The sequence below is a fragment of the Schistocerca serialis genome, chromosome 6 (assembly GCF_023864345.2).
Source record: "Schistocerca serialis cubense isolate TAMUIC-IGC-003099 chromosome 6, iqSchSeri2.2, whole genome shotgun sequence".
Classification (NCBI taxonomy): Eukaryota; Metazoa; Arthropoda; class Insecta; order Orthoptera; family Acrididae; genus Schistocerca; species Schistocerca serialis.
Genome location: NC_064643.1, coordinates 263526974 through 263599062, shown reverse-complemented (window position 1 = coordinate 263599062; position 72089 = coordinate 263526974).

The window sequence follows — 72089 nt, the reverse complement described above, 5'->3', positions numbered from 1 at the left end:
TTCTGCTCACGCCCCAACATCGTGCAGCCCGCCTCCAGTGGTGTCGCGACAGGCGTGAATGGAGGGACGAATGGAGACGTGTCGTCTTCAGCGATGAGAGTCGCTTCTGCCTTGGTGCCAATGATGGTCGTATGCGTGTTTGGCGCCGTGCAGGTGAGCGCCACAATCAGGACTGCATACGACCGAGGCACACAGGGCCAACACCCGGCATCATGGTGTGGGGAGCGATCTCCTACACTGGCCGTACACCACTGGTGATCGTCGAGGGGACACTGAATAGTGCACAGTACATCCAAACCGTCATCGAACCCATCGTTCTACCATTCCTAGACCGGCAAGGGAACTTGCTGTTCCAACAGGACAACGCACGTCCGCATGTATCCCGTGCCACCCAACGTGCTCTAGAAGGTGTAAGTCAACTACCCTGGCCAGCAAGATCTCCGGATCTGTCCCCCATTGAGCATGTTTGGGACTGGATGAAGCGTCGTCTCACGCGGTCTGCACGTCCAGCACGAACGCTGGTACAACTGAGGCGCCAGGTGGAAGTGGCATGGCAAGCCGTTCCACAGGACTACATCCAGCATCTCCACGATCGACTCCATGGGAGAATAGCAGCCTGCATTGCTGCGAAAGGTGGATATACACTGTACTAGTGCCGACATTGTGCATGCTCTGTTGCCTGTGTCTATGTGCCTGTGGTTCTGTCAGTGTGATCATGTGATGTATCTGACCCCAGGAATGTGTCAATAAAGTTTCCCCTTCCTGGGACAATGAATTCACGGTGTTCTTATTTCAATTTCCAGGAGTGTAAATGCAAGCTTCTTCCAATTGAAGAAAGAGCCATGGTTCTAGATAATCAGGATAAGAAACATCTTCACTGATGAAGAAAGGCCCATAATCTTTCCAGCAGGCTATGGCACAAAAAAAATTTCAATTTAGGGGAATCTCGTTGCAACTTTAACATCTAATAGGAATTCGCTGTCTCCCAGATCCACACTTTATGTGTGTTCTCAGTTCCACTTAGCTGAAATGTCGATTCGTCACTGAAGAAGCACGATCCAGAAAAATCTGCATCGTCAGGCAGCAGCGTTTCTTTCGCAAATTTGGCACATGAACTGTACTTTGTAAGCTTTAGAGCTTGTAACATCTACAAACGATAAGAGTGTTGCTGTAAGCATCTCCTTAAAAGTCTCCACACAGCCAAGCATAGTGAGCATTTAGTGAGTGATCAGGATGTGAGCGCTGTTGCATGTGGACATTGATGTGTGCACAACAGATGATTAATCAATATCTTTTACAATTGTAAAATATGTTGTACACTCCCCACCATATTTCTTTCTGACCGAAATTTTGCCCAAATTCACCTCCCACTCTACAAAAATCTGCGAATTACCAAAACTTTGTGCCCACAAACTGTTATCCGACTTAAGCTCATATGCTAACCTTTGACTAAACATAACAAAATTCGAACTGAACTGTAACTGATGTAAATGCAACTTTTCTGTGTATTAAATGGGCAGCGGAACTCTAGCAATTATCAGGCCCTAATCAAAATTTCCTCTTACCACGCGTGTGACCAACATTGTTCCGGATTCCTCGGCAGCACAACAGCAAACAGCAAGCAGTCAGTGGCTAATTACATCTGTATTTCTAAATGAAATTTCCAGCTATTGTATGCCACATCTGGTAATGAGTAGTGATAAGCAGTGAAGTGGGGAGAGTGCCTATTGCTATGAAATGATATTCCAAGACAATGATTTTAGAATGAAGTATATATTCAAAAAGACAGAATGAAGCTTTACGTGATCTTCACACATAATATAAGTCTGAACAATATACAATTATTTATAAAGGGTATAAAAGATGAAAGAGCTTAATCCGTTAATATGTTAATCGACGACTCAGGTATTTGGGGTGGTCCTCCTCTCAGCTCTGAGTAAGTGAACCACGTTAACTAACTCCCAATAATCATTTCTACAAAGTAGGCACGCAGTAAGAAAAATTCGGAGTAGGCATTAAAATCCATGGAGAAGACATAAAAACTTTGAGGTTCGCCGATGACATTGCGATTCTGTCAAAGACAGCAAAGGACTTGGAAGAGCAGTCGAATTAAGTTGGGTGATGCTGAGGGAATAAGATTAGGAAATGAGACACTTAAAGTAGTAAAGGGGTTTTCTATTTGGGGAGCAAAATAGCTGATTATGGTCGAAGTAGAGAGGATATAAAATGTAGACTGGCAATGGGAAGGAAAGCGTTTCTGAAGAAGACAAATTTGCTAGCATCGAGTATAGATTTAAGTGTCAAGAAGTCGTTTCTGAAAGTATTTGTATGGAGTGTAGCCATGTATGGAAGTGAAACATGGACGATAAATAGTTTGGACAAGAAGAGAATAGAAGCTTTCGAAATGTGGTGCTACAGAAGAATGCTGAAGATTGGATGGGTAGATCACATAACTAATGAGGAGGTATTGAATAGAATTGGAGAGAAGAGAAATTTGTGGCACAACTTGACTAGAAGAAGGGGTCGGTTGGTAGGGCATATTCTGAGGCATCAAGGGATCACCAATTTAGTACTCGAGGGCAGAGTAGAGCGTAAAAATCGTAGAGGGAAACCAAGAGATGAGTACACTAAGCAGATTCAGTAGGATGTAAGCTGCAGTAGGTACTGGGAGATGAAGAAGCTTGCACAGGATAGAGTAGCATGGAGAGCTGCAGCAAACCAATCTCAGGACTGAAGACCACAACAACAACAACAGGCACGCGGTACTGAAGTCTTAACTCAAATTTCTTCTCTTCAAAAAATAATAACATTATTCAAAATGTATAGTCTCTTCGCTTTCTAACATATACACCTTATTCATCCTTGCTGCCCTTTACAATCAATGCTTCTTCGTCTAACAGGTACAATCAGAAGTCAACACAGCACTACTAAATATGTCCATCAGTTACCACATTTCAAAGAAGAATGTATCAGACTGCCAGACGCAAAGACTGTGTTAAACAAGATGTAGGGAAGCAGCCTACTCCCGCCGTAATAAATTCACATCAGTCTTTCCATTGTGTGCCAGCCGGGTCCGCTGTAACTATATCTGACGTCATAAATGTTGCACAATACTTTAAAAATCAAGTAAATGTTTCTAGCACGTCAGGAGTAATACTAAATTTATATGTGTTGAATGTCAGTTCGATAACTTTAACTATTTTCAAAATTTGGACGTTTTTCTGTAAAAATCATTGGCGCAACAGAAAAGAGCTAGGGACTTAAAAATTTATATTTAGATTCCTTTTTTATAATAATTTAATAGAAACAGTACTTTGGATCTCACAAATTAAGATTTTAGTTGAAATTCAATAATTTCTGGTTTTTGTCTTAAAAATTAAGGAAGCAAAATAGATTAAGTAGGCTAATAAATAAGGCTAGGATGTTTATATTTAAGTAGAATGGAGATCCGCTATAATCATAAAGATGTGAGAAGTTTCAATTGAATAACTATATAACTATAGCGATAGCGTATCTCCAAAGGGCAAGTTCAGAGCTCGTCTACTGCGTGTAATGTAATTAAATTAATTCTCTCGCCCAAAATATTTTACTTAGCCACGTCAGGCTTTTATTATGATTACTTACCTGTGTGCTGAATGCACATTTAAATTGAGAGCTTCATCGGCCATCAGCAAAAGAAGCTATGATTTATTCAGTGACTTGAAGTGGTGCATTACTAGCCCAGCCGCTAGTTGGGATAGCCGATTTGATCAGGCGTTCCCTTAGCCGTCCGCACCGCGGCTTTATATATAAGAACACTGCGCAAGGAAGAAAGGCCCCAGTTCTCTCTAGACGCAGATTAGCACACCATCTGTGCCGGGAGTCGCGTCACGTCGGTATCATTGCTATAAACAGCCTCGGATGCCATATTAAGTTACTTGGGATACACGTAACCATGAAATCGTTTTTGAGTGAAGTGTTAATTCGGAGATGACTTTAATGATCTGTTTTCAGTTTGCGTATGTCGTATTTTCACGTGCCGTCGCGGGACAGACATTCTACCATTATTTAGCGTGGTGTTTGATGAGCATATTCATCAAATTATGGCGAGCATTCATTTAAACCTTTAATTTTGAAAGTTATAGTTGCATCAGCGCATTAGACTCTGAACTGCTCTGTTAGTCAGATTGTGTGGATTCTTTTTTTTATCTGTGACTTTCAGAATATAACGAAGTTTTTTTTTCACGATCGTTTTTGATTATGAATCCCAGACAATCTCCTAATTCCTCAGATCTATAAGCTGTAGCCATAAGTACATTTCTCAGATGAAGTGGGCACTAGGAATTCTAATTACAGGCTTCACATTTTGCTAATCACTTTCTGGTTGCCAATATTGTAGTTAGAGAGCCAGTGTTGAGAGCAGGAAAAGACAGCATAAACAACAGGAACATTTATATATCAATTAATTCCACCTGCCGCCCCACATTTGGTTAAACGGCAGGGAAATGCATTCTTTTATGCATTTATTCTACGTTATAAACCAGACAATGCCACCCGCCGCCCCACATATGGTGCATCACTACATTACAATTCTACATTTACATTTTAAAACAAAATAGTTCCTCCCGCCGCCCCACATATGGTGCATCGGCCGGGAAAGAAACTGAGTAAAAGTTAAAGTAATTTTTAAATATTCGGATTCGCAAGTGAAATGCGACACGCAACTGAGTGACAGAACAGTGATAGTGTTACGTGTGCATGTGGACGATGCAATTGGATTTAAAACGCATCTGGATTGGCGAAGCTGGCACTGAGTCTAGCAGTGCTGCCGGTATCGAGAGAAGCCAGTTTCGCCCCACCGCAGTCGTCCGCCGGAGCAACCGGAGTCGCGCCTGCCGTTGCGGGCCACACAGCAGCCGTCGGAGTGCCGTCTGCAGTTCAACACGCCGCGTCGCATCAGTATCCTGGTACGCCGTGCCGGCAACGCCATACGTCGTGCAGAAGGAACTAAGTTAAGTGAAAAGCTGTTAAAAATTTTACTAACTTGCACTAAAAGACTGTCGGAAATGGAACCGCCAGAAGAAACTGAGATTAAACTTAAATCAGAACCTATGTCTGTTGAGAGAACTGTAAATCCAGACAACAATTCAGGTGTAAATATGTATGAAAATAGTAATGTTAAAGTGAAATATGAAGTATTGTCTCCTGACAGTAGTGTGAAAAGGAGTAATGATTCAATAATAGAGACCCCTGTAGTAAAGCAGAAATCAGAAATTGTTGTGTATTGGATGATAGTTTATCTGATGAATTAAAAACGAAACAGTCATCAGAGGTGGTAGAGTTTAAACAGGAGAAGTTAGATATGACTGATCAATCAGAAGTTTCATTTAGTTTTGATGATTCTGGTGTTGGAGCTAGTTTTTCGTCACCTGAGTGATAAGAAATCAGCTAGTGAGCAACCCAAAGATATTGGGGCTATTGATTTAAATGTTATATCACAAGCAATAGCTGCCAGTAATGCTAGCTAGAATGACAGCTGAGTTAAAATCTGATATAATTGAGGTAAATAACAGAATTGTGGCCAGCCCAACCAATTTTAATAAACGGTTTGAGGCAATGGACAATAAATTAGAATCCAATAAAGCTGAATTAGAAACGTGTTTCATGGCTAGTTGCAATAAGTTGAAAGAGGATCTGGACAGTTTGAATTATAAAATTGATTACAACAATGAGGATACTAAGAAAAAGGTTGCTCAACAATTTTCTGAAATGTATAAAACAGTAAAATCCGAAGTTGCTGAGGTTCGCAAAGACTTCCAAATGGAAGATGCGAAGCTGGAGCACAAGTTAACAGAAAAGATTGAGGCAGAATCTGAGCTGTGCTCAGATAGGTTCAAAGATGTTAATATAAAAGTAAACATATGTCAAGCAGAAGTAAATGCAATCAAAACTGATACTACCCATATTGTGCAAAGAGTAGATAATATTGAAATGAGAGTAGAAAATATTAGTACTAACATTGCTAACATTGAGAGTAAAGTAGCTTCAGTAACTTCTGGTAATGGTAGTATACAACAATTTGTAGCTGCAAACGCCGCTTTTATCGGGTGTCGGCAGTTCTTGCCGTTCGATCCAGATAAAAATATCCACCCGCTAGATTTCTGGAACGATTTTGAAGATGTGATTCCACCAACTTGGTCTGAACGGGAGAAAATCTCATTTATTAGAAGCCATTTAGCAGGTGACGCCATGCGTTGGTCAGCTGATGTTATGTTGAAGTGTAAAACATTAGCGGAATTTAAAACAGCTTTCATTAATGAGTATTGGTCTAGTAATAAGCAAAATGAAGTGTTGAGAGAATTTTGGAGTGGAAAACGCTTCAATGCAGGCAAGGAATCTATTAAAGAGTTTGCCAGGTCATGGATCTCACGTTTGTCTCATTTGGCCGAAAAGCTAAAACCTGAAATGACAATAATAGGTCTTGAAGCCAAACTGCCATGGTATTGGCAAACTAGAATTATATCTGCCCCTAGAGACAATCTGGATCGTTTCATCGAGTACTTGGAACGTGTAGAACGTGTTGCTGCCAATGAGGAGCAAGCACGTAATAACAGAAATGCTAATAACACTAGTAGTAATTTTAAGAACGAGCAGAATGGCAATGTAAACATCAGAACAGTAGGTGTTCGCCATCCTAAGAGAGGTAGGAATTGGAGAAATAATTATCAGAACCAACAATGGCGTCCAAATGATAGTAATTTTGTTCCAAACAAAATTATGCAGGTAAACAACAGTACAGAAAGCAATGCTGTACCAGTTAACTATAATGGAAATAAAGGAAACAGTAGTAGGCTGAGGCAAGAAAACTAGTTCCCGTCTATGAGGACACTGGCGCTCACCAGGCGGTTACTTTTCCTAAGCCAGTAGTTACGGTAATTGGTAAGACAGATCAGAATACTCAGACTGAACATGTGGATGAAGGGTCGGTAGCATCTAAGGATACAGCAGAAGTATTAGATCACTCACAGTATTTGATAGATACCATGTTAGAGACGCTTTCTAAGTGGGAAGAGATAGAGAAGGCGCAGCAGTGTAATGATAGAGAAGAGCTACAAAATACTGAATTGTCAGGTGAAGAAGCAGAAGAAATTCATGCTTATATTTACGATGAGGATGATGTGCTCTTATCTAAAGTGCCTGTGCAGGATGTTGATACTGTACTAATAGATTTAGGACAGGAGGTAAGTGAGAATGTAGAGGGTAGCCTGTTGGGGGTCGATGAACCCAGTAGCTGTGACCAGTTGTCACTTGAGAAGGAACCCGACAATAATGGTGAAAGTGGTTTAGCTGTAACTAGTATCATGCCCGGTCGGGAGGCGCAGAATCGGTCAGACTACAGTAATTTGGGTCATGTTCAGCAAACTAAATGTAATGAAGCCGTGCGGTGTTTCGATTTGAAATTAATAGACCGACTGGAAAAGGCAGCTGTAAATGTAATTCAGGAAACCCCTACACACTTTGACCTAAATGTAATGAAGACAGACGTCGATCACTTTAGTTGGAGACAAATCCAAAAGGAACTATTGGATGAATTTGAGGAACCACCTGTACAAACTAGAATAAGCCACCCTATAATAATAATGAATATGTTGGGTATCAATGTACGTTGTCTCTTAGACAGTGGAAGTGAGGTGAGTGTGATATCCCAGTCCTTCTTTAATGCATTACCTGGTGAAGACAAGCTTACAGTAATGAGGGTATCAGGACTGAGAATAATTGGTGCTACTGGCAAGGTGTCAAAAACGGTAAAGCAAGAAGCTTTGCTGCCCTTTAACATTAATGGTACTTTAATTGATCATCCATGCTTAATTGTAAATAATCTCAGTATTGAGGTGTTAATTAGCATAGATTTCTTGTCAAAATATCAGAGTGTTGTTGACTTTGAAAGAAGCCAGTTAAAAATGGTCTTGCCGATAACCGGAGTAATTACAGTGCCTTTTAGTGATATACATGTAGTAATTAATGATGAAACTTGGGAACTGCCTATACGAGTTCTGAAAAATAGGAGATATTGGGACGAAGGTGTTAATTTTAGTAAAAGTAAGCTAAACACAGAAGAAGAAGAAGAAGCAGCAATTATTTTGGACAAGATAGAAGCTAAATTGCAGGAAATCGATAAAATTTCAGCTAATCAGAAGGAAGAACTGAGACAGGTTGTAAAAAGGCATCATAAGGTATTTTCGACTCGACCTGGCGTGGTCAAAGGTTATGAATGAATACTGTAGGGAAGAGGTTGTTCTGTAACCTCTACACAGTGTGGCAGCTGTGCAGTCCCAACTGTGTGAGATCTTCTTTCCATTTCAGGTCTCACTCATTCTTCATCTTTTCTATCCACCTTAAATTTCGACTTCTTCTTTCCAAATACGAAAATTTTCTGAAACTAATGAATTCTGTAGGGAGGAGGTTGTTCTGTAACCTCTACAGAGTGTGGCAGCTGTGCAGTCACAGCTGTGTGAGATCTTCTTTCCTTTTCAGGTCTCACTCATTCTTCATCTTTCCTATCTACAAAAATTTCGACCTCTTCTTTCCAACATATTAAATCTTCCGGTATGACTATCAAACCAATAATAAACTAATGATTGCTGTAGGGAAGAGGTTGTTCTGCAACCTCTACACACTGTGGCAGCTGTTTAGTCCCAGCTGTGTGAGATCTTCTTTCCATTTCAGGTCTCACTCATTCTTCATCTTTCCTATCTACAAAAGTTTCGACCTCTTCTTTCCAACATATTAAATCTTCTGGTATGACTATCAAACCAATAATAAACTAATGAATGCTGTAGGGAAGAGGTTGTTCTGTAACCTCCAAACAGTGTGGCAGCTGTGCAGTCCCAGCTGTGTGAGATCTTCTTTCCTTTTCAGGTCTCACTCATTCTTCATCTTTCCTATCTACAAAAATTTCGACCCCTTCTTTCCAATACGAAAATTTTCTGAAACCAATGAATTCTGTGGGGAGGAGGTTGTTCTGTAACCTCTACACAGTGTGGCAGCTGTGCAGTCCCAGCTGTGTGAGATCTTCTTTCCTTTTCAGGTCTCACTCATTCTTCATCTTTTCTATCCACCTAAAATTTCGACCTCTTCTTTCCAACACACGAAAATCTTCCGGTATGACTATCAAGCCAGCATTAAGCCAGTGAGTGCTGTAGGGAGGAGGTTGTTCTGTAACCTCTACACAGTGTGGCAGCTATACAGTCCCAGCTGTGTGAGATCTTCTTTCCCATTTTAGATCTCACTCACTCTTCATCTTTCCTATCTACAAAATATTCGACCCCTTCTTTCCAACACGAAAATTTTCTGAAACCAATGAATTCTGTAGGGAGGAGGTTGTTCTGTAACCTCTACACAGTGTGGCAGCTGTGCAGTCCCAGCTGTGTGAGATCTTCTTTCCCATTTCAAGTCTCACTCATTCTTCATCTTTCCTATCCAAAAAGAAATATTTCGAACCCTTCTTTCCAATACGAAAAATTTCTGAAGCTAATGAATTCTGTAGGGAGGAGGTTGTTTTGTAACCTCTACACAGTGTGCAGCTGTACAGTCCCAGCTGTGTGAGATCTTCTTTCCTTTTCAGGTCTCACTCATTCTTCATCTTTCCTATCCAACAAAATTTCGGCTCTTACTCTCAAATACTAAATTTTCCGTTATGGTTATCAATCCAATAATAAACTAATGAATGCTGTAGGGAGGAGGTTGTTCTGTAACCTCTACACAGTGTGTCAGCTGTGCGGTCCCAGCTATGTGAGATCTTCTTTCCTTTTCAGGTGTCACTCACTCTTCATCTTTCCTATCCACCCAAAATTTCGGCTCTTACTCTCATATACAAAAAATTTTCCGTCATGACTATCAAGCCATGAGTTCTGAAACCATTCTATCCACCGATTAGTGAAGAAGATACCTAATGTGACAAACCTAACAGTGACATAAACAATAGAGAAGTATGACGTAATTAAGATACAAATGTATTTGAGTAACAAGTATGTATAGAACCCTGGTAATATTGTAAGTACAAAGTGTTGTTTTTATTGGAAATGGTCCACCAACAGTAATTTAAAAAGATATACAAGTTCGTTTATAAGCAGCATCTGAAGTGGCAATGTGAAACCTAGTGTATGCTGTAGAGCTAACTAATTAATAGTAAAAGAGATTACTTAGTGTTACGAAAAATATGCAGACGAGTTGTGAGAATAAACTCACCTTGTGTAGCAAGGAATGGCAGTGTAATAGAATTGGGTAGTGTTTTTGGTTGAGACGTGAAGAACACGTCCCTAAAATATTTATAAGGTTGGAGCTGGCCGTTATTTGGTGCAGTGTATGACAGGACACACCTACATGTATTGAGGTTATGAGTTGGAGGCGTGAATGCGACCATAGGTACCCTTATGTAATATGAGACAGAGCAGCTCATGGTGTCCTATAGGTTTAAGGAATTTAGCATTACGCTCGTCCATAATTACTTAATGCACTTTAATGGTAGGTCGAGAGAGACTACCTGTGGTTTCAGCGTCCGATCGAGTGGAAATGGATTGCAACGTGAGCAAACTGATCAGCTGCAATACACTATAGATATGAAATAAATGTGCTATCCTATGCTTTAAATTTTAATGGAGTGAGTATTACTTAAGTTCATACACTAGTAAAGTAAGTAAGTACATAATAGCAGATGTGAAACATTAAATATAGCTCAGAATAAATACACTTCGATGAAGTAAGTACATAATTGCAGATGTGGAACTGAAACAGCAGCAATAAATGGATTTAGTAGTCAACTAAACGTAGTGTGTTTTGAACACTCAGAACTGTACTATTACCACAAGTTACTCACATGTACAAAGAAGCTGAGAAGACCATTACTAATCAAATATACTCATACTATCTCTAAGAATAAGGCAATCGAAGATGAGTCAGTTAAGTAAATAAAATACAGATTTGTCAGGAATGTACCAAGCATTGGTTCAGTGTTCCGGCCCAAAAATAATAAATTGAAATTAAATGGGATTCATGATTGTATGCCTTGAGCATAAATTTTCTCTAGTATGCGACTAACGGCGTTTTGAGCCATTTGTTTACCGATTTTATGACAGTTAAGTAACTGCGAGAGTAAAATTGAAAAAGTTCTGTTAACTTTGTTCCAGTAACATATTGAAGGATAAAATGTATATATCCCCATTTTCATTGTGACCCACTCTTAGATATTAAGTTAACAGAGTCTGAGGCACTCTTTTTGTTTGTTCTTCAGGACAAACCAGATAATGGCAGCCTGGTAGCTGCATGAAAGTGTGGAGTGACTTGGACACAACTCACAGTGACCCCTCCCCTTTCCCCATGTAATTTAGAGTGAACGTGAAGGACGCACACCATAGCAACTTCCCCTCCTCTACCCTTGTGAATGAAAGTGTAGAACGCAAGCCAAAGCGGCTGCAACCACGTGTGTAAAAATGATTTGTGAAATTTTCTTTCAGGTTTAGAAAAGACTGCTAAGATATAATCATCTGTTTATGTATCATGAATAACTGTGTTATTTTCTTTGAATTTGTGTATATAAAAATGTATTTAATGGATTTAAGATTTTCATAATTTTACATAATTTTGTGTTTGTTTGTCTAAGGCAAATGTGTATGCCACAGTGTTTCATTGATTTTGCTTAAATTTTGAGAGATAATATTGCTTAAGAGGCAGTGAACATGCCAGTAATTTAAATAATTAAAGTAGGTAATCAGTTTTCCTTTTAATATTTCTACATGTTTACATTTCAATTTTCATAGTGAGTTAAGCTGTACTCTTGCTTCCCTTTTTGTAATTAATTTTTTTTTCATTCATTAACATTCAAAAACAAAAAACTTGAGTAGGGGGTGATGTAGGGAAGCAGCCTACTCACGCCGTAATAAATTCACATCAGTCTTTCCATCGTGTGCCAGCCGAGTCTGCTGTAACTATCTCTGACGTCATAAATGTTGCGCAATACTTTAAAATTCAAGTAAATAACCTGAAATGATTCTAGCATGTCAGGAGTAATACTAAATTAATATGTGTTGAATGTAAGTTCGATAACTTTAACTATTTTCAAAATTTGGACATTTTTCTGTAAAAATCTTTGGCGCAACAGAAAAGAGCTAGGGACTTAAAAATTTATATTTAGATTCCTTTTTTATAATAATTTAATAGAAACAGTACTTTGGATCTCACAAATTAAGATTTTAGTTGAAATTCAATAATTTCTGGTTTTTGTCTTAAAAATTAAGGAAGCAAGATAGATTAAGTAGGCTAATAAATAAGGCTAGGATGTTTATATTTAAGTAGAATGGAGATCCGCTATAATCATAAAGATGTGAGAAGTTTCAATTGAATAACTATATAACTATAGCGATAGCGTATCTCCAACGGGCAAGTTAAGAGCTCGTCTACTGCGTGTAGTGTAATTAAATTAATTCTCTCGCCCAAAATATTTTACTTAGCCACGTCAGACTTTTATTATGATTACTTACCTGTGTGCTGAATGCACATTTAAATTGAGAGCTTCATCGGCCATCAGCAAAAGAAGCTATGATTTATTCAACGACTTGAAGTGGTGCATTACTAGCCCAGCGGCTAGTTGGGAGAGCCGATTTGATCAGGCGTTCCCTTAGCCGTCCGCACCGCGGCTTTATATATAAGAACGCTGCGCGAGGAAGAAAGGCCCTAGTTCTCTCCAGATGCAGATTAGCACACCATCTGTACCAGGAGTCGCGTCACGTCAGTATCATTGCTATAAACAGCCTCGGATGCCATATTAAGTTACTTGGGATACACGTAACCATGAAATCGTTTTTGAGTGAAGTGTTAATTCGGAGATGACTTTAATGATCTGTCTTCAGTTTGCGTATGTCGTATTTTCACGTGCCGTCGCGGGACAGACATTCTACCATTATTTAGCGTGGCGTTTGATGAGCATATTCATCAAATTATGGCGAGCATTCATTTAAACCTTTAATTTTGACAGTTATAGTTGCATCAGCGCATTAGACTCTGAACTGCTCTGTTAGTCAGATTGTGTGGATTCTTTTTTTTTTTTATCTGTGACTTTCAGAATATAACGAAGTTTTTTTTCACGATCGTTTTTGATTATGAATCCCAGACAATCTCCTAATTCCTCAGAGCTATAAGCTGTAGCTATAAGTATATTTCTCAGATGAAGTGGGCACTAGGAATTCTAATTACAGGCTTCACATTTTGCTAATCACTTTCTGGTTGCCAATATTGTAGTTAGAGAGCCAGTGTTGAGAACAGCAAAAGACAGCATAAATAATAGGAACATTTATATAACAATTAATTCCACCTGCCGCCCCACATGTGGTTAAATGGCAGGGAAATGCATTCTTTTATGCATTTATCCTACATTATAAACCAAACAATGCCACCCGCCGCCCCACAAAGACCAAAGATTCTGCTCATCGATAACATACAAAAATCAAAATGACATGACCACCTTACAGTGTGTTGTAAGTTGTAAACAGAGAATGTACGCAAAATGATGTAAATACGGGAAGCTGTGAGCAGAGAATGTAATCTGTCTGTTGTCAAATGTATTATAAAATGCGATTGTAATCAGTGTGTTGTAAATATATACCGAAATTGTAATCTATTGTGAATGTAGAAAAACATGTAGACTGACCCACTGTGTGACAGCATAAGATGAGACACGTGTGCTGCAATAGTAATATAACTGTTGTTTATTTTATGAAATAGTATTTTTGTAATAAATTTTATATCTCTAGTATTTTTGTTTAGTGGAGTTAACATGAGTCATATGTCTCTTAGTGGGTAGGCTGGGCTATGTGTTGTTAGACACCAGACACATGAGGATATATCTCCATCTCCCACACTGGCCTCTCTCTCTCTCTCTCTCTCTCTCTCTATATATATATATATATATATATATATATATATATATATATATATATATATAAGTGTGTGTGTGTGTGCACATGTATGTAACAAGCAATGAAACTCACGTAGTTATAGTCTTTATGAACGTGATGCAAAAGTGGGGACTTATCAGGTCAATAGTTGTTCTCACAGTGCAATAGATGTCAGTTACTGGGGGAGGTGTCAGTTACTGAAAAGAAAATTCTATTCCTTTCGCTCCCTTTATAATAACTATATTTTAAAGTTGTCACATCATTAAAACAACCATTAAAGAGAGATAATAAGTATTTTGTGCATATATGTCAGATGAAATTTAATGACGAGATTGCACAGTATTTACAGAAGAGCTTTCTCTGCAGTTTCTGGATTATTTGCGTTGTCTCCCTATAAACTGACCACCAGTGTCCGCTAGCAGGGGATGAATGTGGTCATATTGGGGTAATCGTGGTCACCTAGACATGGATGGTGGTCACCTAGACATGGGTGGTGGTCACCCTCTAAAATGATCGTCATTGCTCCACAGGGGAATATTGGTCACACTGATGGGAATGGTGTCATCCTGTAACATGAGCATCATTATTCAAAGAGAAACGATGGTCACCTAGGAGGAATGGTGATCACCCTGTAAATAGAATAATCCTCATTGCCCTCAACGGGAATGAGGGGTATGGTCACACAAATGGTAATGGAAGTCACTTGGGGGGGGGGGGTTATAATAAATGGTGTGGGAATGGTGGCCCCTCAAAATACAGAAGTAGTGGTGTGTGTGTGTGTGTGTGTGTGTGTGTGTGTGTGTGTGTGTGTGTGGTGGGTGGGTGGGTGGGTGGGTGGGTGCGTGGGTGGGTGTGTCTGAGAGAGAGAGAGAGAGAGAGACAGCAATTTAGAGGCAAATTGAAAATGACTTTGAATAAGAGATGCTTACTTATATTTCTATGTTTCTTAAATACTGCATACCTTCGAACACGTTGGCAGTTGAGATGAAACTTAGAGTAATTTCACAGTTAACATTCTGACTGGTTGCCTCATTTTAATACTACGCCTAGGTTGGCTGGAGATAGGGGGGGTGTTTGGGCGAGGGGGGGGGAGGAGGGTAGAGGGGGCTAGGACGACCGGGAAAGGGGGATGGGAGGGGCATCGCTCGTCACTTAGTGATGAAGTCATGAAGTCAAATTCATCATTGATAACATCATTGCCCCTGACTTGAAGACAACAGAAAAGTAGAATTTGTCCCAGAATCGTCATATCATTCATACCGTCTTTCGTTTCCTTAATATGAACTAAATGTCCTGAATTTGTCTTGTAAATAAGTTTTAGTAACTCTAGATCATTTCTGTTTAACAGGAATACTATCCTAAATTTCTTGACGGCCTTTCCATCTTTGGAAACTATCTTTCTTGTAATAGTATCAGACTGGCTGAATCCTCCGTAATTGACAAAACTCTCGAAAAGATCGGATCTGTTGGAACCTGGATCTCTAAAATATTTCCTTATTGTGTTGGCTGTAGAACTAGTCACTTTAGACAGTTTTTATTCATTACTACTCCGCAAGACTTACACCCATGGCGTACTGTTAGCTTCTCGAACAAATACCTGGGTGATTAAAGTCACCATTTCTAAACGCGTATGGTAGTAGTATCTCACTCGTTATACGCAAGAAAAATAAATAAATCATGCTGTACAGACATTTTCGTCATGGATATACATTCCTTTATTCTTTTCCCTCTCTTTTTTATTTATTTTTCTTTCTACAGTACTGTGGTTTTTCGTTACGTTTATAAGGCGAGCTCCCAACATAAGGCAAGTTAATGAACCTTAGTGATTGATTATCGCTATGGGTGAGACAGGTGCTGGGAACCGGATCTGTGGCTTTCGCATGCAGCCTCCTTTTTTGCCAACAGTGAATTCTACCAGGCTCTGTACGTTTGGCGTAATGAGTATTCTGCAGCAGCCAGCACCAAATATTACTTGCACCACACGAGAAGACGCACGTTGTGCAATAGGTGGCATTAGCTACATTTTCGTTCTAGATAGTAATTAGTTCACAGCAGAGCTGATTGTGATTGTATGTGTACAAAGTTTCATGTTCCTGTCCTGAACAAACAACTATTGTTCAACCCTCTTGAATATAAGACCGACGGCTAATGTCTCCACAACTGTTTCCATAACCTGATTTCGTATCTGTTGATTTAAACGCTGGTTAAATGATTTTATTAGCTGATTCTGGGTTTAAAGTTACTCTAAAAGTAGACTCTTCCCAATCTGCCTCAAAAATAAACATAGGAATCAAGATTATTGTGTAAAAATTGCACATCCACTACCCGGCCGCCGCTGTAGCTCAGATTCATTTAACAACAACTGGTGACGTCACATGCATAGTGCACCGTCTCTGCTTGAACGTCAAATTCTCTGAAAATAAATCTCTACCACTTCGTTGTAGAAGGCCTTGAGACACTGTCATGCTCTTGTGTTCATTAGGGTGATAGCGCTTAAGAACAGGTTGGTGAAAAAAAGTCTTAATCGAAATGTGATGTAAGTCGGTGGATGATCGATAGGTTATGTGCTACTGCCTCGGGGTAAAATCGATATCTTCCCACAGCGTTTGGCAAGGAGGTTAAGCGAAACAGGAAACAAGGAAGGACGGAAGGAATAGAACAGTTGATGATTGACACCTGCTACGTTACAGAACTAACCATCTCAACTGATGCAAGATAAGGAGGAGGAGGAGATTAGTGTTTAACGTCCCGTCGACAGCGAGGTCATTAGAGACGGAGCGCAAGCTCGGGTGGGGGAAGGATGGGGAAGGAATTCGGCCGTGCCCTTTGAAAGGAACCATCCCGGCATTTACCTGAAGCGATTTAGGGAAATCACGGAAAACCTAAATCAGGATGGCCGGAGACGGGATTGAACCATCGTCCTCCCGAATGCGAGTCCAGTGTGCTAACCAGCAAGATAAGGGGTTGGGTTGTTTGGGGGAGGAGACCAAACAGCGAAGTCATCGGTCTCATCGGGTTAGGGGAGGACGGGGAAGGAATTCGGCCGTGCCCTTTGAAAGGAACCATCCCGGCATTTGCCTGGAGCGATTTAGGAAAATCACGGAAAACCTAAATCAGGATGGCCGGACGTGGGATTGAAGGGTCGTCCTCCCGAATGGCAAGTTAAGGCGAAGAAATCGGCCGTGGTTAGTTTCGGGAAAGATTCAAAAGTATGTTTCTACACGCATATTCCACAAGAGACGTTGTAATATGTGTTGGACATAATTTTTGCTGCTGCCAGACAGTTTTTCCTGAGCCTCTCGTAAATGGTGAGATGAAAAAAATATTGCTTGTATGCGTATGTAGCAGACAGAATCTCCCTTATTTCTGACAGCCTTTTCTCTAAACTTTCTCAGTAACGTTTGGCACAATATGGTCCTCTTCCACCCAACGAATCCCACCGAATTACGTGGAGTACATCCATAACATTACCGTACAGATCGAACAGACCGGCTACGCATGAAATGCTTAACACAAATCACATTTTCACTTCCGCAAATTTGACAGGAAACCTCAAAAAATTTGTTATATTAAAACCTACCTCCTCATACCATTCACTCTTATATCACGTTGACTTAGTGTTTTATGTTCGTAATTTCATATCTGGTAGGGGAGAAAAACACACTGTTCGCTAAAAACAAGGTAAGTTTTGGAAACGTCAAGGCATACCGTTGAAACTGAGAGACTCAAAACAGTAATCGAGTTGTAAGACTTGATAGGACCATTACATGTAATCGTCTAGAGGCATTACCTGAACTGCATCTGCTAGAGTTGCTTCACGTGAATTTGTTGACTCAAAGAGTATTCTGTAGATTGTATACACATCAAAAAAAGTTTTGCGTCACCTCTGTTACCAAAACTCCTGAAGACAGACGTTGACTGTGGATATTATATCGCACACACAGTCGCTCTGAGTGTTCAGAGATGTTACTAAGCAGTCCAAAGATGTAAACAACCATGCATGAGCAGCGCATATTAGACGGAAGGAGTCCGACAACACATCAGTTCCAGTCTTTCCAAGAGGAAGGAGGTACACGGCTCGTGTTGTCTGTAGTTCAACCAAGCGTAGACGGTCAATGCCGCAGTTCGATCGCGTCCGCATTTTTACTTTGTGCCGGAAAGGGCTCTCAACGAGGGAAGTGTCCAGGCGTCTCGGAGTGAACCAAAGCATGTTGTTCGGACATGGAGGAGATACAGAGAGACAGGAACTGTCGATGTTATGCCTCGCTCAGGCTGCCCAAGGGCTACTACTGCAGTGAATGAGCGCTACCTACGGATTATGGCTCGGAGGAACCCTGACAGCAACGCCACCATGTTGAATAATGCTTATCGTGGAGCCACAGGACGTCGTGTTACGACTCAAACTGTGAGCAATGGACTGCATGATGCGCAACTACATTCCAGACGTCCATGGCGACGTCCAGCTTTGCAACCACGACACCTTGCAGTGCGGTGCAGATGGGCTCAAAAATATGCCAAATGGACCGCTCAGGATTGGCATTACGTTCTCCTCACCGATTATTGTCGCGTATGCCTTCAACCAGACAATAGTTGGAGACGTGGTCGGAGGCAACCCGATCAGGCTGAACGCCTAGGACACACTCTCCAGCGGGTGCAGCAAAGTGGAGGTTCAAATTGTTCAAATGGCTCTGAGCACTATGGGACTTAACATCTGAGGTCATCAGTCCCCAAGAACTTAGAACAACTTAAATCTAACTAACCTAAGGACATCAGACACATCCATGCCCGAGGCAGGATTCGAACCTGCGACCGTAGCAGTCACGCGGTTCGGACTGAAGCGCCTAGAACCGCTCGGACACCACGGCGGTGGTGGCTCGATGATGTTTTGGGGTGGCATTATGTGGGGCCGACGTATGACGCTGGTGGTCATGGAAGGCGCCGTAATGGTAGTACGATATGTGTATGCCATCCTCCGACCGTTAGTGCAACCATATCGGCAGCATATTGGCGAGGCATTTGTCTTTATAGACGACAGTCGCGCCCCACACCGTGCACATCTTGTGAATGATTTCCTCCAGGATAACGACATCGATCGACTAGAGTATACAGCATGTTCTCCAGACATGAACCCTATCGAACATACCTGGGATAGTTTGGAACGGGCTGTTAATGGACGACATGACCCACCAACCACTCTGAGGGATCTACGCCGAATCGCCGTTAAGGAATTCGACAATCTGGACCAACAGTGCGTTGATGAACTTGTGGATAGTATGCCATGACGAATACAGGCATGCATCAATGCAAGAAGATGTGCTACTGGGTATTAGAGGTACTGGTGTGTACAGCAATCTTGTTCACCACCTCTGAAGGTCTCGTTGTGTGGTGGTACAACATGCATTGTGTGGTTTTCATGAGCAATAAAAAGGGCGGAAATGATGTTTATGGTGATATCTATCCCAATTTTCTGTACAGGTTCTGGAAATCACGTAACCGAGGTGATGCAAAACTTTTTTGTTCTGTGTATAAAAATTAAGGGTATAGCTTGCGATTTGAAAATTGTTGATAATACTTTCCTGTAGGTAAAGATATAACATTTAGCATCGATTGGACGTATATTTATAATAATGCAAGCGACTGCTTCCACACATGAAAGTAGTCGAAACTCAGCGAGATAGAGGAGAAAACCGTTGCAATTCCACTGGATGTTAATGCTTTCTGTCGTCTGAGAAGACATGGTATCACCAAGGTGGTCGTTTAAGCATTAGAATCACTTTCTGCCACCTGCTGAGGGCATGTCGTCTCTCTGTCCATTAGTTCTGAGGCTCTGTGTAGATCTAGGTGTTCGGGGTACACTATTAGCTCCACATCATCCTCAGAAATGGAGCTTGCTGGAAGTGGCAGTGTGGGGATTACTGGGATCCCTTTCTTCTTAATAGGTTTCTTCTTTCAGTCCTCCCATTTTTCTTTCAGTTTCTGTGGCTGGGAGGGCTTCTCTGAGTTTCTCTCACGAACCAGTGATGATCAGGATGACGCTAGCTTGTGTCCAGCTTCACTGCAGCAGAAGCCTTGGAAGGCAATGTCCTGAGGGGCTCCTTCCTTGCGAGAGGAGCTGGAGGAGTGTTTTGCTTCACCAACTGAGGGCTGCGGACTGATGTCCCTGATGGCTGGGGGGCGTTACTCCCGAAGCAGATGTTAGGGGAGCAATGGGAGGAGCAGTGCCCCCGACCAACAGGGGGCAGGCATAGTCTCGCGGCCCTGAAGACCTACTATTCGAGGTACACCTGGAGGGGCGATGTCATCATAGCTACAGCATAGGGTGAGATCACGTTCACAGGGTTTAGGCAGTCATATTTCTGTTTTGCCTCTGTGTAGGTAAGACTGTCCAGGTCTTATATTCCATTATTTTCCGCTGTTTCTAAAAAAAAAAAAAAACTGTACAGTCCAGTGAAAGGGGTAACGATGCTCTCTGCAGTTGGCACAAATTGGAGGAGGGCCGCAAGGAATGTTTGTGTGTAGTGGACGTCTGCAGTCCCGACATGTGGGACAGGCGTTACAATGAAAGGCAATGTGCCCAAATTTCCAACATTTGAAGCACCACGTAGGGGAAGGAACATGGGTTTAACGTCACACCAGTATATCATCACCTGCACATTTTCCGGTAGTGAATGATCTTCAAAGGCGAAGATGAAGGCACCAAAAGCAACCCTTTTGTTTTTAGGCCACCTGCACATATGCTTGACGAAGTGTACACCTCGTCATTGTAGGTTGGCATACGACTTGTCGTAGGACTGGAGGAGATCTCTGTGGAATATAATTCCTTGGACCATATTTAATCTCTTACGCGGGGTGATGGTGACAGGGACATCACTCAGCTTAGCACAGGCCAGCAGTGTACCGACCTCATTTTGGGTATTCTGGTCACTTCCCTGAACTTGTCCTATAAGTGCGCAACGAAAAACAGAGTCTTCGTTGTTGAAAACTATCCCTATCAGACTTGGCGCAAACTATCTATCGGAATGCGTCTGTCCACAATCTTGTACCCTGCGTTCCTCCCATGGTGTAGCCAGGAAGGGGAACGGTTTGGGGTCGTATCTCTGAGCATTATAGTACTCTTTACCTAGCTTAGAAACTTCCGGGACCATCTGACCACCAGCATCAGACAACTTCATCCATTTCATTGTGGGTCAACGCCCTGATGTCACCCACTCTGATCAGGGGTCTCCCCATAGGCACCACTCAGCCACAGCAGAGGTCACTTGGTGCGAGGGCTATTTGCAGAAGTACTGGCGTCCAAGAAGATGGGCGCCTATTTGTGGAGGTTGCAGCTCGGACATCAGCAGTGTGATCATTGTGTAGCCAGAGGGCTATGACAAATAGAGCTCATGGTAACCCCTCCATGAGGGACAGGGTATTGTGCTGGACATCGGATGTGAAAAGATCCATTATGATTATGAGTGTAGAAGAGGACAGTGGACAATGGAGGTAGATGACGCACCCCATGAGGTGTCCTCACCCAGATACCTGGATTGCAGGTGGAGTAGCAGAGCCATGACAATAATAGGTGCAGAAGATCTCAACGCATGATGGATATATGATGAATCATGTAAGGCATCCTTCACCAAAGGGCCCACACTTCAGAACATGTGGAAAGTGTGGACGTCAAACCCTAAAGGGAACCACAAAACTGAATAGTGAAAAGTAAGGAATGCCTAAGGCCTATTCTAACCCCAAAAACCCCAGGGGGAGAAGGCAGGAGAGAAAAGGGAATCTGTAGTGGAAAACGACCCTTTGGCCATTGAGAAGTCCATCATTTTCCCAGTATTAAGTATCTAGATGTCTTCTTACGCTAGCAGCCTCTCCCGATCCTTGTGCCAGATGATAAAAACGCCCTGGTGCACACGTTGGGCACTGATGTCACAACGTAAAAGAACGGGCGAGGAAGTTGTCGCATGAGATCCGCAAGTACTGTGCTATCAAGGGGTTCCTGTACTGGGATGTACACTCTTTGACATAAAACTTGACCGGCGGCCGGCCGCTTCAGAGGCTAAGTCCGCGCCGATCGCGACATGGGACAAAAAAACTGGCCAACTCGCTAATTCTCTAAGTCCGGTTATCTGCACAATCTGGCAACACTGTAGACTGCGGCACTTCCTGGAGGAAAACTTGTCCCATGATAGAGAAACTCTAGTCTGATTACGCCTGTGGTCTAGCGGTAGCGTGCGTTGTTTCTGTTCATAATGTCAGTGGATCGAGAGCAGCTGGCATAAAATATTTTTATAGCCTCTTCTGTCTGAATGCTGAAGACGTGAATGTAATGGTAGCGCAGATTCAATCTATTTCGCTTTGTGACACACCGATATCAAAATTTTATCCAGTAACGATTTTGCGGCAGATTTCCTGCAGACTGTCCTCCTCTGGACGCCGTATGCGGCAAAGCTCCGGGATCCATGTGCTGGCTACTGGCAGCGGCCGTGGCGACAGCAGCAGCGCTGCACTCCCCCGTTCTTTATCGAAAGCGCCTGCTACCGCTCATCGCTTTTGATGATTTAAAACGCTTTATTATTAAATGTTGCTCCACAGAAAATTTCTACAATTTCCATTCACGCTCAAAAGCAGCGGAGACAGACGCCCTGATTAGTAGGCGGGTATTATATTACATTAATCGGCAAGAGCTGAGTATGGCCCGAAATTAATTTTATAGACTGGGACGAAATTAAACCACCTCACTACATTCGATGAATTTATAAATGCTTCATACCTCGTTTCTTTTCCTTTCAAACTCAATTATTTGTGCAACTTTTGGTCAATGTTTGGATGTTTTCGTCAAGCCAGAGTGAGCGTCTGTGGTGTAAAGTGTATTACAGTTCTTGTTTCATTCCTTATGGTAAGTCTATGCGATAAACTGTGTGAATACCTTGCAATGCATGCTCTGTAGCAGTGCAGGAACACTGCACATTTGGAGTTCCATGTATGGGTTCATGAAGTATTTATTGTCGATCGGAAGTGATAGTTAAGGTCATCAGATTTAAACCAGAAAAATTTGTCGTTTTGAAGGTTTCAGAGAACGGATAGGAATTGCTAACGCCGGTGTTAGAAAACGTCTACAGTTAAATGCTATTGCAGAAATTTAGAAGAAGGGAACTACATTAATGAATATGTGCACTTCATAAACAACCTTCTGACATGTTAGACCTATATGACGAACAAAGCTCAAATTTATATCGTTGACAGTCGGTTTGAATCTTTTCAGGGTCTATTTTACAGTGAAGCACCTTGGAATTTGCAAAGCAGAAATCCATGATATTAACTTAATTTACTAAGTCGAAATCGGACGAAGATTGATGTTTAAAGGCATTCTTCAGATTTCGCATAAGAAATTTTTACTAGCAGTTTGCAACTCCATTAATTAAAATGGAAAATAAAAGGTTGTAGTCAGCGGCTTCTACCGTGATTCGAACTGCTATGTTTTATAGTACAAGCACTGCAAAGCACAAGGGAACCTCTGAGCTAACGACACACTGGCGGCCAGAGGCGGACTATAGTCACTGCGATGTTGCCTGAGCCTTTGCCTGAGCCTCAAAACGCAACCTTAAACACACGAACAGAGGAGGTGGAGATTACTGTTTTAACGTCCCGTCGACAACGATGTCATTAGAGACGGAGCACAAGCTCGGATTAGGGAAGGATGGGGAAGGAAATCGGCCGTGCCCTTCCTGAGGAACCATCCCGGCATTTGCCTGAAGCGATTTAGGGAAATCATTGAAAACCTAAATCAGGATGGCCGGGCGCGGGATTGCACCGTCATCCTCCCGAATGCACACACAAACAGGTGTTACTTATGTGAAGAACGCCGTTCTTGGAGTCCAGAAATTAAATATACTTTCTAATTGTGTCATCTTGCAGTGGATTATATCGTACGAGTCTTCGATGTGGAAAACGAATGTCAAGTGAATTTAGCGAGGTAACGCCGACCTACACCCGGAAGTAAATGCACTATCAGAGTGTTGACAAATACTTGCTACGACGCTGCCCTTTCTAGGCTCTCTGACGAGACAGCTCTTCAACGAAATGCTTGCCGTGATTCTCCGATACGGTTCTTCAGAGTGGAGACGCGCGCGCACGTTTGGTTTTTATGCGGCGTTCTCCCCTGATGGTTTCTGACGTCGCCTTGTGGGCTATGTATACATATGAGACATTCAATTATCATTAATCCAGAATGATACAAGTTTCAGCTTCCGGCGTGGAAGAGGGCTGTTGACGCCGACATTATATCATTTCAACGTAGGGAAAGCAAAACGGATCATTCAATGTTTCTCATTCAACATAAAGCATGTGAGATAATTTTCCGTAACGTTCATAATCATCTAAAAATACAAACGAAGTAAAAATACACCGGAAGCTTATTCGAATTGAATATAACGCTTTGCACCTCGATGTCGAATTTGTCCACTTGCAATCTTTTGCAGCATACACATAGAATGTCATGATTACCACGAGAATGAAGAAAGATGTTGGTAAGGATGGAAGCAAGAAGAGACGCAGTCAACAAATATTCTATTCCTCATGGCATTCATTTCATTTGACACGTAAGAAGAGGTAAAGCGGGAATTTACTTTCGTTAACGCGAAAGATACGCCGCACGTATTGATAGCGAGGAAGTCTGCGTCTTCATACGTTTCCTCCTTGAAATCTGTATGCTCTATTATATACTAAGTAGCCCGATCATTGTTTCAGTAATGTTACCCTCTTGTTTGACCCCGTAACGATGAACAGATTCCAAATGCATGTCTCCCTTCCTGGGTTGTTTTTTGTGTTTTATTGCTTGGAATTCCTGAAGCAGACCACTGTGCCTTCCCCCCTCGTGGGTTAGGTCTCAAAACTAAACCGCTTTGTATCCAATGGCATAATTTATTCAGACAGCATCAGCATAAGACTATCAAACAAAGCCTTCCATTTACAGTTGCAGCACTCTAACCAACACTGACCAAAGTGTAATCCACGGTCATGGTCCTAAATTACCAGCTGTCTGCTACTGTGGCAAAGTCCGTACTACATTGTCGATTCCGCAGCACCATTTTATCTGGTAACACTGTGTAGTTGCACAGTTGTGCTACCAGGTCTGTCCTCACACTGTCACCTTTATGTATCTCACTTCTCCTGTAGCGTAGATCACGAGGAGCCGAAGTAAATGAGTGTATTCTGCATGACGTAACATTCAGTATTCCCTTCTTTCATAGCCACTCTTCATGTGCATCGATACCAAATAGGAATGCGAAAACTCTTGCGAGTGAGAGAATGACAATAACAATCGTAACAAGAACAAGCAAATAATGAATGATGTTTATTCCAACGCAGAACGAGAATGGCTTTAAATATAAAAATTTGTATCTATATCTATATCCATATCTATTGATCTTTGAGTTGGCACAATGCAAATATATTCTTAGCATTTAGTTACTGAATTTAGTTCTGGATGTTTGCAGAGAAAAGGAAAAGTCGGTACTTCTCGCTAGTGTAATATAATGTGAACCAGCAACTACCCTTTCCTTAGAACACGACTCAAGCAGGTCCTCAAGTAGGTAGCAAGGCACTGCTGCATTATGTTCCCTGACATTGCTCTGATGACGGTTAATGCAGATAGTTCCGATTATGAAATACAAAACGTATTGCCGGTTAGTTCCTAGGATAGTAACATTAAATTTGCGTTGTAGACGGCACATGAACGTGACGACTATCCATATTACTCATCAATATAAAAAGACAATATTTTGGGAATTTAGCAGGATTACTCAAAATGAATTCTGAAATTGGATGACTGACTGCACAGGTGCTAAACGTCGTCAAGAGTATACGATGTCCTAATCGCATTAGGAATATGAAGATCGTCTTCGACAGCTCGCAACTTTCACATTGCTATCTCCACCCTACTCCAGACAGCCCTCGGTGGAGTTGCACTACGTTGCCGATGTTACGGAAGGCCTTCAAACCGACAACAGACCACATATTGAAAAATACAAGCGAATTCTCTTGCAGCGTAAGCTTATTGTAACTAATCTAAAAATTATTGGAGAGGAACATTGTCCTATTCAAAAAAAGTAAAATGTTACACACTGTTGACGTCAAACGGACATTATCTATGTCCTGTCTTGTGTCCTACTCATCTATAATATCAAGTGTACTATGAAAATGATTATATATAATGGATGATACGGTAATGCATTGATACCAGATGGTGGGGGCCGGCCGGTGTGGCCGTGCGGTTCTAGGCGCTTCAGTCTGAAACCGCGTGACCGCTACGGTCGCAGGTTCGAATCCTGCCTCGGGCATGGATGTGAGTCATGTTCTTAGGTTAGTTAGGTTTAAGTAGTTCTAAGTTCTAGGCGACTGATGACCTTAGACGTTAAGTCCCATAGTGCTCAGAGCCATTTGAACCATTTGAACTATTTAACACAAAATGACATTAAAAATTAAAGTTATTCACGAGCAGCTAGTTGAGAATATGTATGAACATTAAATGACACGACGAACTAAAATAATATGACGAAGAGTTCAGCGCTCACTGGGAATAGAGCCCCACACATATCGTTGTTGACTACTCACAAAGAGACGTCAGCTACCGAATTTTTCTCCACCAGCTGCTCAGAATAGCATCTTGAACTTACAGTCATCTCGCAAATAGTTCTGTGTCTCACTGGGAGTTAAAAACGTCAGATATCGTTAGTGTTGACAACGAATGAAAATACATTAAAAACCAAAATTATTATCCACCAGCAGATAGGTGTTCTTATGATAGAGCTTGATAATACATAATTAAATCTTTAGTGCCTGGCCAGGATTCGATCCCATTCACGCGTAATATGTGAAGGTGTTGAGGAATCTGCAGTTTTGAACAAACAACAAATTGTAGCCGAGCTGTATTGCCACGAAGGGATCAAATTCCGCGTTAAGGGCGGTCTGAGTTGCATTCCCAGTTTAGAACCAATTTTATCGACATACAGAAGCTCAAATAAAAGATGGAATAAGTGTCCTGTGACCATACATAGCGTTTGTGTCGTCACTTGAAATAAATAACTAGTATAAGAAAGGTTACTGGTGATAGAGTTTCTACATGTCGCCACTCCAGACTTTATTGTGGTTCAACCTACCGTCTACTTGGTAAAGAAGGAATATCATCTTTAATGTGAATTTTCAGACCACGCAGCCATTATATCTCCTTCACTTGGTGTAGCCAGGAGAGAATGGAATCTGTCTCTCCCTATCTAAAATCATTGACGGAAGTGGGAATCGAACCCAGACCATAGGTATAACAACCTACCATCCGTCCAACAGACCACGAAATCCTCTTCTCTGCGAGTCATTTTTCTATCGTAACGCAGTTGCGCTACACTGGATGAGAATTCTGACACACAGGCTCCCTGTAGTAATTTGCAGCATGTTCAGTAAATTCATTTACTTGGTTGACCGAATCACCATGAACTAGCTGCCTCGGCTACCCAGTGCATACATTCGACTATTTTGTAATCACAGAAATAAAATCACGTAACTGCCACCTACACACAACTGCCAACAGTGTAGGATGCAGAAGTTTAAATAGGAAGTGTTCCTTTCCACTTGAGCTATACTATTGCGCTATCTGTTTGTAGAAAACGTCGTTCAGTCCAAAAGAAAAGCTGTAACTGTTTGTCTCTCAGAAGTCAAGACCTGGCCATATGCATAATCTCACAGTGCTGTGGAATCCAAAAGTTCTGGAGGAATAGTTGCCGAGCTCTGGAGCTGCTGTAGCTACGTGTCAGCTTGTAGCATGGATAAGATGTCGCGAGTTCGAATACATTCAGTGCTACATTTTTTAAAACGCAATTCTGCTCTCTGCTGAAGGTATCAATCTAATGGAACTTTGAACATAATTCCCTTCACTTCTCAACCCAAAGTAGTCGCATGTGGAAAAAGGGCTAACTACTGTGACATTTTGTTCTATTCAGGTTTAATAGACAGCAGGCAGCAGATGCATCTCGAAGATGTGCAGGGAGAGCGCATCGTGCCATAATATGTCAGAAAAGTATTTTCTGCATTAGCCGTCGTGTGGTAGTGATATTTTATTCTTCTTCAAACTTTGTTTGACAGCTGTAACTCAGAACAAGTTTTCTACATGCATGTAATCAATAAACTGCATGTGCATTGTCAGACTGTCATAGGTAACATCTGAGAATTCGCATATATCGTTGATGATTAATTTCTCTCTCATGTTTACTATTGTTTTAACAACACTAAAGGAAACCTTACGAAAATTGTGCACTGTATTATAAGAAATGAAATAAAACTAACCATGATAACCTTACGACGAAAGTATCTGTACACAAGCATGCCTCTATCGACACGAATTAGTAAAATACTACTCACTTAGATTTTGATTGGGTCTGTGTTTAATTGGTATGCTGTGTCATACTCAAGAGGTATGCAAATGTGGCGTTTCATAAATATAGTTACGTATTCCTAGAAACCCAAAATTCGCTTGTCAGCAGCGGAAAGAGGCCTTACCTGTTGTGCAGCATTGTAAGTTTTTCAACATTGCACTATGAGCTGAAAGCATTTTCTTGCGATTTCCTTATTGATGTTTGATCTGACTGCTTGTAGCTCTTTCACAGAAGGGATAAAAACGTTACAGTCAGTGAGACTGGAACTGCGAACCCTAACAGACGCTTTTCCACAGGTCAGCACGTTACCACAGAGCTGGCGAGGAGGTATGGGTCCCAGCTTCCTATTACGAAGGCAATAGTAACTAGAACTCGTAAACCGCTATATGAAGGTCGAGATTAGTTGCGGTTTCCACCTGCAACGACTTTCCTGGGCTGAAAACCGTAAATTTTCAATCTTTTGTTACCCTTCAAGCGATAATAACTCAGATTATTCAATGGAAATGACAGGTAAAATCAAGTGAACTTTGAGGCTTAATTCCGTGCACACCAGGAAGTAACTCGTCGATCACATAGTTGCCAAACATACGTTGCCTTGTTGCCAAATCTCAGTTACAGTACCAGCAGGAAGAAGACGAACCGATGTGATCCTACAGCGGTCTGGGAAGTGACCATAGCTGGTGTCTCCAAGTCACGGCTGCTACGGCCTGGAATACGTAATACGTCTGATTCGCTTTCTGTAACTAGGTTTAGGGACTGGAGCGTAGTTACTAATAATACTCAGAACTGACTGAAAACTGAGCATCATAAATCGGTAACTCTCATTGTTGTTTTTATATTTCTTTCGTAAGTGTACTCAGAACTAAGAAAGTCATTCACAGGCGTTTTCGTGCCTCGCCGATAGTCGAGCACAACATACAAATAAAAATAAAAAAGAATGTGTGTGTGTGTGTGTGTGTTTGTGTGAGAGAGAGAGATAAATAAAAAGCAATGAGAGAGAGTGTAAAAAATTGTTGTAAAGAAATTGAATCATGGTATTTAAAGAAATCTTTCATTAAAATGACACGTTCCACATCATTACGAAATGTCGTATTCATGATCTATGGAACAAGAGTTAATCTAATGTAATCTAAGCTAATCTAATCACATCATATTGATGATTAGCCATGAAGAGTCATGAATTACCGAAATTTTGGCCAATACTAGTAACCAAATCTAAACTTGAAAATAAAAGACGACAATTTTTGTAATAAACCGTGACTCCTATCAAGACCCTATCGTCCCTGTTATCTAACCACGAAAGATGTCTGATATACCTCCATTCTGAAGTAACAAAGTGTGCATGCATTTAAAGATGAAGTGCATGATGTGAAGTTCTGTGACGGAGATACGAACCCAACACGTAATCCGATTGTTAACTAAGAAAAATCAAATGCTACGTATCGGTTTTTCTTACGAGCCGCTAGGTGTCTGAATCTAAAATAAGGATACAAACTTTTGTGCCTAAGCGACAATCGAACTGCACACCTACCGTGCATCCACGAATATAGCTTAAGTATCAGTTGCTTACTCATGAACAGTAAGATGTGTGCGTGTTTGACCAGAAATAACGACACCTGTTGCGATTGTTGGAAACACATGAACAGACATTGAAATTGCGCGTTAATTTTCACTAGCAGGTGGGTGTGCACTTGATAAAGCTAGAAATGAAATTATGAATATTTTTGTACTGGATCAGGTTTCAGACCCACATACTTACCTTTGGAGGACACCTAGAGAAGATTGCAGTCTTGGGAAAAGGAACGAAATGACTGAACTATACTGTTCCGAGAGATTCAGATCCTCGAAAGAGGAGATACGAATTCGAATCACAGTCCAGCACCAAATTATTAAACGTCTCTAGTTCAATCAAGTACAAGTAAAATAAGAGCCCTGTCCCTTTAAATGGCTATCGGTTCATCAAATAAAATAAAATTTTCTAATGTAAGTAAGCTTACTGGCGACTGTATTTCTGTTTACCATGACTTCCGCTGTGTCATTTCCCAACGTAAACCGGCTCTGCCCAGTTGGTAATGAAGGAACGTGATGTTTAATGCGGATTCTGGATTATAACGTCTTTTTCTTGAGGTTACCAGAGGTAAAATAAATCTGTTTGTGCCTCTTAAAAGCAAAATGCCTGAACCCACGCATTGCACCTGTGATAGCTCGTTCCACCATACCATTGTGGCCACATTACCCAGCCACAAGAGTGTGCTGTAACGGATGATGTGCTTAGCTTACAAAATTAGTCACGGTGGAAAAAATGCGAGTTTATTAAATGGTCAAGTAGAAGCAAGCTTCTGACGCAGAGATTATGCTATTCTCATGTTAGCAGGATGTAAAGACTCTTCTAGGCATCGTAGGCTGGATGTGAAACCATTTTGATTTTTCACAAATTCAGCAAATTTCTTAGTTCGAGAATTTCTTAGTTCGAGAAATTCTTCTGGCTGCCGAGGTTTTGATGTGACTGCTCACCATGACAAATCGTGGAATCGTGTTGTCATCTCGACAAAGTAGTACGAAGGCTAGAGAGCTTAACAGTTTAGCTTTCTTGACACGCAATGGTCTTCACGCACTCCGCAACTACGCCCTCATCGTGGTTCTGCCAGCTGACAAGGGCAATGCATCCGTCATCCTGAATAAAGATGACTACGACGCCAAAATTCAGTTGATTCTTGAAGAGGATATATACCGGAAACTACCAAAGGACCCGACGTCAAGAATAATGATGAAGATATCAAAGCTACTAAAATAGTCAACACTGGAAGAGGGTGTTATTAAGAATCTCCTCCCGCAGCCGCCACACCACCTACGCTTTATGGACTACCAAAAATCCACAAACCGGATTCTCCTCTTCGTCCCATTGTGAACACCACTGGGTCACCAACTTACAGATTGACAAAACACCTGGCCGGCCTCCTTGCACCGCTTGAGGGTTGTTGTGTGCATCACATCAAGAACAACGACGACTTTATCAACAGAATTAAATAACTGCGTCATATTCAAGGAGATATAATGATCAGTTTTGATGTGGTCTTCCTGTTTACACATGTTCCGGTCAAAGACTGTATCGGTCTTCTATCCCAGTTATTTAATAGCACAATTGTGGGACTGTTTAAGCACACGTTGACATAGCCGCATTTCCTAAATGGCGGCCAGTATTTCGACCAGTTGGACGGCGTGGCTATGGGAATCCCATAAGCTCCATCCATAGCCAACCCTTTTATGGAAAAATTTGAAGACATCGCCTTGGACACGGCTCCAGCTAAGCACATAAAGTTTACGATGGAAGTCGAGACAGATGGTGCATTGCCTTTCCTTGACGTCCTCGTTCGACGGAAAACCAATGGGCACCTCAACCTCAGTGTCTACAGGAAACCAACACACACAGATCGGTATCTGCACTCTCTCAGCCACCACCATCCGGAACAAAAACGCTGCGTTCTGAACACCCTGGTCCATCGTGCTAAAGTCGCCTCAGACGCTGAAAGTCTGCCACTAGAAGTTAGCCACCTCCGAAAAGTCTTCCGGGAAAACAGGTACAGCCACGGACAGGTGTCACAGGCTATATCCGGTGTAACACGCAAGAAACACACCAACAGAGCAGAGAACACCACCGAAGAAGAAAGCAAGAAATTTGTGTTTTTGCCTTTCTATGGTACAGTGTCGAGAAAGATTAGCCGGCTCCTGCAGAGATATAACATTTCATCTGTGTTCAGGCCCCCAGCAAAAATTCGACAGCTCATGAGGCCTGTGAAGGACGATCTAGGGCTTAGAAATCCTGGAGTGTACAAGATACCATGTCAGTGTGGCTGTTACTACGTCGGCCAAATAGTACGCAATGTGGAGCAACGCCGGACGGAACACGAGAGGTACTTACGCCTACGCTATCCAGAAAAATCAGCCGTGGCAGAACACACCTTAGAAAATGGACACCGAATTGTATTCGACGAAACATCTGTCGTTATGAGGACGAAGTGATTTTCTGATAGCGTTATAAAATAATCTATGGAAATAAAAACCTCTGGAAACACAGCAACAAGGACGGCGGTTTGCAGCTCAACGCAGCCTGGGGCCCGGCCATTGCGAGGCTAAAACGGGCGCGACGGACGCGGGACGAAAACATTACCATATATGGCGAGGAAGAGAGCACCAGTGACGTCACTGCCAGCAGTGTGGCTATATAACGATGTGGCCACGGTGACACAGCAGTCATTCCTACCACTTGATGACTGAGTAGAGCTCGGTCGAAAGGTGCGATTTTAACCACCTGACACGGCTCGAAGTCCGAGAAAATTTTGTTAATTCTTATCGCTGCCAATCCATGCATTCGTACACAGATGGATTTGCTAGCATCGACATCGGTAGCTTGTGTCGGGACGTCAGACGTGACACGTGGTCACTTTACGTTGGAAGAGAACGAGACTGCGAACATTGGAGGCTTTATATCCTTGAAAACCTTTTTTTCCCTTCATGTGGGGTAATCGCCGGGCGAACTGAAGTTCCTGGACCGCGCATTCCTGTAAAAAGACGGTTCATTCTTTTGACAAGACTTGAACAATTATCGCACTGCGGTGGCTGGGTGCAGGATGACCCTGGATCATGACCGTCTAATCTGCGTCTTTCACAGGTTGGCTTGCCTTTGCACACTGGGGCGGAGCGCCACAATCACGGGCTTTGACAGCTGCGTCTCAGACTGCGGACATACATATGGACTCAAAGACGCTAGAAACCGCCTTTATGTATTCAGGTAACTTCAGTGAATTAAAGGTGAGTGCCAATGTACGTGTCTTTTGTTATTTACAACCAACCTGTTTGAACATGTTTCTCACCTGAATCATACCTCAGTTTTGGCAGTCTGCCAACATTCACTGGCGTTCAGACACGTAAGGTCAATACTTGTGCATTTCAACAACTACAGGATATTCGTCAACTTTGTGTTTTTCAGTGACTTATGCCCTTGATTGGACGCCATTGTCGCTATTTACGTGGTACCATTCCGTAGACTTCGGCTCCCCACCAGTTCACTCCACACTCTTTTATAAACAGAATGGCGATATTCTCTCTAACGTGCCCTTTTTTCTCTTGATAACAACGAATATATTGTAACACACCGGTATTGTTCTGTTACAGAGGCTTACCATTGAAGCAGATGCACCATGTTGGCTGACTCCTGTCTAGGTAAGTATTTTACAACTCAGATGCGGTTGGTTCCCCACAGGTCGCTGTCTTACGACGTTCCACCTCAACAGCTACGCATATCATTGGCGTGCATCTTACGTTATGAATGGCGCCCAGCCAGTGAAAGCTAGGATTTTTTAGGTCAGAAACTGAATTTTCGATGTCGCCCCTATTCACGAAGAAATCGGACTTGTAAGCAAAGATAACGGATTTCGTGTTAGCAAGGTACAGAACACGACGCTATGTATTTTTTGGTACAATCTTGAGTGCAGCTGTCTTTCTCTATATACAGAGGTGGTAGACATAACGTGATGACTGGGTGTTGTGTGACGTCCTTAGGTTAGTTAGGTTTAAGTAGTTCTAAGTTCTAGGGGACTGATGACCTCAGAAGTTAAGTCCCATAGTGCTCAGAGCCATTTGAACCATTTTTTTTTTTTTTTTTTGATGGATGTTTATAGCCATCGCGTCTCCTTCTCTCCAAAGTCGGCCATACAAGCTCAATGATATTCAGATCTGGTGGCTGTGGGGGCGAGGGGAGGCGCGACAATTCAGTCTCATGGTCACAAACCGACTCCTGGAAGATGCAGCTGTGCGAACAGGGACCCTGTCGTCCTGGAACCCAGCCACGCACTGGTAGACAAACGCTTTATCATGGGGTGAATGACCAGCTAGTCTGGTCACATAATTCTTGACAGTAATGTGACTCTGAGAGTAACCACGGGGCGCATGAAATACCAGGACATAGCTGCCCAAGTTATCGCCGAACCCCCGCCGTGTTGCACTGTTGAGGCGTAAACTAGGCCAGTACTTGGCAACAGTGCGGAACAAGAGTCATCCGATCAAATGACACTCTTCCACAGCTCAACAGTCCAGGTTTTATTGCTTCGGCACCATGATTTCCTGTTATGGGCTTTTGCGTCATTGCTGAGGTCGTTTTATAATTCCAACTCGCTCTGTAATTCCTCCCTTCGTGTTGTTTTGATCCTGACAGGGCTCGCGTCATTCAGTTCTGCAGTGTCTTTTGCAGGCGCTGTCCTCTTACTGCCGACTGAAGTGGCCGTGCGGTTAAAGGCGCTGCAGTCTGGAACCGCAAGACCGCTACGGTCGCAGGTTCGAATCCTGCCTCGGGCATGGATGTTTGTGATGTCCTTAGGTTAGTTAGGTTTAACTAGTTCTAAGTTCTAGGGGACTAATGACCTCAGCAGTTGAGTCCCATAGTGCTCAGAGCCATTTGAACCATTTTTTTGTCGTCTTACTTTTGCCACAACCTTCTTAAATGACCGTCCGCCACAATCACACAACACACACACATTCATCCGAGTTGTAACTTACGGATGATTATCTTCCGCTTTCCCTCTACGCTGTATAAATCTTCGGTGCCTCCTGAAACACAAACACTTCAGCTACCTTGGTTACGGAAGCATTGACTTTACAAGCACCAACAATTTTCCCACGTTCGAATGCACTTAGTTCCGACATAGTGTACTCACAACTTGACAGAACACTGTTGTGACTATGACACTTGCAAACTTTTGAGGACACTGCACAGGTGCCGTCCCTGATCAAATGCAACAGAGCTGCATGCAGTCCACCTCAAAGTTAGTATTTTCTCTAATATGGTTAGTTAACGTTTTCTGGTAACTCGTACATTAATACATATGCGTAGTAAGTATCAGTCAGTGCAAAGTGCAGAATAATCAGGTTGCTGAATTTTCGCGTCATGAGAATTTCCTATTACGATGATAGTACAGTTACTGTCCTCCATTATACGTCTCGAGCGCTAGTCTAACAAAAGCTGTGACTTGTTTGTATTGACTGAGAGCTGCAGCAGATGTCGTAGTCAAAATCGACATTTGGTGGAGGTGTGTTTGACTATTAATCCAGTTATTTTGGTTTACGCAGCGCTTATTTGTACGATAATAGATATGCGAGTGCTTGAAACCATTTTATCGATCAACACTTGTGCTATATATCTACACGTAATTAAACTTGTCGTCGAATAATATTTTCATAATTTTAACATATGTGTTTACAAGATTGTTTGAATAAATATATGAATAATTTTCTATGGATTTTGACTTGTTCAATAAATTAATTTCATTTTTATTGTTGTTGTTATGGTAGAAGTCGGATTACATCAGTTGTGGCTAACATTCAGTTTTCACCACATTAAACAAAAGGAGCTTAGTTCACCACATGGTTAATTCTGCTATTAAAAAAGTGGGTTCGAGTATAACTTATTCTCACTTTGTGTTACACATGATCTAGGGATAGCTGTATGGCGATTAGTTTTTCAACTGGCAAGTCTTTCAAATTTCCTTTGTCGCAAATTTATCAGTAGCCCGCGTTGTACTTGGTAGACTGCCTGATGTCTCGACGAGGTCCAGCCGGTTGGGCTGCTGCAGCTCTCTTCTACCACTTTGCACTGATACGCTCCAACGTTCAGTCGGCATTTACATGTAAACGATGGATCAGTCCAGTACCTTCGAGAATTACCAAATGAAAATTGAAGCTAGAATCGTCTTTTATCTTCCTAAAAAGGAAACACAAGTTTACAGAAGTGGTGCCGCAGCGCTCATGAGTGATAAAAACTAAATATGCTGCACCCGGAAAACATTGGTGCAGCACCAATACTGCTGTTTCAGAACTCTCAATATTCTTGAAGCAGAAGTTACGTGCTAGGTGCTAGTCACGTTATGCGTCACATGAATTCAGTGATCTCTGATTACCGCCAGTATAGTTCCACCTGTTGGCGTTGCGGCCAATGGACATGCCGACTGGGGAAATTCACTGACGTAATGAACCTTGATAAAGTGTGACAGTTAATTTTGTGGGCCTTTAGTCTGAAGATTGTCATGGTAAGGCAAGAAACCTGCGGCTTCGGCGGCGAGGAAAATAGCTTTCTCGAAAACAGTTTCCAGTGGTGGAGAGGGTGGCGGCCCGCTCACTCGGGGAAGAGGACCCTGGGAACGCTGGACTGCGAGAACTCAACCCAGTCTCAGAAATGTTTGTCAGAATGCCTTGCGACCTTTGGAGTCGTTGTGGAACTATTGCGGCTGTGGGAACTCCGAGACTATTTTGAAGCTGAGAACGGAGGTGGGTCGGCAGATGCCAAGTGTTGCTTTCCCATTGACTGAAATACGTGGTTCCCAGGTCACAGTTATCCTGGGAAATTCCTCTGGCAGAAACAAGAGAGGCAATGGGGTAGGAGGGAATTGAGGACCAATGACAACTCGTCGGTTTGGTTGTTTAAGAGACAGCCATTTAAAAGAGGGCAAAGACCAAAATTTGTGTGACAGGGTACTAAAGTGAAAAGAGTACTGAAGATAAGTGGGTGCTGGTCCGGAGTCAGGGATGGTAGTGAAAGTGTGAAATGGTAGCAGCGGCGTGAGGAGTTGGTAGCAGCCCGGTAGAAAAGGGTGGAAGTTCGTCAAGAGCCGCTGGAGAACACAGAGGCGAGGCGTCACTGTCAATGGTAAAGTGCCGTAGATTAATTGATGGGTGGGAGCAGATAACTCTGATAAGTCGAAGAATGGAGGACACGTTATTTGTGCGTTTTACTAGCTGTCAGGAAGGACTAGAAGCGTCTAAAGGTGTAACAGAGATTATATTAAACATTATTTGTCCTTGTGTAATGAACGAGCGTTTATTATACAATATAGGTACAGAGACTAGACGAAACCTCTTCCGAGCGTAAAAGAACCGGAACTTTCATTAATGGATGTGAATAAAACGCTTTCAACTTTTAATTATATTACTAAGTCCCTTTGACCTGCCAGGTTGGCCGCGAGCGCTAATGCGCTGCTTCCTGGATTCGGGTATGCGCGTCAGCCCCGGATCCAAACCTCCTGGCTGATTAACGACGAAGGGCCGGTGTGCTGGCCAGCGTGGATATGGTTTTTCGGCGGTTTTCCACATCGCAATAGGTGAATACCGGGCTGGTCCCCACTTCCCGCCTCAGTTACTAGAATCACAGACATTTGACAAATATTCGCACTCTTTCACGGTTTACACTTGACACAGACAGCGGAGGTTCACTACTTCTGACCCGGGGAGTACGGAGTGGCGTCAGGAATGGCATCCGTTCACCCTCTGAAACTAACATTGCCAAAACACATAGTAACAACCCAGACCCGGCAGTCGCAGGAACGGAATCCGGATACAACAACTATGCCCCTCACCAGTGTCTTATAATCTATATGGCGTCATTCTTTCTCAGTGTCTGCGGTAAAATTTGTGTGATAACAGACTATGTTTATACAGTGTATTGTGTCTGTATTTCTTTAATGGATTCCCTACAGTTTGACGATCCTTACGAACGGATGCTGTGTCTCTGCAACTCTCAAATAGGCCAATGGTTTCCGTTTAGAATAATTCCCCTTGTCTCACTTGGTGAACCTTTTATAGTGAGGCTGGCGACCCAAAATAATCAGTTATCGATGTTGGGAGAGTTGGTATTAAAGGATGCCGATGCAATTAACTTGTTTTCAAAAAATGGTTCAAATGGCTCTGAGCACTATGGGACTCAACTGCTGAGGTCATTAGTCCCCTAGAACTTAGAACTAGTTAAACCTAACTAACCTATGGACATCACAAACATCCATGCCCGAGGCAGGATTCGAACCTGCGACCGTAGCGGTCTTGCGGTTCCAGGCTGCAGCGCCTTTAACCGCACGGCCACTTCGGCCGGCATAACTTGTTTTAAGTAGCTTATTTGAGAGAACATTGAAAAAGGCAGGTTGGTATGGGCTCCTGGGAACGTGCAGTACGGAAGTTGTTCAGTTGTTCACATGTTACCCTCGTGTTTATGGAAAGTCGTTGAAGGACGACGAAACCACGAACAGGCGAGAAAAGGTGTTGGACGTCCACGACTGATCAAGGACGTGAAGGGTGGATGCTTGTCGCCTTTGTAAAGCAAGATCGACGATGATCTGTACACAGGTCATGTCGTATAGATCTGACAATAGGGTACAATGCTGGGGCTTCGGAATACACCTTTCTGTGCACTTGGCTGAACATTGGCGCTGCACAGCGAAAGACTCCTATGCGTTCCTAGGTTGACCCAACGACATTGTCAATTACAGTGGACGCCGAATCATGGAGACTGGACGGCCTACCAACGTGTATGTGTCGCCTGATCGAATCGAACACCTCTCAACGACTTGCTGAACCCCTGCCACGTAAAATCTCTGCTGTACTGCGTTGCAGTGGTAGACCAGTCTGCTATTAATCAGGCGGTAATAATGTCTTCGTTATCAATGTACGAGTATATCCTCATTACATGTTGGAGTGTAGTTTGTACCAACATTATTCACTTCCTGTCACAGTCTAATTGCGTATGGGAAAAATTACTTCACGTCTTCTTACGTACGAAAATACACGATAGAAGCAGTAGAATTCTTACACAGTCTACCTCAAACACCGGTTCTCTAAAGCTACCCAAGGTGAGAACAACATCGATTTGACCCAGTGATTTCACATTCATTTTCACTCCATACACACATTCACTGCGCTATCTGGACTGGTGGTAGCACTTTGGAACTCACGATTGATATTTTTCGCTGACTTCATGCAATTTTTTACAATCGCAGTCTGTCTCTGTCCATGGGTTCACGCAGTCTGCCTGGTATTGGTTTACCTTCGCGTTTTCTCTTCACAATCACGTCACTAACGGTGGACATTAGCAGCCTGAGAAGGGTTGACACGTTCCTGATGGATCTGACACTCAGGTGACACCCCTAGAACTGCCCACGTTCGAAGTAGCTGTGCTCTCCTGCCTGACACATTCTGTGTTACTACTTCTCTGCTGCCAATACCTTAGTTCCCGCCTCCTTTTACGCTGACATGCAAGGAAAAGACAACCTGAACTATATTTACAAGCACCTAATAACTGAAAGTAATTACCTGGACATATGGTGAACCTATGAACTACCTGCCTAGGCTTCAAGCTACCTCACCGTACCCCTCCCCCCCCCCTCACCCCTCAACATTCCCCACTCAACCACCATCAATCCCGACACTTCCCTGGTTTCCTACTGGTTAAAGATACGGACAAGGATTTATTATTTTTACTGTAAGATGTTTAATCCTAGTATGATGTACCACCGATGAAGCGCTTGGATCATATTCTTTGAGCAAAACCCCTTTATGGCAAGTGCCACATGCAAGACAACACCGATCGTGACTTTGTGTGTTCGAGTAGTACAATACATGGAACTTGCTGAGGGAGAAGCTGGTCGTAATCAGAAGAATATCAGTATTTCTCAACCAGCTGGAAAGGTGCGTATCTCTACTTGTCGATGTTTCCTTTCTGAAGATACAGAAGTTGCACGTGGATACTGATTTATTTCAGACCTCTCTCAATTACCCTGAGACGGACAGATGTGACTGTCACAACTGCTTAAGCTTCAAACGTCACATAGTAAAACTTACGTTGGACAGCCAAAATCAAGACACTTCGTTATCTCGTTACCGTCGATCCAGCTCGCCCCACCAACTATCATCGTACTGCGGTTGTTGCCACGGATTGTAAGTCAACCTTGCAACACGAAAACACAGATCTAATCTCCGGTATTTTGATTGTGTCCAAGGCTTAGGGCTTTCATTGCTAACGCTCGAAAGACGGTAAAGCAATTTGTTTTTTTTTCACGCAGTCGCTTAAGTCGAATCATCTGTATATTTACTGAGCTAGAAGAGGTGTTTACTTTTGAAGCTAACTGTGGAAGACTTGATAAATTAATTTAAATTGATTTTTCGCGCAGACAATGGCGAGGTGAGGCGGAGTGACTAAGGCGAAGCTGTAAGGAGAGAAGGGAGGCCTAACTGAAGAAATAAAAAGTAGCCTCCACGCGGACGCACCCTTGTGCCGTGGCTCTATGCTCTATGCTCTATGGTACCAATATTTGAGTGACAAGGCGAAGAGAGATGTCGGCGTCACGTTCCTGATCACCAGAATTTGCGCCACTGTGATGGACTAAATTCGATATATGTCCAACGTCTTTCATGGATATAACTAGTTCGGCAGCTGAAGAAGAGTAGGCTACGTGGCGTCACCAGGTTTCGCTGTGTCCTCTTGATGCTTAAAAACACTTCGCTGTACTAACACGACGCCAATACGCACTTGACGCTGTATAATAGGTTGGAAGGAGCAAAAGGCAAACCACCTCTAGTAGAACTTTATCTGAGATGGTAGTTCGTGATTCCTGTGGCTATTCCCAACTCTAGTTTCATGAGAATGAGACTCTCTTTGACTTTTACCGCAATGAAGAGTTATGTAATGAAGCTAACACTTGGTGTAAATGGTTGTGAGTGAGGTTGGAAGAATAAGGCATCTGTGAGAATTCTGAGTAAGTGCGATGTATCTTTTAGGGTAACCATGTACGCGATACTAGTGTAATACTAGTATTGTCCCACCCCTCAACTGCAATTTGACGTAGATTCCTCAGAGTGGTTGACGGATCACGTCGTTCGTAAACAGCCCTTTTCAATCTATCCCAGGCATGTTCGATAGGGTTCATGTCTGGAGAACGAGAACGTGCTGGTCACTCTAGTCGAGCGATGTCGTTATCTTGAAAGAAGTCATTCACAAGATGTACACGATGGGGAAGCGAATTGTGGTCTATGAAGACGAATGCCTCGCCAATATGCTACCGATATAATTGCACTATCGGTCGGAGGATGGCATTCACATATCGTACAGCCGTTACGGCTCCTTCCATGACCACCAGCGGCGTACGTGGGCCCCACATAATGCCACCCGAAAACAGCAGGGAACCTACACCTCACTGCACTCACTGGGCAGTGTGTCTAAGGCGTTCAGCCAGACGGGGTTGCTTCCAAACACGTCTCCGACTATTGTCTGGTTGATGGCATAGTGAAGAGAACGTTATGCCAATCGTGAGCGGTCCATTTCGCCGTGTCGTAGGGCCTATTTGTTCCGCGCTGCACGGTGTCGTGGTTGCAAAGATGGACTTCTGTAGTATAGTTGCGCATCATGTAGCCTATTGCGCACAGTTTGAATCGTAACACGACATCCTGTGCCTGCACAAAAAGCATTATTCAATACGGTGCCGTTGCTGTCAGGGTTCCTCCGAGCCATAATCCGTAGGTAGCGGTCATCCAGTGCAGTAGTAGCTCTTGAGCGACCTGAGCGAGGCATGTCATGGACAGTTCTTGTCTCTCTGTATCTCCTCCATGTCTGAACAACATCGCTTTGGTTCGCTCCGAGACGCCTGGACACTTCCCTTGTTGAGAGCCCTTCCTGGCACAAAGTAACAATGTGGACGCGGTATTGACCTTCTAGGCATGGTTGAACTACAGACAACACGAGCCGTATACCTCCGTCCTGGTGTAATGACTGAAACTGATCGGCTGTCGGACCCCCTCCGTCTCTTAGGCGCTGCTCATGCATGGCATCTTTGAGCGGGTTTAGTGATATCTCTGAACAGTCAAACGGACTGTGTGTGTGATACAGTACCCACAATCAACGTCTATCTTCAGGATTTCTGGTAACCGGGGTGATGCTAAACTTTTTTTGATGTGTGTATAACCGTAGGTCACACTCGCCGTCATTGGTATTTCACTTGACAGTTCGATTGTGAACACAGATATGCAGTCTAAGACTATAAAGGCGTGTAAATGGTAGGTATGCTGTTTCATTCTGCTGTTTCCACCTACGTTTGGGAAGTCACTCTGTCTGTTATTCTTTCTTTTCTTAGTGGAAGTCTCTCTCTTTGTTTCTTGCCTTACTTAGTTTCATGTGGTTTGCCAGGTCTGCAGGCTCACAAACTGTATTGGACTTGTTACAGAATAATTTTTCACTCTGCTGCTGTGTATGCACTGATCCTGACAGATTAAAACTGTGTGCCAGACCGGGGTTCGAACCTTGGACATTTGCCTTTAGTGCTCTGCCGGGTGAGACATCCAAGAGCGACTCACAACTCACCCTCACCGTTTCACTTCCACCGGTACCTGTTCTCCTGCCTTGCATGCCTGATAGATGTTTTTATATCTTGCGGGACTAACACTCGAAGAAAGATCGTTGGCAAGAGAAGAGTTAGTGATGGAAGTGAAGTATTTAGGGCGGCCTGGGAGTCACGCTAGGATAGCTCCGTTGGCAGAATACTTGCCCACGAAAGTTACAGATGTCAGTTTGGATCCCCGGACCGACGTAATTTTTTTGCCAGTAGCTGTTGGTGAAAGTCTTTAGTACTGTCTTCCCTTAAACTAGTGAAGTTATACCTTATGATCTCAGACTGGTCGGCATGTTGCGTGCTCTTCTGTTCGCCAGTGCTGCTGAATTAATAAGGGATATAAATTTTATATTCCACCAGGCATGTCTTTTAACTCCACATCCTGAATTTTTAAATTGGCCTTTTGCTAAAGATTGGGTAATCAATAATTGATTTTAGTCCTTCTCTGTGGTTATACCATGTAAATTTGTGCATTTCCTTGCGAGCCAAAAATAATTTTATACTCGTAATTGATACTGCTACAATAAATCCACCAACTTTTCCCATTCTCACTCCTAATATGCTCCCCATACATCTAAATAGTCTTACTCTTCCTTTCATTCCCTATTTTGTCATGACCATCTGGAACGACTTCTGTAACTCCTATCAGCATCCATTCAAAATCTCCTTTTCTTTCAATGGTGAGTCTTCAGTACGGGCAAACACTCCTGTTGTCAGTATATTCAAGGCTCCAGCTCTCAGACTGAACTTATCATCCTTTCATTAACTGCTTCCCACGAGGGTACATGTTTTGACCACCGTTCATTTAGAAAGATGGATATTCTTGATCTCGCCTTAATGCTCTTGTCCACTCCATTAAAATAACGGTCGAATTCACAAGCAGTACCTTTCTTTTTTGTTTCAAAAAGCACAACTACATCAATGTTGTGATGTCTTACGTCTGTTAAAATTTTTTGTTGTTTACTGTGGATGCCTTGTATATGCCATCCACCAAAACACAAAGTCCATTTTCGTTTCTACAGTCGAATTCCACTAAAACAATCGCATATTACTGCGTATTTTAGTTGGCTTTCCGTTTCTACGGATGGGAAGCTGGCTCATCGCACAATCCTCAACCTGGAGGACTAGGATTTCTCGTCAGTGTGTTCTTCCAGTGGGAAAACTTGCTTTGCCAGGCCTCATGTTTCTTCCAATCGGTTGACGAAGGAGATGGGAAAGGAATTACTAAGGGTACCAAGACACTCTGAATTTCTTAGTTCACCCATTTTCACCCATCGGCCTTTTCGGATAAGGAAAGCAAAGAGAATGGCCTCTCGTTGCAGGACACACTCCGTCTGGCCTCTATGGAAACAAAGCTCTAGACAGTGGTTAAGCCATTTCTCAACAAAATCCTTTCTTTCAAGAGTGCCAGTCCCGCAAGGTATGAGGGAGAACTGTAAATTTAGCAAAGCAGGAAAGAAGGCATTGGTAGAAATGAAGCCATGAGGATGGATCGTGAGTTGTGCTTGGAATGTGTAGTCGGTAGAGCACTTCCGCGAGAAGGACAAAGTTCCCAGGTTCGGGTAGCGGACGGTACACACTTATATTCTTCCAGGAAATTCTGTACAGCTTTTGCACAGCAGTTAGGATTAAGCAGTGAATTTGCGGCCTTATCTGGCTGAAATGTTCTGTGCTGGCAGTCGGTTACTGGCTCATAGCCATAGGCTAGTTCTCACGCAAAAGTGCAAAATATACACTATGTGATCGAAAAGTATCCGGACACCTGACTGAAAATGACTTACAAGTTCGTGGCATTCTCCTTCGGTAATGCTGGAATTCAATATGTTGTTGGCCCACCCTTAGCCTCGATGACAGCTTCCAGTCTCGCAGGCATACGTTCAATCAGGTGCTGGAAGGTTTCTTGGGGAATGGGATCCCATTCTTCACTGAGTGCTGCACTGAGGAGAGGTATCGATGTCGGTCGGTGGGACCTCGTACGAAGTCGGCGTTCCAAAACATCCCAGAGGTGTTCTGTAGGATTCAGGCCAGGACTCTGTGCAAGCGAGTCAATTACAGGGATGTTATTGTCGTGTAACCACCGCAGGCCGTGCATAATAAACAGGTGCTCGATCGTGTTGAAAGATGCAATCGCCATCCCTGAATTGCTCGTCAGCAGTGGGAAGCAAGAAGGTGCTTAAAACGTCAATGTAGGCCTGTGCTGTGATATAGCCACGCAAAATAACAAGGGGTGCAAGCCCTCTCCATGAAAAACACGACCACACCGTAACACCTCCGCCTCTGAATATCACTGTTGGCACTACACACGCTGGCAGTTGACGTTCATCGTACATTCGCCATACCGACACCCCGCCATCGGATGGCCACATTGTGTACCGTGATTCGTCACTCCACACAATGTTTTTCCACTGTTCAATCGTCCAATGTTTACGCTCCTTACACCTAGCGAAGCGTCGTTTGGCATTTACCGGCGTGATGTGTGGCTTATGAGCAGCCGCTCGACAATGAAATCCAAGTTTTCTCACGTCCCGCCAAACTGTCATAGTACTGGCAGTGGATCCTGATGCAGTTTGGAATTGCTGTGTGCTGGTCTGTATAGATGTCTGCCTATTACCCATGATGACCCTCTACAACTGTCGGCGGCCTCTGTCAGTCAACAGACGAGGTCGGCCTGTACACCTTTGTGCTGTACGTGTCCCTTCACGTTTCCACTTCACTATTACATCGGAAACACTGGACCTACGGATGTTTAGGAGTGTGGTAATGTCGCGAACAGACATATGACATAAGTGACACCAAATCAAGTGACCACGGCCGGCCAGTGTGGCCGAGCGGTTCTAGGCGCTACAGTCAGGAACCGCGCGACCGCTACGGTCGCAGGTTCGAATCCTGCCTCGGGCATGGATGTGTGTGGTGTCCTTAGGTTAGTTAGGTTTAAATTGTTCTAAGTTCTAGGGGACTGATAACCTCAGCAGTTAGGTCCCATAGTGCTCAGAGCCATTTGAACCATTTTTGAACTGACCACGTTCAAAGTCCGTGAGTTCCTCGGAACCCCCATTCTGCTCTCTCGTGATATCTAATGACTATCGAGGGCGCCGATACGGAGTAGCCAGCAGTAGGTGGCAGCACAATGGACCTTATAGGAAAAACGTATGTTTTTGGGCGTGTCCGGATACTTTTGATCACATAGTGTAGGTCTTAATACCCAAATTTCCTTGCCACTTTCGAGGCTTCTTTTCCATGCTGTTTTCCCGTCCGAAAGTTAGCTAAGGAATTTGAAAATTTGTTTACATAAAAAAATGGTTCAAATGGCTCTGAGCACTATGAGGTTTAACTGCTGAGGTCATCAGTTCCCTAGAACATAGAACTACTTAATCCTAACCAACCTACGGACATCACAGACATTCATGCCGGAGGCTGGATTCGAACCTGAGACCGTAGCGGTCGCGCGATTCCGGACTGTAGCGCCTAGAAGCGCTCTGCCACCCGGCCGGCTACATAAAAGTGTAAGGCTTTTACTAAAACGACCCGTGGCCACCAGCTCAGCCTTCACTCTCTCCTACCATCCAGACGTGTCTGTGATTGTGTGCATCCATCAGTTTAACCTCGTTGTAAATGAGAGTGACTCGCCTTCAGGGTTTTGCTTTCGCGCCTCGACAACCCGATATCGCAATAGAACGGTCGGGGGCGAGAGCGGGCAACCCCTCCGGTGCGCCGGCAGTGCACTGTGCGGCGGGGCGCTGCGCGGCGCTGCGCCGGGTCATCGTCCGGGGCCTTCGGACAAGGTCGGCGCTGCGGCCGCGGCCTGGAGGCTGTGGGTCGCGCGGAGCCGCGGGCAGCGGCCACCGCCGTCCGGTCCGGGCCAGACGCGTTAGTTCCGGCCGGGCGCGCGACACGCACCGCCGGAGCCCACGCGCCTCCACGCACACACACATATGCACACACCTCTGTCTGGTCCTGCTACACGCCGCCCGCCGTCCACTTTATTCACCGCTCGCTACTCATAGCTGAATAACTGCCGTGCATTCAATGAAAAATGTGACAAGAATAACTCGTCTTGTGACAGACTAGGCAAATGAATTTGAATGTTGTTGATCCTGTGCGTCTTATAAATAAGCATTCAACTTAATTCGCGTTTCGATATTTAAAAGAATAACATGTGCAAAGTACGTCGGTGTGCTAAATTTAAGGCCGAAAGTAACTTTCACATAGTGTTCACTGCCCAATTTGGAGCATAAATGCAAAGAACTACTGCAATATTGTGCAGAAACAGAAGGTATCTGAAAGGATAAGCACTGAGACGAACGTAAATGACACTTTTATTAGAATACAGTAATAACATTGACGTCACCGCGATTCATGATGGTCCCTTGGACATTACCCAGGATGAGACAGGGTCCTTTACTGGGTGTGAGATAAACACCGACGGCAGTGCACGCCCTGCACTGTGAAAGGCTAAAAGGTTGATAAGAAGGTGGTAGGGTCGCCAGCTCCTCCACTAGCGCGGTTGGCAATGCTGGACACATTCTCATATGGCAAGAGTTGGGAAAACGTTACGCACCCATGAACAATGTCTAGCATGATCTTTTTGGTGACCCAGATGTTATGGTATGCATGAAATATATTCACAGTTGCCTGTACGGACAACCATCAGCTGTCTAATGGAAAAAAAAATTGTGCCGGACGAGGAGTCGAACCTGAATTTCCCGCATTACGGGAGCGGTCGCCCTAACAACTTTCCCTATCTGTGCACTACCGTGCGGCTGGTCCCGGCGGAGGTTCGAGTCCTCCCTCGGGCATGGGTGTGTGTGTTTGTCAAATGTTCAAATGTGTGTGAAATCTTATGGTACTTAACTGCTAAGGTCATCAGTCCCTAAGCTTACACACTACTTAACCTAAATTATCCTAAGGACAAACACACACACCCATGCCCGAGGGAGGACTCGAACCTCCGCCGGGACCAGCCGCACAGTCCATGACTGCAGCGCCATAGGCCGCTCGGCTAATCGAGCGCGGCTGTGTTTGTCCTTAGGATAATTTAGGTTAAGTAGTGTTTACGCTTAGGGACTGATGACCTTAGCAGTTAAGTCCCATAAGATTTCACACACATTTGAACATTTTTTGTGCACTACCCAACGGCCAGACGTGGACATCAACATGCCATTGTTGACACATCATAACCTGCACTCGTACACATTATGTAATTCCAGTACAGGTGGAGGACATTTTTAATTGAAAGCCGCTGCAGCTTGTCAGAAAAAACACTGAATCGTTTTTAACAACACAGACACTGCAATATCGCTGTAATGTAGAAAGGCATAAGGTGTCGTGGGCTACTGACCTCCGAATACGGTACACTAACTAGTCAACGACATTGTGAGACTGTGGTTCTCCCCGTGTGTTGCTTTTCAGGAATTCATACTGTTCTGGTTGAGCCGTGGTGAGCTGGCGCCAGTGTTATTTTGTTCGTGTATCGTTGAGCTCGATCGCGGTTCAGCTAAGGTAACTTTGCTTTCGCGTGTCTTATCTTCCGGATTGGCGGGCGAAGCGAGTTGGTTGTTAGCCTTCGACGGGTAACCCTCGAGAACTCGTGACATTCGCTGGGAGACGAGTGTCAACGGCTGCCGAACGAGCGTGATGACCGTTATATGTTGTGGTGTGAAATTGGTAGGGCGTTTTGGTGCCATGGGCAGCTTGGATATACAAGTTCTGTGACTTCACGGGGAACAAAATTTGAAGTGAAGCGGTGAAGCTGTGGAACCCGCTCCGTATTGTGTACGTGATATGAAGCAAGTTTTCGTAATTGTGTTTTGTTGACCGGCGCACTCAGAGCCATTTAAATTTTATTATTATGGTGAGACTTTTATTGTCGAACTTTAAGATGGTGTGGAACAGTTCAGTGAACTTTCTCAGAAGTTTTACTAGTGCTCTGTGTTTCTTGTAATGAAATGATTCTATGTTAGCGTTTTCAAAGCCTGCACCCTATTAATACAGTTGCCCATGTGTAAAATGCTTAAGGTCAAAGTTGCGAATTTGTCAGTAGAGTACATTGTTCCTTTACACGCTTACACATATATGGAGTCAAAGGTTCTGCCGAGTGTTTTTATGTTTCAGAGTTATTCGAATGTCTCTGTGATTCGCCCAAAAACCTTTGACTGTGCCAACGTCTTGGCGGTGAGTGAAATGTCATCCGATGGCTAGGCCTGGCAGTGTTTAAGAACCTGGCCACTACCGGGAGTTTTTCTCATACCGCCCTCCAAAGTTTAGTATTTATATTCCTTCCGCCAAGGCGGATTAAGCTGGTAGGTATACAAATATATATTGTATGTAATCTGTTCTTATACGAACCTGCTTCCTTAAATAGTAGCGACTGGCAACTGGCTAAACTATAAATTGCATAGCACGTGCTGAGTTCCTTGCGCAGCTCCTTCTAATAGTCTTTTATTAACACATCTGAGCAGGTGAACATTCATTTTTAAAGATCAGTTTTTCTGCTGCAGTTTTCGGTGTAAGTGGTTCTATCATGTTAAGTGATTGCAACTTAGCTTGGCACTAGCGCCGGCAACGTTAAGTTTGTAATTAACCTTTTAACAAGTGCTTCTTTAACTGACTGAAATAGTAAGTTTATAAGGGTATTTTAGTGAAGAATGTTAAGTGTGGCCATCTTAATGTAATAACTGGTTTTAAGGAGTTTGATGAAGTGGGTATGTGACGTAATTGATAATTCCTATGCTTAAGGTTCTATAAATGCCTTGCACATTAAGTTTTTTTTATAACGTTCTCTTAAGGGATTGTTTATTTGAATACTGTGTACGTTGGGTTTCAAACTGTATTTGCAAACCTTTATCTAGTGGTGTAATGTCAATAAACTGTCTTAATTATAAATCGAGCCTACCAACCATGACTCCATCCCGCTTGCCCGCCGCAGTGCCCGAGTGGTTCTAGGCGCTTCAGTCCGGAACCGCGCGGCTGCTACGGTCGCAGGTTCGAATCCTGCGTCGGGCATGGATGTGTTTGATGTCTTTAGGTTAATTACGTTTAAGTAGTTCTAAGTCTAGGGGACTGATCTCAGATGTTAAGTCCCATAGTGCTTAGAGCCATTTGAACCTATTGAACCATTTGAACCACCCCGCTTTTTCCTTTATTGTATCTAAGATATGGTAGGTAAGTGTGGTACGAATAGGGATCCACGTACCACTGGTTTCATTTTTATGGTGACAATAAGAGACTGCTTCGAACAGCGCCGGTGGAGGAGCTCTTGGAAAGAGAGGATATTCGGCGGACGGAGTGACCTGCCCTTCCCCCGACTTAGCTTCCATCCAGCATGTGTGGGATGCATTGGGGTGAGCTACAGCAGTGCATCCACATGCACCATCAACCATGCAACACTTGCCGGTCGCGTTGATGGAGGAATGGAACGGCAGCGTGGAATGGCAACGCGGCTAAAGGCGTCATGTAACGGACTGCGCGGCCCCTCCCGCCGGAGGTTCGAGTCCTCCCTCGGGCATGGGTGTTTGTGTTGTTCTTAGCATAAGTCAGTTTAAGTAGTATGTAAGTCTAGGGACCGATAACCTCAGCAGTTTGGTCCCTTAAGAATTCACACACGTTTGAACATTTAAACAAGGAATGGAACGGCCCAACCACAATCATATCAACCTTGTGGCCGGCATGGGAGTACGTTTTAGAGCATGGTGACATATCCTATTAAAGCTATGTCACGCCTTTTGCAATATTCAGAGGACCGTCATAAATCGCGATGAAGTCAGTGCATATATTTTATTTCAATTAAAGTGTCATTTCTGGTCGTCTCATTGAGTATGAATTTCGTTTACCTTCTGTACTATAATGTAGCAGTTCTTTCTACGGAGCTGTATTACCTGACAGTGGAACATTACCCGAAAACTAATTTCTTAGATGATGCACAATTATCTCTGTTCAAGGAAACGCTTGACAGTCGTATTCCAGAGCTTCAGGAAATAAAAAACACGTAACAAATTGATGAGGCGGTGGAGCCTCTTACTACTGCTGTCCAAGAAGCAATGTCTGACGCCATTCCATATACTACACCACAACAACATTCGACGGCCCTGCCCCAGGAAATCCTGGGCTAATCTCAATGAGGAACTGCTTCAGGAGATACTGGCAGAGTATCAGGTGACTGTTGTAAAAACTGCACGTAACAGACTCCATGGACTAATACGGCAGAAAATACAAACATCTAGAAACCAACAATGGGGACAGAAACTCACAGGGTTAGGTACAACACGTACTCGAGTGTGGAAGCTAGGCAGACACTTCACCAGGGAGAAACATTACTCTACAACGACCAGACGGCTCTGTATACTCTGCAAAGGAGAAGACAGAGCTTATGGCTGAAACATTTGCAGCGTCCTTCATTACGAATTTGGCTCCTTCAGAACCAGTATTCACACTTAAAATGGACCTGGAAGTTACACGACTTGTAGCCGAGTGCGAAAAAATCAGACTACTAGCATAAATAAAATTACGTAGGCTCCCAAGCATACCAATGCTAGGAAAGCACCTGGTCCCGATGTCATTCAAAACCGTGTCCTCCAGCACATAACGGATAGAGCCGTAGAATACCTTACACACATAATGAATGCCGTATTAAAACATCAACACTTCTATGACTTTTGGAAGGTGCTAAAGGTCCTAATGTTCAGGAAGCCAAGGGAAGATCACTCCCTCCCACAAATTTACCGACCCATCAGTCTGTTGTGCTCGCTTAGCAAGGTTGTTGAGAAGAGAATACTGAAACGCATCACTAGGCACTCCATAGCCAATGACACACTAAGACCTGAGCAATTCGGCTTCAGGAGTCACCACTCAAAACACAACTCCTCCGTGTAGTCGAACATATAACACACGCTAACAACACGAACAAAGCCATAGGGGCCGTGCTCCTGGATATCGAGAAAGCTTTCGGCCGTCTCTGGCATAACGGCCTGATACGCAAACCAAGCGATGCTGTTCTCACGAACAGATGTTTCATCACTGACGTGCAGTGCAAAGAATCGACACAACAAGGTGTCCAAGCAGGAGAACCCCAGTGTAGCATTTTGGGGCACATCTTCTTCACCTCTGCATTAATGATTTTCTAGCAACACAAAACACAACATTAGCCAGCTACGCGGATCAAACAATTATTCTTGCTCAAGATTGGAAACTGTCGAAGATAAATTTACGAATACAGATGGCACCCAGAACTGCTGAGACTTGATTGGAACGATGGCGTATTAAAATAAACGTCGCAAGTGCAACGCAGTTCTGTTCACGCGCATGCCGAAGCTGCTGCGCAAACGTCAACATGATAGACAGGTAACACTACATGCTGGCCCGACACGTTTCCAAGAGAAAGTCAGATACTCGGTGTCTGGATGTACCGGAAACTTACGTGATGGTACCACATAGAATACGTTGCAAACAGAGGGCTCGCGAGGCTCAAACAACTCTACCCAGCGCTCAACAGGGAAAGCACACTAAATAGCAGGTGTCGAGGTCTATATACATGACACCGATTAGACCTATGTTGGTGTACGCACTTCCCGTCTGGGGATATGCAGCTCCTACATGACTGCGCTGCCTGGAGATCATACAGAAGAAAGTGCTACGCATCATTAGCAACGCTCCAAGCTGCACCTGCACTGTGGACCTTCACAGTGAAGACCGCCTTGAAACCCTCAAGGAAGAATTTTAAAAACTCGCCCCACGACTACACAGGAAAACGAGACACTCGAACAATACTTTCATCCTTACTCTGAGAAACTATGGTCACAACCGTAGTTGGGAACATAAGCGGCCAAAGACATAGTTAGCTAGGACTCCCGACACCTATGGCAAGCTAACATACACTAACAAACAAAAACACGGCACATCAGCAATATAGATTGGATATGCCAGCTGCTACCACAGTCGACCAACAGGCTAGAGTAGGGAAGCAGACAATCTCGCACACTAACGCACAAAAAATTCGCCAACACTACCCTACACTGTGAATTCGATATATGACCTATCACACACTAATCAATAATGAACCCAACTATTACAGGTATGCTGATGTTGATCGAGATGGCAACATCGGTGCTTTGGCACTTTTTTTCCTCTGCCTTTGAAACCGCAACCCTACGTTCAACTTTGACCCAGTGCATCTCCAGGTGAGCGCGTTTTATTTAATCAACCGTTTTTAATCTATCTAACTGGCCACGAATTCCTCTCCTCTGCCAACCTCTTCATTTCAGTGTAGCACTTGCAACCTACGTCCTCAACTATTTGCTGGATGTATTCCACTCTCTGTATACACCTACTGTTTTTGTCCTCTGCAACTCCCTCTGCTACCACGGAAGTCATTTTCTCATGTGTTAACAGACGTGATATCGTCTTGTCCTTCCTCCTTATCAGTGTTTTCCACATATTTCTTTCCTCTCCGATTCTGCGCAGAACGTTCTTATTCCTTACCTTATCAGTCCATCTAATTTTCAACATTCGCCTGTAGCATCAAATCTAAAATGTTTCGATTCTCTTCTGTTCTGGTTTTCTTACAGTCCATGTTTCATTACCATGCAATTCTGCACTCTAGACGTACGTTCTCAGAAATTTCTTTCTCTAATTAAGGCCTATGTTTGCTACTAGTAGACTTCTCTTGGCCAGAAATTTTTGCCATTGCTAGTCTGCCTTTGATGTCCTCCTTGCTGCCTCCGTCATTGCTTACTTTACTGCCTAGCTAACAGAATTCCTTCACTTCATCTACTTCGTGACCATCAAACCTGATATTAAGTTTCTCGCTGTTCTCATTTCTGCTACATCTCATTACATTTGTCAATCTTAGATTTACCCTCAGTCCATTTCTGTACTCATTAAACTGTTCATTCCATTCAGCATATCATGTAATTCATTTTCACTCTCACTCAGAATAGCAATGTCACCAGCAAAACTTATCATTGATATCCTTTCGCCTTGAATTTTAGTTTCATTCCTGAAACTTTCTCTTATTTCCATCATTGCTTCTTCGATGTACAGATTGAACAGTAGGGTCGAAAGACTAAATCCCTGTCTTACACTCTTTTCAATCTAGCACTTCATCCACTCTTATTATTCCCTATTGGTTCTTGTACATATTGTATATTACCCGTCTCTCCCCATAGCTTATCCGTATCTTTCTCAGAATTCCTAACACCTTGCACCATTTTACATTGTCGAAAGCTTTATCCAGATCGACATATCCTATAAACGTGTCTTGACGTGTCTTTAGTCTTGCTTCCATTGTCAACAGCAACGCCGGAATTGACTGTATGGTGCCTTTACCTTTCCTAAAGCCAAACTGATCGTCACGGAGCACATCCGCAATTTTCTTTTCCGTTATTCTGTATATTATTCTTGTCAGCAACTTCGATGCATGAGCTGTTAAGCTGATTGTGGGACATTTTAGCTCTTGAAGTCCTCGGCATTGTGTGGATGATTTTTTTCCTTAAGTTAGATGGTATGACGCCAGACTCATACATTCTACACACCAATGTGAAGTGTCGTTTTGTTGCCACTTCGGCCAACGATTGAAGAAATTCTGATGGAATGTTATCCATCCCTTGTGCCTTATTTGATCGTGTGTCCTCCAAAGCACTTTTAAATTCTAATTCTAATACTGGATCCCCCATTTCTTGTAAATCGACTCTTGTTTCTTCTTCCATCACATCAGATTAATCTTGTCCCTCATAGAGGATTTCAGTGTATTCTTTTCACCCATACGCTCTCTCCTCTGCACTTAATAGTGGAATTTCCGTTCCACTCTTAATCCTGGCTTTTAATGTCACCGAAGATTGTTTATTTCAAGTTTCTGTTACCAGTCACTTTTTCTTTTATGCTTAATCTAACATAATACAACGCGTTTCGAACATGTTTTGCTCATCTTCAGGTGTTGAAACATATACAGGGTGTTACAAAAAGGTACGGCCAAACTTTCACGAAACATTCCTCACACACAAATAAAGAAAAGATGTTATGTGGACATGTGTCCGGAAACGCTTAATTTCCATTTTAGAACTCATTTTAGTTTCGTCAGTATGTACTGTACTTCCTCGATTCACCGCCATGATTTCATACGGGATACTCTACCTGTGCTGCTAGAACATGTGCCTTTACAAGTACGACACAACATGTGGTTCATGCACGATGGAGCTCCTGCACATTTCAGTCGAAGTGTTTGTACGCTTCTCAACAACAGATTCGGTGACCGATGTATTGGTAGAGGCCGACCAATTCCATGGCCTCCACGCTCTCCTGACCTCAACCCTCTTGACTTTCATTTATGGGGGCATTTGAAAGCTCTTGTCTGCGCAACCCCGGTACCAAATGTAGAGACTCTTCGTGCTCGTATTGTGGACGGCTGTGATACAATACGCCATTCTCCAGGGCTGCATCAGCGCATCAGGGATTCCATGCGACGGAGGGTGGATGCATGTATCCTCGCTAACGGAGGACATTTTGAACATTTCCTGTAACAAAGTGTTTGAAGTCACGCTGGTACGTTCTGTTGCTGTGTGTTTCCATTCCATGATTAATGTGATTTGAAGAGAAGTAATAAAACGAGCTCTAACATGGAAAGTAAGCGTTTCCGGACACATGTCCACATAACATATTTTCTTTCTTTGTGTGTGAGGAAGGTTTCCTGAAAGTTTGGCCGTACCTTTTTGTAGCCCCCTGTATACATACATAGAGAAATGTTACTTAAAAATAAACAGTCTTAAACTAGATTAATTTAGAACACTTGGTCCATTGTTTACTGTAGCTGCTGGCTTGGCATTTGGGTCGAAGGAGGGGGGCAGTGTATGGCTAGAAATCGAAATCTGTGATGTCTTCTGCTGGTTTTCTTCTTTGTGGTTGACTATGTATATCACAGCCTGTATAGGATTCCGATAGATTTGCATCAGTTATGTGTTACGAAAATAGTGTGAAAGGCTTTTATATGACAGTTGATCACTTACAATTTTATAATCTTGCTGCTTCACTCGCCTCACTGGTGTAATGGCGGAGCTGTTGATTGACATTACACTATTGCACGTTATAATCATGTCACTGATTGCCAACGTAATTCACTGCACAAATTGCTTCGATGTTATACACACAACACAAGCTGGCGGACTGTAGCATGTGAGTCTGTATCGATTATCGAGGTTTTGTATCGATATTCTTGGTACTGACAGATTTGTAGTCAATTATTTACATTGACATATCTTGAATCTATTGAGTTAGAACTGGCTTAAGTTTGTTGAAGAATTTTGAGTTTTTGAATTCGGTTATTTAATTAAGAATGTTATCTCTAAGCTTTGTGTTATGTATGAAAATTTCTATTTCTGTGGGAGACGGAAGTACTAAGGAATATCGAGATACGCTTGAAGTTCTCTAAGGCCACAGCAATAAGGAACAGCTCAGAAGGCAGCACAGTTGAAAAGGAATGGACGATTCTAAAGATGAACAAAACATGTTCTTAACGCGTTGAATTATGTTAGATTAAACATAAAATGAAAAGTGACTGGTAGCAGAAACTTGAAATAAATAATTATCCCACACAGTCACGGTTCACAAACATAGCCATTATGGCTGAAAATAATCACCGAAGATTGTTTTGACTTTCCTGTATGCTGAGTCAGTCCTTCCGACAATCATTTCTTTCTCGATTTCTTCACATTTTTCATGCAGCCATTTCTTCCGTTACCCATGGTTTTTTGCAGTTACCTTCTTTGTACCTATATTTTTCTTTGCAAATTCTATGATGGCACTTTTTAGAAATGTCAATTCCTCTTCAACTGTGCTTCCTGACTAAAGTCTTAAACTTCAGCCTACTCCTCATCACTACCATATAGTGATCTGAGTCTATATCTGCTCCTGGTTATGCTTTACAATCCAGTGTCTGATTTCGGAATCTCTGTCTGACCATGACGTAATCTAACTGAAATCTTACTTTACCACTCGGACTCTTCCAAGTATGCCTCCTTCTCTTGTGATTCTTGAACACAGTATTCGCTATTACGAGCTAAAATTTACTTCAGAACTTAATAAGCCTTTCTCCTCCCTCATTCCTTGCCCAAGCCCATATTCTCCTCTTACCTTCTCTTCTACTCATTCCCCTACAACTGCATTCCAGTCCCACATGACTATTAGATTTTCATCTCCCTTTACGTATTGCATTACCCCACCAATATCCTCATATACTTTCTCTGCCTCTTCATATTCAGCTTGCGACGTCAGCATGTAAACCTGAATTACCGTTGTCTGTGTTGATTTGCTGTCGATTCTGATAAGGGTAACCCCATCGCTGTACTGTTCACAGTAACACATTCTTTGCCCTACCTTCCTATTCAAAACGAACCCTACTCCCATTATAAAATTTTCTGCTGCTGTTGGTATTATCCTATACTGCCCTGACCAGAAATCCTTGTCTTCTTTCCATTTCACTTCACTGACACATACTATATCTAGACTGAGCCTTTGAGTTTCGTTTTCCAGATTTTCTGGCTTCCCAACCACGTTTAAGCTTCTGACATTCCACGCCCCGACTCGTAGAACGTTATCTTCTCGTTGATTATTCAGTCTGTTTATCATGGTAACCTCCCCCTTGGTATCACCCTCCAAGAGTTCCGAATGTAGGATTAGTCCGGAATCGTTTACCAATGGAGAGATCATCATGACACTTTTTCAATTACAGGCCACATATCCTGTGAATACACGTTACTTGTCTTTAATGCAGTGTTCCCATTGCCTTCTGCATCCCCATGCCGTTGATCACTGCTGATTCTTCCGTCTGTAGGGGCAGTTTCCCACCCCTAGGACAAGAGAGTGCCCTGAACCTCTGTCCTGTGCGCTCCTCCGTCCCCTTTGACAAGGCCGTTGGCACAATGAGGGTGACGTCTTATGCCGGAAGTCTTCGGCTGGCATTGTTGATTATTAATCGGAATTTAAGCGCTGGCGGGACCGATTAAGTTTTGACTACCAATCAAAGACGCTACGTCTAGATCACGCATTAATGGTGATGTACGCAAACATGGCAGTAAGCACATAATTGGAGACCTCATCTGGTGAAAACTAACCAGTATGCAAAGATGGCAGTAGACCTTTTGTATTGCCATCATGCCAGTATGGGAAAGGAGGGGCTTTTAACAAAACATCCCTTCAGTGCAGATGCACGTCATCCTCATACTCTAAAGTGAATTGGCGAGATGCCACGAGTAATGAGGCTAATGAGCAAGGACACTACCTCAGTAGTGTGCGGTGGAGCTCGTGAATTTGGGTCTGATGGGAGCCTCGCTAGGGTAGTACATGCAGTTTCGATGATTGCTGTGTCCGGGAGGCGTAGTGATCAGTGCGGCTGCCTTGTAAATAGGAGGCACAGGTGTGAATCCCAGTCCGGAAAAAATTTTCGTCAGCCGGAGTGGCCGAGCGGTTCTAGGCGCTTCAGTCTGGAACCGCGCGACCGCTGCGGTCGCAGGTTCGAATCCTGCCTCGGTCATGGATGTGTGTGATGTCCTTAGGTTAGTTAGGTTTAAGTAGTTCTAAGTCTAGGGGACTGATGGGCTCAGAAGTTAAGTTCTATAGTGCTCAGAGCCATTTGATCCATTTGATTTGAAAAAAATTTCAGCTTGCCTCACTGATATAAATCAAAGCCCATTGGTAGCTAATCTCTTTAATACCTTTGTGTCTATCGTCCTTAACCAGCGCATGTAGATCTAATTCCACCTATGAAACTTCCTGGCAGATTAAAACTGTGTGCGCCGACCGAGACTCGAACTCCGGACCTTTGCCTTCCGCGGGCAAGTGCTCTACCATCTGAGCTACCGAAGCACGACTCACGCCCGGCCCTCACAGCTTTCTCTCCTGCGAACCTTGCAGAATCAGCACTCCTGAAAGAAAGGATACTGTGGAGACATGGCTTACCCATAGCCTGGGGGATGTTTCCAGAATGAGATTTTCACTCTGCAGCGGAGTGAGCGCTGATATGAAAGCGAGCATGCAGAAGCGCCGCAACACGAAGTGGAATCGACTCGATTAATGTCTGAAGTAGTGCTGGAGAAAATTGATACTATAGATCCAGCAGGTCTGTCCATAAATCCGTAAGAGTACAAGGGGGTGGAGATCTCTTCTGAACATCATCCTTACAACGCTCCCAGATATGCTCAATAAAGTTCAAGTCTGGGGAGTTTGGTGGCCAGCGGAAACTCAGAAGATTGTTCCTAGAGCAACTGTGTTGCAATTCTGGGAGTGTGAGGTGTCGCTTTGTAATGCTGGAATTTCCCAAGTCCTTCGGAATGCACAATGGACATGAATGGCTGCAGGTATTCAGACAGGATCCCTACGACCGTGTCACCTGTTAGAGTCGTATGTAGACGTATCATGGGTCCCATATCACTGCAACTGCACGCGCCCCACACCATTACACAGCCTCCATCAGCTTGAACGGTCCCATGCTGACATGCAGGATCTATGGATTCATGAGGTCCATTCGCTCGATACAATTTGAAACGAGAATCGTCTGACTGGGCAACATGTTTCCAGTCGTCAACGGTCCAATGTCGTTTTCGACGGGCCCAGGGAAGGCGTAAAACCCTGTGTCGTGTATTGATCTATGGTGCACGAGTGGGCCTTCGGCCAATATCGGTAATGCTTCTTTGAATGGTTCACACGCTGATACTTGATGGCCCAGTATTTGCAATTTGCGGAAGGGTTGCACTTCTGCCGCGTTGAACGATTCTCTTCAGGCGTTGGTTCCGTTCTTGCAGGATCCCTTTTCGTACGCAGCAATGTCGGAGATTTGATGCCTCGTCCTTAGGTTAGTTAGGTTTAAGTAGTTCTAAGTTCTAGGGGACTGATGACCTCATATTTTAAGTCCCATAGTGCTCAGAGCCATTTGAACCATTTTTGAGATTTGATGATTTCTCGGATTGCTGATATTCTCGGTACACTCGTGAAATGGTTTTATGGGATAATCCCCACTTCATCGCTACCTCGGAGATGCTGGTCCCATCGCTCTTGCGCGAACTATAACACCACGTTCAAACTCACTTCAGTCTTGATAACCTGCTATTGTAACAGCAGTAACCGATCTAACAACTTCGCCAGACACTCATGTATAGGCGTTGCCGACCGCAGCGCCGTATTCTGCCTGTTTACGTATCTCTGAATACGCGTACCTATACCAGTTTCTTTGGCGCTGCAGTGTATTACTTGAACATGCGAGATGGTACAGCTGCGTGACGTTATCTTTCAACAGGGTAACAAAACCTACAAGTTTCCCATGCAGTTCTAGTATATCTAGATCTGCTTCTGCATCTACACGTATACTTCGCAAGCCACCTTAGGGCGAAGAACTATGTTGGTAAGCCTCCTTATGGGGTCGAATCATTCTAATTGTATCTTCTCTCGAAATACGTAGGAGGAAGCATTATATTGGCTGACTGTTCTAGGACTTTACGCTCTCGCAACTTTAACAGTAGACCATACTGTGATGCAGAATGCCTCTCTTGCAGCGTCTGCCACTGGTGTGGACTGAGAACCTTAGCAAGGCTTTATCACTTACTAAATGAGTCTGTAACGCAACGAGCTCTTTCCTTTGGCTCTTCTCTATTTCCTCGGTCGGTACTATCACATACAGATCAGCAATATTCAAGTACTTGTCGAACGCGTGTTTACCAGAGAGTAGGCGTTGAACTTCTGCTCACTGTATGTATACATAGGGTATTTTGAGATTCTCTATAGTCTAGGTCGCTAACGCAAGCCTGTGTGATGGCGCTCGGCTGGGAGATAAACTGGCTCGAGTACTGGTGGCGGAATATTTTCACTACCCACATTTGTCCGGCAATTAGAAGAGAGGTTGAGGCATAAACTTCCTGATGACCAGTCTTTTGTTGATGAACTACACGTCTTGAAGATTTCTCCAATCAGTCTCTCTGGCATCTAACTTACTCACGTTAATTTTACGAGGTCGTTCCACTTTAAATCACTGCATACACATACTCATAGGAATATTAAGAAATTAATCGCTTCCAATGATTGTTCTACAATTATGTGGCCACACAATAAACGATCTTTCAGTTAATGTATTCACAACACGTTACATTTGTCTATCTCGAAGGTCAGTTCCCATTCCTTGCACCAAGCTCTTACTCTCTATCGGTTTTCCAGTACTTCGGTACAATTTTCTAGCATCACGATTTCTCAGTACACAACAGCCTCATTGGTGACAACCCTCATGGAACTTCAGACTTAGGTCATTTGTAGACATTTATAGACATGCTATCCGGCGATATCCAGCAACTCGATTTGGCATGGACTCAAAAAGCCGTTGAAAGTCCCCTGCAGAAATGTTGAACCATACTGCCTCTATAGCCGTCCATAGCTGCGGAAGTGTTGTCGGTACAGGATTTTGCGCACGAGCTAACCTCCAGACTATGTGCCAAAAATGTTCGATGGGATTCATGTCGGGCGATCAGTGTGCCCAAACCATTCGCTTAAATAATCCAGAACGTTCTTCAAACCAATAGTGAACAATCGTCGCTCGGTGCCAAATGGCATCATCGTCCACAAAAATTCCATAGTTTTTCGGGAACATGAATCACAAGAATGGCTGCAAATGGTCTCAGAGTAATCGAACATAACCGTTTCCAGTCAATTATCGATTCAGTTGGACCAGATGACCCAGTATATTCCATGCAAACCATGCAAACACAGACCACACCGTTATGGAGCCAACACCAGCTTTTACAAGTTACATCTACTGCTTCGTGGGCCCTGCACAACACTAGAACACTACCATCAGCTCTTACCGACTTCAGTCGAGACTCATCTGACCAGCCCACGGTTTTCCAGTTGTCGAGGGTCCAACTGACATGGTCACGAGCCCAGGAGATATTCTGCAGGTGGTGTCGTGCTTTCAGCAAAGGCCCTCGCGTCGTCGTCTGCTGCCACAACCCATTAACACCAAATTTCGCGGCACTGTCCTAATTAATACGTCCCACTTTGATATCTGCTGTTATTTCACGAAGTGTCCGCCTGCTTAGCTGGGCGGTAACGTGCTCGCTTCCTATGTAAGCGGGCCAGGGTTCGATTCCCGATCGGGTTGGAGAGTTTCGCCGCTCGGGAACTGGGTGTTGTGTTGTCCCTATCATCATTTCTTCCTCATCACCGGCGCGCAAGTCGCCCAATGTGGCGTCGAATGAAATAAGACTTGCACTTGACGGTCGCATTTCCACGAATAGGGGCCTCCCGGCCAGCGATGCCATACGCTAATTTCCATTTTTTCTTTCTTTTTTTTTCACGCAATGTTGCTTGTCTGTTATCACTGTCAACTCTACGCAAACGTCACTACTCTCGGTCGTTATGTGATGGCTGTCGGCCACTGCTTTGTCTGTGCTGAGAAACATTAGCTGAAATTCGGTATTTCCGACACACTATTGGCATTGTGGATCGTCGAATACTGAATTTCATAACGATTTCCAAAACCGATTCTCCCATGCGTCTAGCACCAACTAGCATTCCGCGTTCAAAGGCTATTAATTCCCGTCGTGCGGCCATAATCACATCGAAAACTTTTTGACATGAATCACTTGAATATACAGGGTGATCATAATTAAATTTAAACTTTCAAGACGCTGCAGAAGTAACATCACTTGTCAGAATGACGTCAAATTGCAACGGAATATTATGGGAGAAGGGGGGAAACGTGAGACAGAAGAAAAAATAGTTTGAAAATTGATCAATAGATGACGTGTATGTGTCAGGATATGTAAATGAAAACACCTGTCATGCGGACGACCCACTGACGTTGGTATAAACACGCCGGTACACGCTTTTCCTCTTTTCGCGTCTGCGACATTCGCGATGACTGACTCAATGCAGGATCGCACTCTTCTTGTAAAGCTGTATTACAAGAACGATGACTCTGCACACGTCGCTCTGCAGAAACACTGAAGGGTTTGAAAAAAGGCGTTGATCCGACGACTGCTGTGGGTCTGGAGAAAATGATTCGGAAATTCGAAAAGACGGGTTCTTTTGGTGTGCAACCTGGTAGAGAGAGGTAACTATTGGACGTCGGTGGAAGCAGTCGCCACAGCAGTGCAGGAGGAGACAAGTGATGGTGTGCAAACGTGTAGTGCACGGAGAATTGCCCGAACATTTGACATACCCGTGAGCATGGCGCGTAAAATCCCACGAGACATCCTTCTTCGCTATCCATTCAAAATTGCCAATGTTCACGAGTTGCTTCCTGTTGACCTGCCAGCAAGAGAGACCTTTGCTTTAGAATTTCTTACTCGCATGGAAATGGACTATGACTGGCCGTGGACGATTTTGTGGACAGACGAAGTCCACTTCGATCTGACAGGATATGTCAATACACAGAATTGTCGAATATGGGCAACGGAAAATCCACACGCAAATCAATCAGTACTTTATTTTGAAAGGTCACTGTGTAGTGCGGGTTAACGGCATCATTTATCATAGGGCCATATTTTTACGAAGCGACAGGTGCTTCCGTTCCTGTTACCAGTACCGTCACTGGAGAGCGCTATGAATATCTTTAGCGCAACCACGTCTTTCTAGCTCTCCAACAGATTGGAAGTGTGGATGGGATCATTTTTATGCAAGACAGCGCACCTCCACACATTGCAAATCCAGTTAGGCAGCTGCTGGCGCGCCATTTTGGGAAATTTTAGAATTATCAACCGTCATTTCCGTACAGCCTGACCGTCCCGATAACCTGATCTTAATCCGTATGACTTCTGGCTGCGGGGCTATCTGGAAGATGTTGTGTTCAGTGTTCCGATTGCTAACTTAGCTGCGCTGAAGGCACGCATTGCACAACACATTCTGAACGTCACCCTGGAAACACTTCGATCAGCTGTGGAACATGCTATTTCTCGATTTCAACTTGTTGCAGAAAACAGTGGACCGCTTATTGAACACGTTTTGCTCCAGTCACATGGAAATTAATTATCCAATTTGACTTTGATTGATGCTTTAGATGCTGTTTTTGGCCTCAGGACAATTAAAAACCGATGTGAGTAATGCTTTTTATACGGTTTTTGGCCTCAGGACAATTATAAACTGATGTGATTGATGCTTTTTCTGCGGTTTTTGACCTCAGGACAATTAAAAACCGATGTGTGCTATGCTTTTTGTGCCGTTTTGGCCTCAGGACAGTTAAAAATCGATTTTTCCCATCCGATGTGATATGACCTTGCCGTGTTGCATAGGCTTACATAACTACCTGTATCACACCTGTACGCCCATGCAAACTGAGTTGTACAGTTTATTTAATGTCAAACGTCCACCTTAGGCATTGTTGTATTATTCATTTGTTATTTGCAGTCAACCACTATTAAATTATGATGTTTACAGCACCATCTATTGATACATTTTGTAACTTTTTATTTTTCTTCCGTCATACGTTTTCATGCACATATTTACGAGCACATCCAGTGATTCAACAGAACAGACAAGCGCTTCCGATGTAATCTGCCAGCTTGCTTTGGTGATAAGCTAAATCACGTTACCGCAAATTTTCAGCACTTCATTATAAACTTCACTCTTCAAAAACACTACAAACGAGGTCTGGCGGGGTTAGAGGCCTTCCTTGCAGCTTCTCTTCCAAACCACCGACGACTACAAACACTGTCTAATACTGCTCATGCGCCGGTCTGTGTGGCCGAGCGGTTCTAGGCTCTTCAGTCTGGAATCGCGCTACCGCTACGGTCGCAGGTTCGAATCCTGCCTCGGGCATGGATATGTGTGATGTCCTTAGGCTAGTTAGGTTTAAGTAGTTCTAAGTTCTAGGGGACTGATGACGTAAAATGTTAAGTCCCATAGTGCTCAGAGCCATTTGAACCATTTGAACTTCCCATGCTGCTACCGAATGATGTGGTGGACAGCCATCATGTTGAAACCACACTGTTTATCGCAAGTCCAAGAAAATGTGTGCAAACATTACTGCAAGACTATCCACCTAGAAATTCCAAATATTTATTACCCTTTCAATAGCCATCGATAAATAATGGACCAATGAGTTTGTCACCAGTTCCGCCACGCCCAACACTCACATTTTACTGATGCTGATGTCCAGCTTGTCGTAAGCAGTGTGGGCTTTTCACATTACAATAATGCTTTCTGTGATGATTAATCGTTCTGCGGTTCGTGAAGGTCGACTTTTCAGAGAACGTCGATCAAAGAAATCGAGTTCTCTCTCTGCATTGGCTTTAGCGATCATTGGAAAAATGTTGTTCGGTTCTGGAAATAATTCCCTATGGAGGGATATATGAATCGGATGATATTTTCTACATTTCATAATTCAGCTAACAGTAGTCTGACCAGCTGTGAAATCTTCGCTGGTTATCAGCCGAGTGGCGTCGTCTTCTAGTCGCAACGTTTCAATAGATTGTGTATCCATCATCTTGAGCCTGAAGATGATCGATACGCAATTCATTGAAACGCTACGTTTAGAAGACGACGCCACTCGACTGATAACCCGTGAAGACTTCAGAGCTGAAATACGCCGAGTAACCCTGCAATTGCATATAACAGTAGTCTGACCAATTTACGATCAAAACAATGGAAAATCCAAGATGGAATGTAACAATATTATGAGAAGGAAAGTTGCTACTCACCATACAGCGGAGATGCGGGATCGCAGATAGGAACAACAAAAAGACTGTCACAACATAAGCTTTCGGCCAAGAAGGCCTTTGTCGAAAATAGACGACAGACACACACACACACACACACACACACACACACACGCGCGCGCGAGCGCGTCAAACGTAGCTCACACAAACATGATTGCAGTGTCTGGCAGCTGACCCCCGATTCCCCGCTTAAACAGCCTGATTATACTGCGGGTGTTGTGACTTGTGACATCTAATGTCACAGTTTCATTATTCTTCACAGTAACTGTTATTTAACGGTTTCATTTCAACAGTTGTACAGTTCCCTCGGTAGTAAAATGTCGAACAACTCAACAAAAAGATGCAAATGTTCGCAAACTGTTCGGAAAACATTGAGCATGAATGATTACAGTATTATCGACGTTCCTACCACATTCTCCATAACTGTACACCGTTTCAGTTTTATCTTCCGTCGTAACAACCTGCATTGTAATTAATAACACAGTCAAGTTATGAAGGAACCTATTTAAGAAATGAGGGACGATATGCACACAGTGAGATCAAGTCAAAAAATTAATTAATGGATGGTTGTTTCGAGATAGCTACACAGAGAAAACTGCAAAACACTAAGTCACTTGCTACGTAAAACTGTTTTTATGGTTTTGTTCCAAAGATTTTTCTCCAGACAGTTTTCGAATTCAATTGCGTCGCTTGTCGACAGCAACGCTGTGTACTGCACGAAATAAAACTTTTACATACAAAAATTTGGTATATTTTCGTGTACCTATAGTCTGTTTCTAAAATAAAAATGAGATGTTCCTGTTTAAGATTTCAAAGTTGCCGCCCTCCCCCAGTCTCATGTGGGAGGGGCAGAGGTTCAATACTGGTATCGCCTAATAACATTTTTAAAAATATTGAACATGTGTTTTTCTGTTTTTTATTGTCATGCATAGTGTTTGACACATTTCGTTCCGTCAAGGTTAACAGCTCGCCCCGTATCGAAAAAGCTTTTATATATATACACACACTCGTATAACAAAAGGATTTTCTTTTCATCTGGAGAGCGGCGACTTGTAGCTGATGACAAACCATCTCCAACCGGCCCATATACGGTAAGGGCAATGAAATGACAAGAAAGGAAAAACATTGCTTTATAACAGCGTGAACATTAAGTAAACCGAGAAACTGTAGAGACGGATTCCTGGCTGTAAATGGTGGAGAAAACGTCTTATGAATATGTGTCTAGAAATGGACGGTGTGCATGCAAAGACAACAAATCGTCCCAGCCCACAGTATAGAGGTGCATTGCTTTCACATCACAACAATTTCACACGTCGCATCATCGATTGCCGCACTCTTTCGCATATTTCGGCCCTCTCTCTGACTGTTGCCACAGGCATCTGCACATCAGTAACTGATTCAGTATATCAATTCTTTTCAGATGGCCCCAGAAAAAATCCCAGAGTTCCAAGCCTGGTGATGTAGCAGGCCATGCTAAAGGGTCTCTGCATCCTATCCAACATCCAGGGAAGATATTGTTGAGGTGTCAGCGACTTGTAAGGCGGACATTGGGCGGCGCTCCGTCACGCAGAAACCACATAACCTGTCGCACTGCCACATGCACATATCCAAGCAGGCCACGCAGAGTATTCCACAGGATAACCATTTACATTCCTCTGTCAAGGCATTCTGGAATAACAACCAGTCCAAGAATGTGGTCGCCATGCATCCTTGCCCAAACACTGATGACAAACCGATGAGACGCCTCAGCCATTCCCCAAGGATTGTAGCCCACAGATGACTATTATACAGGTTGATAATGTCACTTCTAGTAAAGGGTGCTTTGTCGGTGTGGAGGACTAATGACAGAAATCCTAATTATGATGGTCTTGTTGTGGGTTGGCAGGAGAGCCAACACCGTGTGAGTAGAGGAAGCCGAAAGGCACGCGTTTTAGCTCACGCCGGCTGGTGTGAGGTCTGAAACAGGACAAGGAAATTAGACTTTAGAAAAAAACGAACGTAGCTGGTGGAATACTTAACTTTAATCCATTAATGATGAGCGTCGCTCTTGACTGTACATGATTCATAATATCAATAGTAACTGGTAATGGCGCCTTGTTAGGTCGTAGCAAATGACGTAGCTGAAGGCTATGCTAACTATCGTCTCGGCAAATGAGAGCGTATTTTGTCAGTGAACCGTCGCTAGCAAAGTCGGTTGTACAACTGGGGCGAGTGCTAGGAAGTCTCTTTAGACCTGCCGTGTGGCGGCGCTCGGTCTGCAATCACTGATAGTGGCGACACGCGGGTCCGACGTATGCTAACGGACCGCGGCCGATTTAAAGGCTACCACCTAGCAAGTGTGGTGTCTGGCGGTGATAACACAGGTCTGGTGCAAAAGCCGACGACAGAATCTTCCCATAGAAGGAAATCTGCGGCTGATAACGTTTGCACTCATTGCAGGTGATATGGACTGTAGAGGCTGTCGAGTAGGATACAAATAATCATGCTTCAGCTTGCCTTATGTTGCTAGGCTGCTTGCGCAGAGCTTACTTGCACTGGGGTTTGTCTTGATATCCTGTAGAAACCGATTCTCCAAAAGTGATGTGTGTACAGTCCATAACCTCCCTGTCTAAAATGATTCATAATCACACAAATGCCCAAAAAGGACTTGAAGTGTAGTGTGATGTGATTGGCGTCTATGAGGGTACTTGTTTTGTTACAGTTGTGCTTGGCCATACACAAACAGCATCTCGGCTTGTTCCCGACATAAATACCATATATATCTGTATGTGTGTGTGTGTGTGTGTGTGTGTGTGTGAGAGAGAGAGAGAGAGAGAGAGAGAGAGTAACTCAGTGAATGAGGAGGAGAGAGGGAGACCGGGAGAGAGAGAGAGAGAGGTAGAGCTATATACTGTGTACGAAAGTGCATACATAGCACGCTATGGCGACACTACAGAATATACGCTGCCCTATGCTGTTCTTAAAGTTGAGAGAGTACATATGTCAAAATTGCCTTTGTATGAACTCATAACTCATTTTCAAAAAACTGTAACACCCATAAATTTACCGGGGTAGATCGAGGTACAACTTCAGTAATAGGCTATACTCTTGCGAATTAAAAATCAGAGGTGAGAATAAAGTACACTAGAGTGGGCAGAACCTTGGATGTATCATCAGATAACTTTGTAGTAACAAATGATATAATTTCTTTAAGAATGTGGAGAAACCGTGAAACCATGTGTAAAAACCCATTACGATAAAGTAACTTATAAGGTGTATGTACTCCAAGAATATAGTGTCATATGATATACCAGAAGAGACTAAATGAAAAATGTCAAACGAAACCAGTAGGTAACAGCATAAATTGAGAATGGATTACTATTAAACGAATTATAACGTTCACCGCCGCTGAAGCAATAGGAATGACAAAAAAGAAGTGTTCTAAAAGGTGAGTAACGATTTTGAATGTCCATATTAGGAAGCTAATAAAAAAAAAGAGGAAGCATATTTAAAAATCTTGTCATTACCTAGTAAAAATAAATCTGTATTCGTAAAGAAAGAAATTTGAAAAATTAAACGAGAAAATATAGGCCGATCTGTTAGTCAGACACAATGTGTTATTCATCACAGGCAAAACATAGGTAGAAAATAATAAAGCACTTGAATAAACAAGACAAGCCACTTCGTAATTAAATGTAATATCCGAAGGGAAATGGTTAAAGTAACTGAAGAGTCCGTGTACCGATAATGAAGATGATCCAGAAATAAACATCAGTGACTCTGTAGATCAGATAACATTGGAAGAACAACAAAATGTGATAAACGAAACAAAAATGCAAAAAATCGCAGGGCACTGATAACATAAAAAATGGAGATGATTAAATATGCATCTGATCAACTAAACTATAGTTTTTTTTAATTTTATCAACGTTTTCTGGCTGAGCAGTCATGTGCCATATGAATGGAATAAAGCTGGGGTATGCCCCACTTAGAACAAAGGCGATAAAACACAATGGGCCTTTTGCTCAGGTTCGATCTTTAATACCGTCCAAATTTCTGACTCGCTCGCTCTTTTGGTTTTAAGAAACCAAACGAGTAACACGTTTGGCAACAACGTCTCTGGCACACCCTTGCGTTCTTTTCAGACTTTATGACTACCCTGTACAACTGAAAAATATGAAGTGGGAGGACATTGTCCAAGATATATCTAATACTAGGACAACTAAAGTTGTAATAGTACTCTACTGGCCATTAAAATTGCTACACCACGAAGATGACGTGTTACAGACGCGGAATTTAACCGACAGGAAGATATGCAAATGATTAGCTTTTCAAAGCATTCACACAATGTCGGCGTCGGTGGCGACACCTACAACGTGCTGACATGACAAAAGTTTCCAACCGATTCCTCATACACTGAACAGCAGTTGCCTGGTGAAACGTTGTTGTGATGCCTCGTGTAAGGAGGAGAAATGCGTACCATCACGTTTCCGACTTTGATAAAGGTCGGATTGTAGCCTATCGCAATTGCGATTTATCGTATCGTGACATTGCTGCTTGCGTTGCTCGAGACCCAATGACTGTTAGCAGAATACGGAATCGGTGGGTTCAGGAGGTTAATACGGAACGCCGTGCTGGATCCCAACGGCCTCGTATCACTAGAAGTCGAGACGACAGGCATCTTATTCACATGGCTGTAACGGATCGTGCAGCCACGTCTCGATCCCTGAGTCAACAGATGGCGACGTTTGCAAGAGAACAACCATCTGTACGAACAGTTTGACGACGTTTGCAGCAGCATGGACTATCAGGTCGGAGACCATGGCTGCGGTTACCCTTGACGCTGCATCACAGACAGGAGCGCCTGCGATGGTGTACTCAACGACGAACCTGGGCGCACGAATGTCAAAACGTCATTTTTTCGGATGAATCCAGGTTCTGTTTACAGCATTATGATGGTTGCATCTGCGTTTGGCGACATTCGATCCCTACGAAACCCAACATTTCAGCAGGATAATGCACGACTGCATGTTGTAGGTCCTGTACGGGTCTTTCTGGATTCAGAAAATGTTCGACTGCTTCCCTGGCCAGCACATTCTCCAGATCTCCCACCAACTGAAAACGTCAATGGTGGCTCGCCACAATACACCAGTCACTACTCTTGATAAACTGTGGTATCGTGTTGAACCTGCATGGGCATCTGTACCTATACACGCCATCCGAGCTCTGTTTGACTCAATGCCTAGGCTGTTATTATGGCCAGAGTTGGTGGTTCTGGGTGCTGATTTCTCAGTATCTATGCACCCAAATTGCGTGAAAATGTAATCACATGTGAGTTCGTGTATAATATATTTGTCCAATGAATACCCGTTTATTATCTGCATTTCTTCTTGGTGTAGCAATTTTAATGGGCAGTAGTGTAATAAGCTAATAGGAGAGAGAATCGTTTAAAAATGCTGTAAAGAAATGACATGAACAATTCTGAGGCTGAAAAGCCTAATCCTCGATGCTGATCAGAACATTAGTTTGCCATCAAATGCTGTGGTAATACATGAAGAACAGTTTCATGTCGTTTTGGAATTATGCAGAGGAAAGAAAAAAATGCCTCTTCTGGACTCAGTGGAACTACCGCAGAAAAGGTAGGTTGCGTCAAATCGAGAAAGGAATTAAACTCAGTTTGAAGTATGGGAATAGAGTGTCGTGACTACGCAATGCCAGTACAAAATTTTTCCACTGTTTGATTTCTACTATAAACTGAAGTACTCTGTTGTTGTATGTAATGTTCAATAGCCACAGAGAAGTGAACTTTATGTAAATAGAAGGAGGAGGGTGGAGAAAGGAAAAGATGGGAACTGTTGATTCTGCTGCGTTATTACTTTATGCAGAAACAGTGGCGATGCGTAAAAGTATGTGGCAGTCCGGGATTCGAAACCGGTATCTCCTGTTTACCGCGCAATTGCGCTAACGACTACTCCACCTGGGCAGTGTTTCTGGCAACTGCGTGGATTATGTTGTCACGCCTCCCGGCCGATCCACATTCCTACTAAGCACCAACTGTTTGCAATTCCCATCGATGTCGTCCACGCCTTCTGATTTGAGATTCCCGCAGGAGGACCAATGTCATTGTGCATCCGCAATGAAGGCGGTGGATTCATTTCCCATCGAGGCGAATGAATTATATGAATTCGTGGAATATCCGAGAGAACAGAAACCATTCAAGGAAGCAAATTTTAACGCTGCTCTCCATATTTTCAATAAACAAAAATTACTCGTTTCCAAATCTCAATCAGAATTATTACGATACTGGCACTGTAACATATTTCTTGGCCGCCCATGATTTTGATATTGTAGTTGTCTCAGACAGTTGTTGATTGCTTGGGGAAAAGGGTTTCTGTTTTTGGAGAAGATGGGTCAGACTTCCTCTAATCCTTCAAAGCAGGTGGTCGTTGAACCGATTAAGCTCACTTTAAGGACATCCTCTGCAGAAAAATTTCTAAAACTCCGGCCAGGATGTAGCACGTTATAGAAGCTTTTCTAGCGGGAGCAGGAAATCGACAACGAAAATTTCTGCATTCTGCCCTTGATTCTGATGACTGTAACGCCTAAGGTTTAGACAAGTTCGTGATACGTTTTGAGAACTCTGTCAATGAACGTCCACCCTCACTGGGTCTGGAAGTTGTGTTCCCCGTCGGGAGGTATTCCATCATCGCTACATCGAATTTTTATTTGTTGACTTTGCTTGTTTTATTGCCTTTCTTGTGCTTCGCCTTCATATTTTCATTAGATCCCTCAAAATTTTTTGTTACGTAAACCGGCAGCACACGTGTTCTCCCTTTGTACGAAGCCAACATAGCATGCGTAGAAGCTACATAATGTTTGACAATAGACGCGCATTCAAAA